Genomic DNA, 72089 nt, shown 5'->3' with positions numbered 1-72089 from the left:
CTCATCATTTTTGTCCGCCGTTTTCTTTTCTGTTAAAAAAAGGAAACAATTGGCAGTACAATATAACTCTTGAAATTGTCTTCTTTGAAGGTTGCCCTCTTTTGAATTATTTGGTCGATTTTCCACCCCAGCGTTTTTTTAGAGAGCAGGTGTCATTTCCCGAACTGCAAGTTTGGTGAATATTTAGTGACCTTTAGCAATGGGTTTAAAGCTGCTGTTGTGGGAAGTGGCCTCAAGGAGGCAGCATTTCTCCATTCCCAAATCTGGGTAGTAGGGCAGCAGAGCCTTTCTGGAAGTCGTGTTCCTAGGTTGTAAATTACATTGGAATGTGCGTGGAGAAACCCCCACAAGTTTATGTGTCATTATTTCTTCTTGGTTTTTAAAAGTGTTTTAATTGGGGTAAAGCTTAGAATATTGTTTGTCCTAGGTGTACACAATCTGGTTCGTTTGTACATTATATATGTCTATTCAAGTACAGATCCTCTTCCCATGTAAAATGTTACAGAGGGTTCCGCAGACTTCCCTTGCTATATGGTTGGTCTTTTTGAGATATGTATATCATATGTGTTTGTATACATATAGTAACACTAATCTTAATTTATCCATTCCCCCCACCTGTCGTTTTAGATGAGCATAGTTTGTTTTCTAAATCAGAGTGTCTTTCTCTGTGGAGATATGTTCATTTGTGTCAGTTATTAGGTAACGCCTATAAGTGCTACCATAGAAAACAGGTCTTTTGCTTTCCAACTTACCTCATCTTTCGTGATTATCTCCAGACTCATTTGTGGTGCCTCAAAGAGCAATGGTTCATTGTCTTCCATGGCTAATATTCCATTGTGTACATGGACCACTTCTTCTTTATCCATTTACCTGTTGTTGGACATTTTGATTGCTTCACTGTCTTGGCTATTGTGAATAAGGCTGCACTGCAGCTTTTGCGGCCTGTGTCTTCTCGATTCTTGTCTTCTCAGGTGAGAGGTCCAATGGTGCGCCTGCTGGATTGAATAGTACCTCCATTTTTACTTTTAAACACATTTCCTTTCTGTTCTCATTATTGGCTGTTACCCCTTTACGTCTCACCAGCAGGCAGAGGGTACACAGTTCTCTAAAACCCCTTCAGCATTTATTGTTTGTAGACTTTTTGCTGATGGTCAGTCGACTGGTGTAAGTTGAAACTTTTTGTAGATTAGATTGCATGCGTCTAACACTCCCTGAGGTTGAGCTTTTATCCATTTTCCTTTTTTTTAAAAAGAGTGTGAGTAAAACTTAACTCTTCATAATCTCTTCTTGAAACATTTGCCTGTTTTGAATTTTTTGCCCATTCCCTACTTCAGCACAAATATTTAGGGCAAGTGTCCTTTACAGCCCTGAGTCCTTGTGAATGTTAAGTGACCATTAGCTGTGACTTTAAAGCTGCTCTTGCAGGAAACGGCCACTAGGTGGCAGCATTTCTCCTTTACCAAATTTGGTTACTAGGGAAACAGAGCCTTAATGGAAGTGGTGTTCTAGGGTGTATATTAGAATGGAATGTGCCAGGAAAAAGCCCTTTAACTTTATGTCTCATTACTTCTTGTTCATATTTGTAATTTACTTTTTATTTTTTATCCCAGCAAATTTGATTACAATGGTTTGTTTGTTCTAGGTGTGCAAGATGTGGTTCTTTCACACATATACATGTATCTATTCTTCCTCGCTTCCTTTGCCAATGTAGGTTATGACACAATGTTGAGTAGTCTTCTCCTGGTCTTCCGTACGTCTTTGGTGGTTATATATTTCACATGGTTTGTATATCTCTGTTAACCCCAATATGGCAATGTATCCAATCCTCATCCCTTTCTATTTGGTGAACCATAAGTTTTTTAATGAATCTGTGATTGCCTTTCTCTGTGGAAATATCTTCATTGGTATCAATTTTTAAGTAACTCCTAAAAGTAATATGATAGGATATGTGCCTTTTGCTTTCTCACTTTCTATAGGTGTTGTGATTACGTCTAGACTCATCTATGGTGCTGCAAATGGCATTGTTTCATTTTTTTCACTAGCGAACATTCCATCTGTACATGGAGGAGTTCTTCTTTGCCCACCCATCTGTTGGTGGACTTTTTGGTTGCTTCCATATCTTGGCTGTTGTAATACTGGGCAATGCAGATTTGCCTGCCTGTGTCTTTCCAATTCTCTCTTCTTAGATTATAGGTGGAGGAGTGGGCCTGCTGGATCATATGGTAGCTCAATGTTTACCTTTTTAAGGCACCTCCATTCTGTTCTCATTCGTGGCCCTTTCCAACTTACGTCCCCCTTGAAGTTGAGGGTATGCATTTCTCCACAACACCTTCAGCATTTATTGTTTGTAGTTTTCTTGCTCATGGTTATTCTGACAAGTGTGAGCTGATACCTCTTTGTGGTTGAATTCGCATGTGCCTCATAATCCGTTGAAATTGAGCTTTAAGGCATGTCCTTTTTATTTTTCAAGCAGTGATTACCCCTTAGTTCTTCAAAGTGTTCTCTTAAAGTACGTGTCACCTTTTGAAATGTTTTGGCCATTACCTCCCTGAAGACATTTTGCGGGCAGGTTTCATTTACAGTTCTGCAGTACTTGTTCCTATGAAATGACCATTAGCACAGGCTTTAAAACTGCTTTTGCAGCTAACTGCCAGAGGGCGGCAGCCTTTCTATGTTTCCCACCCTGGTAACTAGGGAAAAGCCCTTGCGGCCTGTGGTGTTTCTCGGTTATAAATTAGAGTGGAGTGTGCCCGGACAAACCCACACAAGCTGATGTCTCCTTACTTTTGTTGGATTTTTAAATTTAATTTTTATTTTTTATTGGAGTAATTTTCCACTGTGTACGTGGACCACTTCTTCTTTGTGCATTCCTCGGTTGATGGACATTTTCATTGCTTCCAAGTGTTGGCTATGGTAAATATTTTTGGAGTGCAGGTTTGCCAGCCTGTGACTTTTTGATTTTCATGTTCTCAGGTGATAGGCCCAGCAGTGGGTGTGATTGATTGACTGGTAGCACCGTGTTTCCCTTTTCAAAGCACCCTCTTTGTGTTTTCATTAGTGGCTCTTACCACGTCCCCCTTAGAGTCGAGGGTACGCATTTCTCCACAATCGCTTCAGCATTTATTGTTTACAGCATTTATGCTAATGGCCCTTCTGGCTGCTGTGAGCTGATAGGTTTTTGTAATTTGGGTTTGCATGTCTTTGAAAATTCGTAAAACTCATCATTTTTCTCCGCCGTTTTCTTTTCTGTTAAAAAAAGGAAACATTTGGCAGTACAATATAACTCTTGAAATTGTCTTCTTTGAAGGTTGCCCTCTTTTGAATTATTTGGTCGATTTTCCACCCCAGCGTTTTTTTAGAGAGCAGGTGTCATTTCCCGAACTGCAAGTTTGGTGAATATTTAGTGACCTTTAGCAATGGGTTTAAAGCTGCTGTTGTGGGAAGTGGCCTCAAGGAGGCAGCATTTCTCCATTCCCAAATCTGGGTAGTAGGGCAGCAGAGCCTTTCTGGAAGTCGTGTTCCTAGGTTGTAAATTCCATTGGAATGTGCGTGGAGAAACCCCCATAAGTTTATGTGTCATTATTTCTTCTTGGTTTTTAAAAGTGTTTTAATTGGGGTAAAGCTTAGAATATTGTTTGTCCTAGGTGTACACAATCTGGTTCGTTTGTACATTATATATGTCTATTCAAGTACAGATCCTCTTCCCATGTAAAATGTTACAGAGGGTTCCGCAGACTTCCCTTGCTATATGGTTGGCCTTTTTGAGATATGTATATCATATGTGTTTGTATACATATAGTAACACTAACCTTAATTTATCCATTCCCCCCACCTGTCGTTTTAGATGAGCATAGTTTGTTTTCTAAATCTGTGAGTGTCTTTCTCTGTGGAGATATGTTCATTTGTGTCAGTTATTAGATAACGCCTATAAGTGCTATCATAGAACACAGGTTTTTGCTTTCCAACTTACCTCATCTTTCGTGATTATCTCCAGACTCATTTGTGGTGCCTCAAAGAGCAATGGTTCATTGTCTTCCATGGCTAATATTCCATTGTGTACATGGACCACTTCTTCTTTATCCATTTAACTGTTGTTGGACATTTTGATTGCTTCACTGTCTTGGCTATTGTGAATAAGGCTGCACTGCAGCTTTTGCGGCCTGTGTCTTCTCGATTCTTGTCTTCTCAGGTGAGAGGTCCAATGGTGCGCCTGCTGGATTGAATAGTACCTCCATTTTTACTTTTAAACACAGCTCCTTTCTGTTCTCATTATTGGCTGTTACCCCTTTACGTCTCACCAGCAGGCAGAGGGTACACAGTTCTCTAAAACCCCTTCAGCATTTATTGTTTGTAGACTTTTTGCTGATGGTCAGTCGACTGGTGTAAGTTGAAACTTTTTGTAGATTAGATTGCATGCGTCTAACACTCCCTGAGGTTGAGCTTTTATCCATTTTCCTTTTTTTTAAAAAGAGTGTGAATAAAACTTAACTCTTCATAATCTCTTCTTGCAATATTTGCCTGTTTTGAATATTTTGTCCATTCCCTACTTCAGCACAAATATTTAGGGCAAGTGTCCTTTACAGCCCTGAATTCTTGTGAATGTTAAGTGACCATTAGCTGTGACTTTAAAGCTGCTCTTGCAGGATACGGCCACAAGGTTGGCAGCATTTCTCCTTTACCAAATTTGGTTACTAGGGAAACAGAGCCTTAATGGAAGTGGTGTTCTAGGTTGTATATTAGAATGGAATCTGCCAGGAAAAAGCCCTTTAACTTTATGTCTCATTACTCCTTGTTCATATTTGTAATTTACTTTTTATTTTTTATCCCAGCAAATTTGATTACAATGGTTTGTTTGTTCTAGGTGTGCAAGATGTGGTTCTATCACACATATACGTGTATCTATTCTTCCTCGCATCTTTTGCCAATATAGGTTATGACACAATGTTGAGCAGTCTTCTCCTGGTCTTCCGTACGTCTTTGGTGGTTATATATTTCACATGGTTTGTATATCTCTGTTAACCCCAATATGGTAATGTATCCAATCCTCATCCCTTTCTATTTGGTGAACCATAAGTTTTTTAATGAATCTGTGATTGCCTTTCTCTGTGGAAATATCTTCATTGGTATCAATTTTTAAGTAACTCCTGAAAGTGATATGATAGGATATGTGCCTTTTGCTTTCTCACTTACTACACGTGGCGTGATTACGTCTAGACTCATCTATGGTGCTGCAAATGGCATTGTTTCATTTTTTTCACTAGCGAATATTCCATCTGTACATGGAGGCGTTCTTCTTTGCCCACCCATCTGTTGGTGGTCTTTTTGGTTACTTCTATATCTTGGCTATTGTAATACTGGGCAATGCAGATTTGCCTGCCTGTGTCTTTCCAATTCTCTCTTCTTAGATTATAGGTGGAGGAGTGGGCCTGCTGGATCATATGGTAGCTCAATGTTTACCTTTTTAAGGCACCTCCATTCTGTTCTCATTCGTGGCCCTTTCCAACTTACGTCCCCCTTGAAGTTGAGGGTATGCATTTCTCCACAACACCTTCAGCATTTATTGTTTGTAGTTTTCTTGCTCATGGTTATTCTGACAAGTGTGAGCTGATACCTCTTTGTGGTTGAATTCGCATGTGCCTCATAATCCGTTGAAATTGAGCTTTAAGGCATGTCCTTTTTATTTTTCAAGCAGTGATTACCCCTTAGTTCTTCAAAGTGTTCTCTTAAAGTACGTGTCACCTTTTGAAATGTTTTGGCCATTACCTCCCTGAAGACATTTTGAGGGCAGGTTTCATTTACAGTTCTGCAGTACTTGTTCCTATGAAATGACCATTAGCACAGGCTTTAAAACTGCTTTTGCAGCTAACTGCCAGAGGGCGGCAGCCTTTCTATGTTTCCCACCCTGGTAACTAGGGAAAAGCCCTTGCGGCCTGTGGTGTTTCTCGGTTATAAATTAGAGTGGAGTGTGCCCGGACAAACCCACACAAGCTGATGTCTCCGTACTTTTGTTGGGTTTTTAAATTTAATTTTTATTTTTTATTGGAGTAATTTTCCACTGTGTACGTGGACCACTTCTTCTTTGTGCATTCCTCGGTTGATGGACATTTTCATTGCTTCCAAGTGTTGGCTATGGTAAATATTTTTGGAGTGCAGGTTTGCCAGCCTGTGACTTTTGGATTCTCATGTTCTCAGGTGATAGGCCCAGCAGTGGGTGTGATTGATTGACTGGTAGCACCGTGTTTCCCTTTTCAAAGCACCCTCTTTGTGTTTTCATTAGTGGCTCTTACCACGTCCCCCTTAGAGTCGAGGGTACGCATTTCTCCACAATCGCTTCAGCATTTATTGTTTACAGCATTTATGCTAATGGCCCTTCTGGCTGCTGTGAGCTGATAGGTTTTTGTAATTTGGGTTTGCATGTCTTTGAAAATTCGTAAAACTCATCATTTTTCTCCGCCGTTTTCTTTTCTGTTAAAAAAAGGAAACAATTGGCAGTACAATATAACTCTTGAAATTGTCTTCTTTGAAGGTTGCCCTCTTTTGAATTATTTGGTCGATTTTCCACCCCAGCGTTTTTTTAGAGAGCAGGTGTCATTTCCCGAACTGCAAGTTTGGTGAATATTTAGTGACCTTTAGCAATGGGTTTAAAGCTGCTGTTGTGGGAAGTGGCCTCAAGGAGGCAGCATTTCTCCATTCCCAAATCTGGGTAGTAGGGCAGCAGAGCCTTTCTGGAAGTCGTGTTCCTAGGTTGTAAATTCCATTGGAATGTGCGTGGAGAAACCCCCATAAGTTTATGTGTCATTATTTCTTCTTGGTTTTTAAAAGTGTTTTAATTGGGGTAAAGCTTAGAATATTGTTTGTCCTAGGTGTACACAATCTGGTTCGTTTGTACATTATATATGTCTATTCAAGTACAGATCCTCTTCCCATGTAAAATGTTACAGAGGGTTCCGCAGACTTCCCTTGCTATATGGTTGGCCTTTTTGAGATATGTATATCATATGTGTTTGTATACATATAGTAACACTAACCTTAATTTATCCATTCCCCCCACCTGTCGTTTTAGATGAGCATAGTTTGTTTTCTAAATCTGTGAGTGTCTTTCTCTGTGGAGATATGTTCATTTGTGTCAGTTATTAGATAACGCCTATAAGTGCTATCATAGAACACAGGTTTTTGCTTTCCAACTTACCTCATCTTTCGTGATTATCTCCAGACTCATTTGTGGTGCCTCAAAGAGCAATGGTTCATTGTCTTCCATGGCTAATATTCCATTGTGTACATGGACCACTTCTTCTTTATCCATTTACCTGTTGTTGGACATTTTGATTGCTTCACTGTCTTGGCTATTGTGAATAAGGCTGCACTGCAGCTTTTGCGGCCTGTGTCTTCTCGATTCTTGTCTTCTCAGGTGAGAGGTCCAATGGTGCGCCTGCTGGATTGAATAGTACCTCCATTTTTACTTTTAAACACAGCTCCTTTCTGTTCTCATTATTGGCTGTTACCCCTTTACGTCTCACCAGCAGGCAGAGGGTACACAGTTCTCTAAAACCCCTTCAGCATTTATTGTTTGTAGACTTTTTGCTGATGGTCAGTCGACTGGTGTAAGTTGAAACTTTTTGTAGATTAGATTGCATGCGTCTAACACTCCCTGAGGTTGAGCTTTTATCCATTTTCCTTTTTTTTAAAAAGAGTGTGAATAAAACTTAACTCTTCATAATCTCTTCTTGCAATATTTGCCTGTTTTGAATATTTTGTCCATTCCCTACTTCAGCACAAATATTTAGGGCAAGTGTCCTTTACAGCCCTGAATTCTTGTGAATGTTAAGTGACCATTAGCTGTGACTTTAAAGCTGCTCTTGCAGGATACGGCCACAAGGTTGGCAGCATTTCTCCTTTACCAAATTTGGTTACTAGGGAAACAGAGCCTTAATGGAAGTGGTGTTCTAGGTTGTATATTAGAATGGAATGTGCCAGGAAAAAGCCCTTTAACTTTATGTCTCATTACTCCTTGTTCATATTTGTAATTTACTTTTTATTTTTTATCCCAGCAAATTTGATTACAATGGTTTGTTTGTTCTAGGTGTGCAAGATGTGGTTCTATCACACATATACGTGTATCTATTCTTCCTCGCATCTTTTGCCAATATAGGTTATGACACAATGTTGAGCAGTCTTCTCCTGGTCTTCCGTACGTCTTTGGTGGTTATATATTTCACATGGTTTGTATATCTCTGTTAACCCCAATATGGTAATGTATCCAATCCTCATCCCTTTCTATTTGGTGAACCATAAGTTTTTTAATGAATCTGTGATTGCCTTTCTCTGTGGAAATATCTTCATTGGTATCAATTTTTAAGTAACTCCTGAAAGTGATATGATAGGATATGTGCCTTTTGCTTTCTCACTTACTACACGTGGCGTGATTACGTCTAGACTCATCTATGGTGCTGCAAATGGCATTGTTTCATTTTTTTCACTAGCGAATATTCCATCTGTACATGGAGGAGTTCTTCTTTGCCCACCCATCTGTTGGTGGTCTTTTTGGTTACTTCCATATCTTGGCTATTGTAATACTGGGCAATGCAGATTTGCCTGCCTGTGTCTTTCCAATTCTCTCTTCTTAGATTATAGGTGGAGGAGTGGGCCTGCTGGATCATATGGTAGCTCAATGTTTACCTTTTTAAGGCACCTCCATTCTGTTCTCATTCGTGGCCCTTTCCAACTTACGTCCCCCTTGAAGTTGAGGGTATGCATTTCTCCACAACACCTTCAGCATTTATTGTTTGTAGTTTTCTTGCTCATGGTTATTCTGACAAGTGTGAGCTGATACCTCTTTGTGGTTGAATTCGCATGTGCCTCATAATCCGTTGAAATTGAGCTTTAAGGCATGTCCTTTTTATTTTTCAAGCAGTGATTACCCCTTAGTTCTTCAAAGTGTTCTCTTAAAGTACGTGTCACCTTGTGAAATGTTTTGGCCGTTACCTCCCTGAAGACATTTTGAGGGCAGGTTTCATTTACAGTTCTGCAGTACTTGTTCCTATGAAATGACCATTAGCACAGGCTTTAAAACTGCTTTTGCAGCTAACTGCCAGAGGGCGGCAGCCTTTCTATGTTCCCCACCCTGGTAACTAGGGAAAAGCCCTTGCGGCCTGTGGTGTTTCTCGGTTATAAATTAGAGTGGAGTGTGCCCGGACAAACCCACACAAGCTGATGTCTCCTTACTTTTGTTGGATTTTTAAATTTAATTTTTATTTTTTATTGGAGTAATTTTCCACTGTGTACGTGGACCACTTCTTCTTTGTGCATTCCTCGGTTGATGGACATTTTCATTGCTTCCAAGTGTTGGCTATGGTAAATATTGTTGGAGTGCAGGATTGCCAGCCTGTGACTTTTTGATTCTCATTTTCTCAGGTGATAGGCCCAGCAGTGGGTGTGATTGATTGACTGGTAGCACCGTGTTTCCCTTTTCAAAGCACCCTCTTTGTGTTTTCATTAGTGGCTCTTACCACGTCCCCCTTAGAGTCGAGGGTACGCATTTCTCCACAATCGCTTCAGCATTTATTGTTTACAGCATTTATGCTAATGGCCCTTCTGGCTGCTGTGAGCTGATAGGTTTTTGTAATTTGGGTTTGCATGTCTTTGAAAATTCGTAAAACTCATCATTTTTCTCCGCCGTTTTCTTTTCTGTTAAAAAAAGGAAACAATTGGCAGTACAATATAACTCTTGAAATTGTCTTCTTTGAAGGTTGCCCTCTTTTGAATTATTTGGTCGATTTTCCACCCCAGCGTTTTTTTAGAGAGCAGGTGTCATTTCCCGAACTGCAAGTTTGGTGAATATTTAGTGACCTTTAGCAATGGGTTTAAAGCTGCTGTTGTGGGAAGTGGCCTCAAGGAGGCAGCATTTCTCCATTCCCAAATCTGGGTAGTAGGGCAGCAGAGCCTTTCTGGAAGTCGTGTTCCTAGGTTGTAAATTCCATTGGAATGTGCGTGGAGAAACCCCCATAAGTTTATGTGTCATTATTTCTTCTTGGTTTTTAAAAGTGTTTTAATTGGGGTAAAGCTTAGAATATTGTTTGTCCTAGGTGTACACAATCTGGTTCGTTTGTACATTATATATGTCTATTCAAGTACAGATCCTCTTCCCATGTAAAATGTTACAGAGGGTTCCGCAGACTTCCCTTGCTATATGGTTGGCCTTTTTGAGATATGTATATCATATGTGTTTGTATACATATAGTAACACTAACCTTAATTTATCCATTCCCCCCACCTGTCGTTTTAGATGAGCATAGTTTGTTTTCTAAATCTGTGAGTGTCTTTCTCTGTGGAGATATGTTCATTTGTGTCAGTTATTAGATAACGCCTATAAGTGCTATCATAGAACACAGGTCTTTTGCTTTCCAACTTACCTCATCTTTCGTGATTATCTCCAGACTCATTTGTGGTGCCTCAAAGAGCAATGGTTCATTGTCTTCCATGGCTAATATTCCATTGTGTACATGGACCACTTCTTCTTTATCCATTTACCTGTTGTTGGACATTTTGATTGCTTCACTGTCTTGGCTATTGTGAATAAGGCTGCACTGCAGCTTTTGCGGCCTGTGTCTTCTCGATTCTTGTCTTCTCAGGTGAGAGGTCCAATGGTGCGCCTGCTGGATTGAATAGTACCTCCATTTTTACTTTTAAACACAGCTCCTTTCTGTTCTCATTATTGGCTGTTACCCCTTTACGTCTCACCAGCAGGCAGAGGGTACACAGTTCTCTAAAACCCCTTCAGCATTTATTGTTTGTAGACTTTTTGCTGATGGTCAGTCGACTGGTGTAAGTTGAAACTTTTTGTAGATTAGATTGCATGCGTCTAACACTCCCTGAGGTTGAGCTTTTATCCATTTTCCTTTTTTTTAAAAAGAGTGTGAATAAAACTTAACTCTTCATAATCTCTTCTTGCAATATTTGCCTGTTTTGAATATTTTGTCCATTCCCTACTTCAGCACAAATATTTAGGGCAAGTGTCCTTTACAGCCCTGAATTCTTGTGAATGTTAAGTGACCATTAGCTGTGACTTTAAAGCTGCTCTTGCAGGATACGGCCACAAGGTTGGCAGCATTTCTCCTTTACCAAATTTGGTTACTAGGGAAACAGAGCCTTAATGGAAGTGGTGTTCTAGGTTGTATATTAGAATGGAATGTGCCAGGAAAAAGCCCTTTAACTTTATGTCTCATTACTCCTTGTTCATATTTGTAATTTACTTTTTATTTTTTATCCCAGCAAATTTGATTACAATGGTTTGTTTGTTCTAGGTGTGCAAGATGTGGTTCTATCACACATATACGTGTATCTATTCTTCCTCGCATCTTTTGCCAATATAGGTTATGACACAATGTTGAGCAGTCTTCTCCTGGTCTTCCGTACGTCTTTGGTGGTTATATATTTCACATGGTTTGTATATCTCTGTTAACCCCAATATGGTAATGTATCCAATCCTCATCCCTTTCTATTTGGTGAACCATAAGTTTTTTAATGAATCTGTGATTGCCTTTCTCTGTGGAAATATCTTCATTGGTATCAATTTTTAAGTAACTCCTGAAAGTGATATGATAGGATATGTGCCTTTTGCTTTCTCACTTACTACACGTGGCGTGATTACGTCTAGACTCATCTATGGTGCTGCAAATGGCATTGTTTCATTTTTTTCACTAGCGAATATTCCATCTGTACATGGAGGAGTTCTTCTTTGCCCACCCATCTGTTGGTGGTCTTTTTGGTTACTTCCATATCTTGGCTATTGTAATACTGGGCAATGCAGATTTGCCTGCCTGTGTCTTTCCAATTCTCTCTTCTTAGATTATAGGTGGAGGAGTGGGCCTGCTGGATCATATGGTAGCTCAATGTTTACCTTTTTAAGGCACCTCCATTCTGTTCTCATTCGTGGCCCTTTCCAACTTACGTCCCCCTTGAAGTTGAGGGTATGCATTTCTCCACAACACCTTCAGCATTTATTGTTTGTAGTTTTCTTGCTCATGGTTATTCTGACAAGTGTGAGCTGATACCTCTTTGTGGTTGAATTCGCATGTGCCTCATAATCCGTTGAAATTGAGCTTTAAGGCATGTCCTTTTTATTTTTCAAGCAGTGATTACCCCTTAGTTCTTCAAAGTGTTCTCTTAAAGTACGTGTCACCTTGTGAAATGTTTTGGCCGTTACCTCCCTGAAGACATTTTGAGGGCAGGTTTCATTTACAGTTCTGCAGTACTTGTTCCTATGAAATGACCATTAGCACAGGCTTTAAAACTGCTTTTGCAGCTAACTGCCAGAGGGCGGCAGCCTTTCTATGTTCCCCACCCTGGTAACTAGGGAAAAGCCCTTGCGGCCTGTGGTGTTTCTCGGTTATAAATTAGAGTGGAGTGTGCCCGGACAAACCCACACAAGCTGATGTCTCCTTACTTTTGTTGGATTTTTAAATTTAATTTTTATTTTTTATTGGAGTAATTTTCCACTGTGTACGTGGACCACTTCTTCTTTGTGCATTCCTCGGTTGATGGACATTTTCATTGCTTCCAAGTGTTGGCTATGGTAAATATTTTTGGAGTGCAGGTTTGCCAGCCTGTGACTTTTTGATTCTCATGTTCTCAGGTGATAGGCCCAGCAGTGGGTGTGATTGATTGACTGGTAGCACCGTGTTTCCCTTTTCAAAGCACCCTCTTTGTGTTTTCATTAGTGGCTCTTACCACGTCCCCCTTAGAGTCGAGGGTACGCATTTCTCCACAATCGCTTCAGCATTTATTGTTTACAGCATTTATGCTAATGGCCCTTCTGGCTGCTGTGAGCTGATAGGTTTTTGTAATTTGGGTTTGCATGTCTTTGAAAATTCGTAAAACTCATCATTTTTCTCCGCCGTTTTCTTTTCTGTTAAAAAAAGGAAACAATTGGCAGTACAATATAACTCTTGAAATTGTCTTCTTTGAAGGTTGCCCTCTTTTGAATTATTTGGTCGATTTTCCACCCCAGCGTTTTTTTAGAGAGCAGGTGTCATTTCCCGAACTGCAAGTTTGGTGAATATTTAGTGACCTTTAGCAATGGGTTTAAAGCTGCTGTTGTGGGAAGTGGCCTCAAGGAGGCAGCATTTCTCCATTCCCAAATCTGGGTAGTAGGGCAGCAGAGCCTTTCTGGAAGTCGTGTTCCTAGGTTGTAAATTCCATTGGAATGTGCGTGGAGAAACCCCCATAAGTTTATGTGTCATTATTTCTTCTTGGTTTTTAAAAGTGTTTTAATTGGGGTAAAGCTTAGAATATTGTTTGTCCTAGGTGTACACAATCTGGTTCGTTTGTACATTATATATGTCTATTCAAGTACAGATCCTCTTCCCATGTAAAATGTTACAGAGGGTTCCGCAGACTTCCCTTGCTATATGGTTGGCCTTTTTGAGATATGTATATCATATGTGTTTGTATACATATAGTAACACTAACCTTAATTTATCCATTCCCCCCACCTGTCGTTTTAGATGAGCATAGTTTGTTTTCTAAATCTGTGAGTGTCTTTCTCTGTGGAGATATGTTCATTTGTGTCAGTTATTAGATAACGCCTATAAGTGCTATCATAGAACACAGGTCTTTTGCTTTCCAACTTACCTCATCTTTCGTGATTATCTCCAGACTCATTTGTGGTGCCTCAAAGAGCAATGGTTCATTGTCTTCCATGGCTAATATTCCATTGTGTACATGGACCACTTCTTCTTTATCCATTTACCTGTTGTTGGACATTTTGATTGCTTCACTGTCTTGGCTATTGTGAATAAGGCTGCACTGCAGCTTTTGCGGCCTGTGTCTTCTCGATTCTTGTCTTCTCAGGTGAGAGGTCCAATGGTGCGCCTGCTGGATTGAATAGTACCTCCATTTTTACTTTTAAACACAGCTCCTTTCTGTTCTCATTATTGGCTGTTACCCCTTTACGTCTCACCAGCAGGCAGAGGGTACACAGTTCTCTAAAACCCCTTCAGCATTTATTGTTTGTAGACTTTTTGCTGATGGTCAGTCGACTGGTGTAAGTTGAAACTTTTTGTAGATTAGATTGCATGCGTCTAACACTCCCTGAGGTTGAGCTTTTATCCATTTTCCTTTTTTTTAAAAAGAGTGTGAGTAAAACTTAACTCTTCATAATCTCTTCTTGAAACATTTGCCTGTTTTGAATTTTTTGCCCATTCCCTACTTCAGCACAAATATTTAGGGCAAGTGTCCTTTACAGCCCTGAGTCCTTGTGAATGTTAAGTGACCATTAGCTGTGACTTTAAAGCTGCTCTTGCAGGATACGGCCACAAGGTTGGCAGCATTTCTCCTTTACCAAATTTGGTTACTAGGGAAACAGAGCCTTAATGGAAGTGGTGTTCTAGGTTGTATATTAGAATGGAATGTGCCAGGAAAAAGCCCTTTAACTTTATGTCTCATTACTCCTTGTTCATATTTGTAATTTACTTTTTATTTTTTATCCCAGCAAATTTGATTACAATGGTTTGTTTGTTCTAGGTGTGCAAGATGTGGTTCTATCACACATATACGTGTATCTATTCTTCCTCGCATCTTTTGCCAATATAGGTTATGACACAATGTTGAGCAGTCTTCTCCTGGTCTTCCGTACGTCTTTGGTGGTTATATATTTCACATGGTTTGTATATCTCTGTTAACCCCAATATGGTAATGTATCCAATCCTCATCCCTTTCTATTTGGTGAACCATAAGTTTTTTAATGAATCTGTGATTGCCTTTCTCTGTGGAAATATCTTCATTGGTATCAATTTTTAAGTAACTCCTGAAAGTGATATGATAGGATATGTGCCTTTTGCTTTCTCACTTACTACACGTGGCGTGATTACGTCTAGACTCATCTATGGTGCTGCAAATGGCATTGTTTCATTTTTTTCACTAGCGAATATTCCATCTGTACATGGAGGAGTTCTTCTTTGCCCACCCATCTGTTGGTGGTCTTTTTGGTTACTTCCATATCTTGGCTATTGTAATACTGGGCAATGCAGATTTGCCTGCCTGTGTCTTTCCAATTCTCTCTTCTTAGATTATAGGTGGAGGAGTGGGCCTGCTGGATCATATGGTAGCTCAATGTTTACCTTTTTAAGGCACCTCCATTCTGTTCTCATTCGTGGCCCTTTCCAACTTACGTCCCCCTTGAAGTTGAGGGTATGCATTTCTCCACAACACCTTCAGCATTTATTGTTTGTAGTTTTCTTGCTCATGGTTATTCTGACAAGTGTGAGCTGATACCTCTTTGTGGTTGAATTCGCATGTGCCTCATAATCCGTTGAAATTGAGCTTTAAGGCATGTCCTTTTTATTTTTCAAGCAGTGATTACCCCTTAGTTCTTCAAAGTGTTCTCTTAAAGTACGTGTCACCTTGTGAAATGTTTTGGCCATTACCTCCCTGAAGACATTTTGAGGGCAGGTTTCATTTACAGTTCTGCAGTACTTGTTCCTATGAAATGACCATTAGCACAGGCTTTAAAACTGCTTTTGCAGCTAACTGCCAGAGGGCGGCAGCCTTTCTATGTTCCCCACCCTGGTAACTAGGGAAAAGCCCTTGCGGCCTGTGGTGTTTCTCGGTTATAAATTAGAGTGGAGTGTGCCCGGACAAACCCACACAAGCTGATGTCTCCTTACTTTTGTTGGATTTTTAAATTTAATTTTTATTTTTTATTGGAGTAATTTTCCACTGTGTACGTGGACCACTTCTTCTTTGTGCATTCCTCGGTTGATGGACATTTTCATTGCTTCCAAGTGTTGGCTATGGTAAATATTGTTGGAGTGCAGGATTGCCAGCCTGTGACTTTTTGATTCTCATTTTCTCAGGTGATAGGCCCAGCAGTGGGTGTGATTGATTGACTGGTAGCACCGTGTTTCCCTTTTCAAAGCACCCTCTTTGTGTTTTCATTAGTGGCTCTTACCACGTCCCCCTTAGAGTCGAGGGTACGCATTTCTCCACAATCGCTTCAGCATTTATTGTTTACAGCATTGATGCTAATGGCCCTTCTGGCTGCTGTGAGCTGATAGGTTTTTGTAATTTGGGTTTGCATGTCTTTGAAAATTCGTAAAACTCATCATTTTTGTCCGCCGTTTTCTTTTCTGTTAAAAAAAGGAAACAATTGGCAGTACAATATAACTCTTGAAATTGTCTTCTTTGAAGGTTGCCCTCTTTTGAATTATTTGGTCGATTTTCCACCCCAGCGTTTTTTTAGAGAGCAGGTGTCATTTCCCGAACTGCAAGTTTGGTGAATATTTAGTGACCTTTAGCAATGGGTTTAAAGCTGCTGTTGTGGGAAGTGGCCTCAAGGAGGCAGCATTTCTCCATTCCCAAATCTGGGTAGTAGGGCAGCAGAGCCTTTCTGGAAGTCGTGTTCCTAGGTTGTAAATTACATTGGAATGTGCGTGGAGAAACCCCCACAAGTTTATGTGTCATTATTTCTTCTTGGTTTTTAAAAGTGTTTTAATTGGGGTAAAGCTTAGAATATTGTTTGTCCTAGGTGTACACAATCTGGTTCGTTTGTACATTATATATGTCTATTCAAGTACAGATCCTCTTCCCATGTAAAATGTTACAGAGGGTTCCGCAGACTTCCCTTGCTATATGGTTGGTCTTTTTGAGATATGTATATCATATGTGTTTGTATACATATAGTAACACTAATCTTAATTTATCCATTCCCCCCACCTGTCGTTTTAGATGAGCATAGTTTGTTTTCTAAATCAGAGTGTCTTTCTCTGTGGAGATATGTTCATTTGTGTCAGTTATTAGGTAACGCCTATAAGTGCTACCATAGAAAACAGGTCTTTTGCTTTCCAACTTACCTCATCTTTCGTGATTATCTCCAGACTCATTTGTGGTGCCTCAAAGAGCAATGGTTCATTGTCTTCCATGGCTAATATTCCATTGTGTACATGGACCACTTCTTCTTTATCCATTTACCTGTTGTTGGACATTTTGATTGCTTCACTGTCTTGGCTATTGTGAATAAGGCTGCACTGCAGCTTTTGCGGCCTGTGTCTTCTCGATTCTTGTCTTCTCAGGTGAGAGGTCCAATGGTGCGCCTGCTGGATTGAATAGTACCTCCATTTTTACTTTTAAACACATTTCCTTTCTGTTCTCATTATTGGCTGTTACCCCTTTACGTCTCACCAGCAGGCAGAGGGTACACAGTTCTCTAAAACCCCTTCAGCATTTATTGTTTGTAGACTTTTTGCTGATGGTCAGTCGACTGGTGTAAGTTGAAACTTTTTGTAGATTAGATTGCATGCGTCTAACACTCCCTGAGGTTGAGCTTTTATCCATTTTCCTTTTTTTTAAAAAGAGTGTGAGTAAAACTTAACTCTTCATAATCTCTTCTTGAAACATTTGCCTGTTTTGAATTTTTTGCCCATTCCCTACTTCAGCACAAATATTTAGGGCAAGTGTCCTTTACAGCCCTGAGTCCTTGTGAATGTTAAGTGACCATTAGCTGTGACTTTAAAGCTGCTCTTGCAGGATACGGCCACAAGGTTGGCAGCATTTCTCCTTTACCAAATTTGGTTACTAGGGAAACAGAGCCTTAATGGAAGTGGTGTTCTAGGTTGTATATTAGAATGGAATGTGCCAGGAAAAAGCCCTTTAACTTTATGTCTCATTACTCCTTGTTCATATTTGTAATTTACTTTTTATTTTTTATCCCAGCAAATTTGATTACAATGGTTTGTTTGTTCTAGGTGTGCAAGATGTGGTTCTATCACACATATACGTGTATCTATTCTTCCTCGCATCTTTTGCCAATATAGGTTATGACACAATGTTGAGCAGTCTTCTCCTGGTCTTCCGTACGTCTTTGGTGGTTATATATTTCACATGGTTTGTATATCTCTGTTAACCCCAATATGGTAATGTATCCAATCCTCATCCCTTTCTATTTGGTGAACCATAAGTTTTTTAATGAATCTGTGATTGCCTTTCTCTGTGGAAATATCTTCATTGGTATCAATTTTTAAGTAACTCCTGAAAGTGATATGATAGGATATGTGCCTTTTGCTTTCTCACTTACTACACGTGGCGTGATTACGTCTAGACTCATCTATGGTGCTGCAAATGGCATTGTTTCATTTTTTTCACTAGCGAATATTCCATCTGTACATGGAGGAGTTCTTCTTTGCCCACCCATCTGTTGGTGGTCTTTTTGGTTACTTCCATATCTTGGCTATTGTAATACTGGGCAATGCAGATTTGCCTGCCTGTGTCTTTCCAATTCTCTCTTCTTAGATTATAGGTGGAGGAGTGGGCCTGCTGGATCATATGGTAGCTCAATGTTTACCTTTTTAAGGCACCTCCATTCTGTTCTCATTCGTGGCCCTTTCCAACTTACGTCCCCCTTGAAGTTGAGGGTATGCATTTCTCCACAACACCTTCAGCATTTATTGTTTGTAGTTTTCTTGCTCATGGTTATTCTGACAAGTGTGAGCTGATACCTCTTTGTGGTTGAATTCGCATGTGCCTCATAATCCGTTGAAATTGAGCTTTAAGGCATGTCCTTTTTATTTTTCAAGCAGTGATTACCCCTTAGTTCTTCAAAGTGTTCTCTTAAAGTACGTGTCACCTTGTGAAATGTTTTGGCCGTTACCTCCCTGAAGACATTTTGAGGGCAGGTTTCATTTACAGTTCTGCAGTACTTGTTCCTATGAAATGACCATTAGCACAGGCTTTAAAACTGCTTTTGCAGCTAACTGCCAGAGGGCGGCAGCCTTTCTATGTTCCCCACCCTGGTAACTAGGGAAAAGCCCTTGCGGCCTGTGGTGTTTCTCGGTTATAAATTAGAGTGGAGTGTGCCCGGACAAACCCACACAAGCTGATGTCTCCTTACTTTTGTTGGATTTTTAAATTTAATTTTTATTTTTTATTGGAGTAATTTTCCACTGTGTACGTGGACCACTTCTTCTTTGTGCATTCCTCGGTTGATGGACATTTTCATTGCTTCCAAGTGTTGGCTATGGTAAATATTGTTGGAGTGCAGGATTGCCAGCCTGTGACTTTTTGATTCTCATTTTCTCAGGTGATAGGCCCAGCAGTGGGTGTGATTGATTGACTGGTAGCACCGTGTTTCCCTTTTCAAAGCACCCTCTTTGTGTTTTCATTAGTGGCTCTTACCACGTCCCCCTTAGAGTCGAGGGTACGCATTTCTCCACAATCGCTTCAGCATTTATTGTTTACAGCATTGATGCTAATGGCCCTTCTGGCTGCTGTGAGCTGATAGGTTTTTGTAATTTGGGTTTGCATGTCTTTGAAAATTCGTAAAACTCATCATTTTTCTCCGCCGTTTTCTTTTCTGTTAAAAAAAGGAAACAATTGGCAGTACAATATAACTCTTGAAATTGTCTTCTTTGAAGGTTGCCCTCTTTTGAATTATTTGGTCGATTTTCCACCCCAGCGTTTTTTTAGAGAGCAGGTGTCATTTCCCGAACTGCAAGTTTGGTGAATATTTAGTGACCTTTAGCAATGGGTTTAAAGCTGCTGTTGTGGGAAGTGGCCTCAAGGAGGCAGCATTTCTCCATTCCCAAATCTGGGTAGTAGGGCAGCAGAGCCTTTCTGGAAGTCGTGTTCCTAGGTTGTAAATTCCATTGGAATGTGCGTGGAGAAACCCCCATAAGTTTATGTGTCATTATTTCTTCTTGGTTTTTAAAAGTGTTTTAATTGGGGTAAAGCTTAGAATATTGTTTGTCCTAGGTGTACACAATCTGGTTCGTTTGTACATTATATATGTCTATTCAAGTACAGATCCTCTTCCCATGTAAAATGTTACAGAGGGTTCCGCAGACTTCCCTTGCTATATGGTTGGCCTTTTTGAGATATGTATATCATATGTGTTTGTATACATATAGTAACACTAACCTTAATTTATCCATTCCCCCCACCTGTCGTTTTAGATGAGCATAGTTTGTTTTCTAAATCTGTGAGTGTCTTTCTCTGTGGAGATATGTTCATTTGTGTCAGTTATTAGATAACGCCTATAAGTGCTATCATAGAACACAGGTCTTTTGCTTTCCAACTTACCTCATCTTTCGTGATTATCTCCAGACTCATTTGTGGTGCCTCAAAGAGCAATGGTTCATTGTCTTCCATGGCTAATATTCCATTGTGTACATGGACCACTTCTTCTTTATCCATTTACCTGTTGTTGGACATTTTGATTGCTTCACTGTCTTGGCTATTGTGAATAAGGCTGCACTGCAGCTTTTGCGGCCTGTGTCTTCTCGATTCTTGTCTTCTCAGGTGAGAGGTCCAATGGTGCGCCTGCTGGATTGAATAGTACCTCCATTTTTACTTTTAAACACAGCTCCTTTCTGTTCTCATTATTGGCTGTTACCCCTTTACGTCTCACCAGCAGGCAGAGGGTACACAGTTCTCTAAAACCCCTTCAGCATTTATTGTTTGTAGACTTTTTGCTGATGGTCAGTCGACTGGTGTAAGTTGAAACTTTTTGTAGATTAGATTGCATGCGTCTAACACTCCCTGAGGTTGAGCTTTTATCCATTTTCCTTTTTTTTAAAAAGAGTGTGAGTAAAACTTAACTCTTCATAATCTCTTCTTGAAACATTTGCCTGTTTTGAATTTTTTGCCCATTCCCTACTTCAGCACAAATATTTAGGGCAAGTGTCCTTTACAGCCCTGAGTCCTTGTGAATGTTAAGTGACCATTAGCTGTGACTTTAAAGCTGCTCTTGCAGGATACGGCCACAAGGTTGGCAGCATTTCTCCTTTACCAAATTTGGTTACTAGGGAAACAGAGCCTTAATGGAAGTGGTGTTCTAGGTTGTATATTAGAATGGAATGTGCCAGGAAAAAGCCCTTTAACTTTATGTCTCATTACTCCTTGTTCATATTTGTAATTTACTTTTTATTTTTTATCCCAGCAAATTTGATTACAATGGTTTGTTTGTTCTAGGTGTGCAAGATGTGGTTCTATCACACATATACGTGTATCTATTCTTCCTCGCATCTTTTGCCAATATAGGTTATGACACAATGTTGAGCAGTCTTCTCCTGGTCTTCCGTACGTCTTTGGTGGTTATATATTTCACATGGTTTGTATATCTCTGTTAACCCCAATATGGTAATGTATCCAATCCTCATCCCTTTCTATTTGGTGAACCATAAGTTTTTTAATGAATCTGTGATTGCCTTTCTCTGTGGAAATATCTTCATTGGTATCAATTTTTAAGTAACTCCTGAAAGTGATATGATAGGATATGTGCCTTTTGCTTTCTCACTTACTACACGTGGCGTGATTACGTCTAGACTCATCTATGGTGCTGCAAATGGCATTGTTTCATTTTTTTCACTAGCGAATATTCCATCTGTACATGGAGGAGTTCTTCTTTGCCCACCCATCTGTTGGTGGTCTTTTTGGTTACTTCCATATCTTGGCTATTGTAATACTGGGCAATGCAGATTTGCCTGCCTGTGTCTTTCCAATTCTCTCTTCTTAGATTATAGGTGGAGGAGTGGGCCTGCTGGATCATATGGTAGCTCAATGTTTACCTTTTTAAGGCACCTCCATTCTGTTCTCATTCGTGGCCCTTTCCAACTTACGTCCCCCTTGAAGTTGAGGGTATGCATTTCTCCACAACACCTTCAGCATTTATTGTTTGTAGTTTTCTTGCTCATGGTTATTCTGACAAGTGTGAGCTGATACCTCTTTGTGGTTGAATTCGCATGTGCCTCATAATCCGTTGAAATTGAGCTTTAAGGCATGTCCTTTTTATTTTTCAAGCAGTGATTACCCCTTAGTTCTTCAAAGTGTTCTCTTAAAGTACGTGTCACCTTGTGAAATGTTTTGGCCATTACCTCCCTGAAGACATTTTGAGGGCAGGTTTCATTTACAGTTCTGCAGTACTTGTTCCTATGAAATGACCATTAGCACAGGCTTTAAAACTGCTTTTGCAGCTAACTGCCAGAGGGCGGCAGCCTTTCTATGTTCCCCACCCTGGTAACTAGGGAAAAGCCCTTGCGGCCTGTGGTGTTTCTCGGTTATAAATTAGAGTGGAGTGTGCCCGGACAAACCCACACAAGCTGATGTCTCCTTACTTTTGTTGGATTTTTAAATTTAATTTTTATTTTTTATTGGAGTAATTTTCCACTGTGTACGTGGACCACTTCTTCTTTGTGCATTCCTCGGTTGATGGACATTTTCATTGCTTCCAAGTGTTGGCTATGGTAAATATTGTTGGAGTGCAGGATTGCCAGCCTGTGACTTTTTGATTCTCATTTTCTCAGGTGATAGGCCCAGCAGTGGGTGTGATTGATTGACTGGTAGCACCGTGTTTCCCTTTTCAAAGCACCCTCTTTGTGTTTTCATTAGTGGCTCTTACCACGTCCCCCTTAGAGTCGAGGGTACGCATTTCTCCACAATCGCTTCAGCATTTATTGTTTACAGCATTGATGCTAATGGCCCTTCTGGCTGCTGTGAGCTGATAGGTTTTTGTAATTTGGGTTTGCATGTCTTTGAAAATTCGTAAAACTCATCATTTTTGTCCGCCGTTTTCTTTTCTGTTAAAAAAAGGAAACAATTGGCAGTACAATATAACTCTTGAAATTGTCTTCTTTGAAGGTTGCCCTCTTTTGAATTATTTGGTCGATTTTCCACCCCAGCGTTTTTTTAGAGAGCAGGTGTCATTTCCCGAACTGCAAGTTTGGTGAATATTTAGTGACCTTTAGCAATGGGTTTAAAGCTGCTGTTGTGGGAAGTGGCCTCAAGGAGGCAGCATTTCTCCATTCCCAAATCTGGGTAGTAGGGCAGCAGAGCCTTTCTGGAAGTCGTGTTCCTAGGTTGTAAATTACATTGGAATGTGCGTGGAGAAACCCCCACAAGTTTATGTGTCATTATTTCTTCTTGGTTTTTAAAAGTGTTTTAATTGGGGTAAAGCTTAGAATATTGTTTGTCCTAGGTGTACACAATCTGGTTCGTTTGTACATTATATATGTCTATTCAAGTACAGATCCTCTTCCCATGTAAAATGTTACAGAGGGTTCCGCAGACTTCCCTTGCTATATGGTTGGTCTTTTTGAGATATGTATATCATATGTGTTTGTATACATATAGTAACACTAATCTTAATTTATCCATTCCCCCCCACCTGTCGTTTTAGATGAGCATAGTTTGTTTTCTAAATCAGAGTGTCTTTCTCTGTGGAGATATGTTCATTTGTGTCAGTTATTAGGTAACGCCTATAAGTGCTACCATAGAAAACAGGTCTTTTGCTTTCCAACTTACCTCATCTTTCGTGATTATCTCCAGACTCATTTGTGGTGCCTCAAAGAGCAATGGTTCATTGTCTTCCATGGCTAATATTCCATTGTGTACATGGACCACTTCTTCTTTATCCATTTACCTGTTGTTGGACATTTTGATTGCTTCACTGTCTTGGCTATTGTGAATAAGGCTGCACTGCAGCTTTTGCGGCCTGTGTCTTCTCGATTCTTGTCTTCTCAGGTGAGAGGTCCAATGGTGCGCCTGCTGGATTGAATAGTACCTCCATTTTTACTTTTAAACACATTTCCTTTCTGTTCTCATTATTGGCTGTTACCCCTTTACGTCTCACCAGCAGGCAGAGGGTACACAGTTCTCTAAAACCCCTTCAGCATTTATTGTTTGTAGACTTTTTGCTGATGGTCAGTCGACTGGTGTAAGTTGAAACATTTTGTAGATTAGATTGCATGCGTCTAACACTCCCTGAGGTTGAGCTTTTATCCATTTTCCTTTTTTTTAAAAAGAGTGTGAGTAAAACTTAACTCTTCATAATCTCTTCTTGAAACATTTGCCTGTTTTGAATTTTTTGCCCATTCCCTACTTCAGCACAAATATTTAGGGCAAGTGTCCTTTACAGCCCTGAGTCCTTGTGAATGTTAAGTGACCATTAGCTGTGACTTTAAAGCTGCTCTTGCAGGAAACGGCCACTAGGTGGCAGCATTTCTCCTTTACCAAATTTGGTTACTAGGGAAACAGAGCCTTAATGGAAGTGGTGTTCTAGGGTGTATATTAGAATGGAATGTGCCAGGAAAAAGCCCTTTAACTTTATGTCTCATTACTTCTTGTTCATATTTGTAATTTACTTTTTATTTTTTATCCCAGCAAATTTGATTACAATGGTTTGTTTGTTCTAGGTGTGCAAGATGTGGTTCTTTCACACATATACATGTATCTATTCTTCCTCGCTTCCTTTGCCAATGTAGGTTATGACACAATGTTGAGTAGTCTTCTCCTGGTCTTCCGTACGTCTTTGGTGGTTATATATTTCACATGGTTTGTATATCTCTGTTAACCCCAATATGGCAATGTATCCAATCCTCATCCCTTTCTATTTGGTGAACCATAAGTTTTTTAAGGAATCTGTGATTGCCTTTCTCTGTGGAAATATCTTCATTGGTATCAATTTTTAAGTAACTCCTAAAAGTAATATGATAGGATATGTGCCTTTTGCTTTCTCACTTTCTATAGGTGTTGTGATTACGTCTAGACTCATCTATGGTGCTGCAAATGGCATTGTTTCATTTTTTTCACTAGCGAACATTCCATCTGTACATGGAGGAGTTCTTCTTTGCCCACCCATCTGTTGGTGGACTTTTTGGTTGCTTCCATATCTTGGCTGTTGTAATACTGGGCAATGCAGATTTGCCTGCCTGTGTCTTTCCAATTCTCTCTTCTTAGATTATAGGTGGAGGAGTGGGCCTGCTGGATCATATGGTAGCTCAATGTTTACCTTTTTAAGGCACCTCCATTCTGTTCTCATTCGTGGCCCTTTCCAACTTACGTCCCCCTTGAAGTTGAGGGTATGCATTTCTCCACAACACCTTCAGCATTTATTGTTTGTAGTTTTCTTGCTCATGGTTATTCTGACAAGTGTGAGCTGATACCTCTTTGTGGTTGAATTCGCATGTGCCTCATAATCCGTTGAAATTGAGCTTTAAGGCATGTCCTTTTTATTTTTCAAGCAGTGATTACCCCTTAGTTCTTCAAAGTGTTCTCTTAAAGTACGTGTCACCTTTTGAAATGTTTTGGCCATTACCTCCCTGAAGACATTTTGAGGGCAGGTTTCATTTACAGTTCTGCAGTACTTGTTCCTATGAAATGACCATTAGCACAGGCTTTAAATCTGCTTTTGCAGGTAACTGCCAGAGGGCGGCAGCCTTTCTATGTTCCCCACCCTGGTAACTAGGGAAAAGCTCTTGCGGCCTGTGGTGTTTCTCGGTTATAAATTAGAGTGGAGTGTGCCCGGACAAACCCACACAAGCTGATGTCTCCTTACTTTTGTTGGATTTTTAAATTTAATTTTTATTTTTTATTGGAGTAATTTTCCACTGTGTACGTGGACCACTTCTTCTTTGTGCATTCCTCGGTTGATGGACATTTTCATTGCTTCCAAGTGTTGGCTATGGTAAATATTTTTGGAGTGCAGGTTTGCCAGCCTGTGACTTTTTGATTCTCATGTTCTCAGGTGATAGGCCCAGCAGTGGGTGTGATTGATTGACTGGTAGCACCGTGTTTCCCTTTTCAAAGCACCCTCTTTGTGTTTTCATTAGTGGCTCTTACCACGTCCCCCTTAGAGTCGAGGGTACGCATTTCTCCACAATCGCTTCAGCATTTATTGTTTACAGCATTTATGCTAATGGCCCTTCTGGCTGCTGTGAGCTGATAGGTTTTTGTAATTTGGGTTTGCATGTCTTTGAAAATTCGTAAAACTCATCATTTTTCTCCGCCGTTTTCTTTTCTGTTAAAAAAAGGAAACAATTGGCAGTACAATATAACTCTTGAAATTGTCTTCTTTGAAGGTTGCCCTCTTTTGAATTATTTGGTCGATTTTCCACCCCAGCGTTTTTTTAGAGAGCAGGTGTCATTTCCCGAACTGCAAGTTTGGTGAATATTTAGTGACCTTTAGCAATGGGTTTAAAGCTGCTGTTGTGGGAAGTGGCCTCAAGGAGGCAGCATTTCTCCATTCCCAAATCTGGGTAGTAGGGCAGCAGAGCCTTTCTGGAAGTCGTGTTCCTAGGTTGTAAATTACATTGGAATGTGCGTGGAGAAACCCCCACAAGTTTATGTGTCATTATTTCTTCTTGGTTTTTAAAAGTGTTTTAATTGGGGTAAAGCTTAGAATATTGTTTGTCCTAGGTGTACACAATCTGGTTCGTTTGTACATTATATATGTCTATTCAAGTACAGATCCTCTTCCCATGTAAAATGTTACAGAGGGTTCCGCAGACTTCCCTTGCTATATGGTTGGTCTTTTTGAGATATGTATATCATATGTGTTTGTATACATATAGTAACACTAATCTTAATTTATCCATTCCCCCCCACCTGTCGTTTTAGATGAGCATAGTTTGTTTTCTAAATCAGAGTGTCTTTCTCTGTGGAGATATGTTCATTTGTGTCAGTTATTAGGTAACGCCTATAAGTGCTACCATAGAAAACAGGTCTTTTGCTTTCCAACTTACCTCATCTTTCGTGATTATCTCCAGACTCATTTGTGGTGCCTCAAAGAGCAATGGTTCATTGTCTTCCATGGCTAATATTCCATTGTGTACATGGACCACTTCTTCTTTATCCATTTACCTGTTGTTGGACATTTTGATTGCTTCACTGTCTTGGCTATTGTGAATAAGGCTGCACTGCAGCTTTTGCGGCCTGTGTCTTCTCGATTCTTGTCTTCTCAGGTGAGAGGTCCAATGGTGCGCCTGCTGGATTGAATAGTACCTCCATTTTTACTTTTAAACACATTTCCTTTCTGTTCTCATTATTGGCTGTTACCCCTTTACGTCTCACCAGCAGGCAGAGGGTACACAGTTCTCTAAAACCCCTTCAGCATTTATTGTTTGTAGACTTTTTGCTGATGGTCAGTCGACTGGTGTAAGTTGAAACTTTTTGTAGATTAGATTGCATGCGTCTAACACTCCCTGAGGTTAGCTTTTATCCATTTTCCTTTTTTTTAAAAAGAGTGTGAGTAAAACTTAACTCTTCATAATCTCTTCTTGAAACATTTGCCTGTTTTGAATTTTTTGCCCATTCCCTACTTCAGCACAAATATTTAGGGCAAGTGTCCTTTACAGCCCTGAGTCCTTGTGAATGTTAAGTGACCATTAGCTGTGACTTTAAAGCTGCTCTTGCAGGAAACGGCCACTAGGTGGCAGCATTTCTCCTTTACCAAATTTGGTTACTAGGGAAACAGAGCCTTAATGGAAGTGGTGTTCTAGGGTGTATATTAGAATGGAATGTGCCAGGAAAAAGCCCTTTAACTTTATGTCTCATTACTTCTTGTTCATATTTGTAATTTACTTTTTATTTTTTATCCCAGCAAATTTGATTACAATGGTTTGTTTGTTCTAGGTGTGCAAGATGTGGTTCTTTCACACATATACATGTATCTATTCTTCCTCGCTTCCTTTGCCAATGTAGGTTATGACACAATGTTGAGTAGTCTTCTCCTGGTCTTCCGTACGTCTTTGGTGGTTATATATTTCACATGGTTTGTATATCTCTGTTAACCCCAATATGGCAATGTATCCAATCCTCATCCCTTTCTATTTGGTGAACCATAAGTTTTTTAAGGAATCTGTGATTGCCTTTCTCTGTGGAAATATCTTCATTGGTATCAATTTTTAAGTAACTCCTAAAAGTAATATGATAGGATATGTGCCTTTTGCTTTCTCACTTTCTATAGGTGTTGTGATTACGTCTAGACTCATCTATGGTGCTGCAAATGGCATTGTTTCATTTTTTTCACTAGCGAACATTCCATCTGTACATGGAGGAGTTCTTCTTTGCCCACCCATCTGTTGGTGGACTTTTTGGTTGCTTCCATATCTTGGCTGTTGTAATACTGGGCAATGCAGATTTGCCTGCCTGTGTCTTTCCAATTCTCTCTTCTTAGATTATAGGTGGAGGAGTGGGCCTGCTGGATCATATGGTAGCTCAATGTTTACCTTTTTAAGGCACCTCCATTCTGTTCTCATTCGTGGCCCTTTCCAACTTACGTCCCCCTTGAAGTTGAGGGTATGCATTTCTCCACAACACCTTCAGCATTTATTGTTTGTAGTTTTCTTGCTCATGGTTATTCTGACAAGTGTGAGCTGATACCTCTTTGTGGTTGAATTCGCATGTGCCTCATAATCCGTTGAAATTGAGCTTTAAGGCATGTCCTTTTTATTTTTCAAGCAGTGATTACCCCTTAGTTCTTCAAAGTGTTCTCTTAAAGTACGTGTCACCTTTTGAAATGTTTTGGCCATTACCTCCCTGAAGACATTTTGAGGGCAGGTTTCATTTACAGTTCTGCAGTACTTGTTCCTATGAAATGACCATTAGCACAGGCTTTAAATCTGCTTTTGCAGGTAACTGCCAGAGGGCGGCAGCCTTTCTATGTTCCCCACCCTGGTAACTAGGGAAAAGCTCTTGCGGCCTGTGGTGTTTCTCGGTTATAAATTAGAGTGGAGTGTGCCCGGACAAACCCACACAAGCTGATGTCTCCTTACTTTTGTTGGATTTTTAAATTTAATTTTTATTTTTTATTGGAGTAATTTTCCACTGTGTACGTGGACCACTTCTTCTTTGTGCATTCCTCGGTTGATGGACATTTTCATTGCTTCCAAGTGTTGGCTATGGTAAATATTTTTGGAGTGCAGGTTTGCCAGCCTGTGACTTTTTGATTCTCATGTTCTCAGGTGATAGGCCCAGCAGTGGGTGTGATTGATTGACTGGTAGCACCGTGTTTCCCTTTTCAAAGCACCCTCTTTGTGTTTTCATTAGTGGCTCTTACCACGTCCCCCTTAGAGTCGAGGGTACGCATTTCTCCACAATCGCTTCAGCATTTATTGTTTACAGCATTTATGCTAATGGCCCTTCTGGCTGCTGTGAGCTGATAGGTTTTTGTAATTTGGGTTTGCATGTCTTTGAAAATTCGTAAAACTCATCATTTTTGTCCGCCGTTTTCTTTTCTGTTAAAAAAAGGAAACAATTGGCAGTACAATATAACTCTTGAAATTGTCTTCTTTGAAGGTTGCCCTCTTTTGAATTATTTGGTCGATTTTCCACCCCAGCGTTTTTTTAGAGAGCAGGTGTCATTTCCCGAACTGCAAGTTTGGTGAATATTTAGTGACCTTTAGCAATGGGTTTAAAGCTGCTGTTGTGGGAAGTGGCCTCAAGGAGGCAGCATTTCTCCATTCCCAAATCTGGGTAGTAGGGCAGCAGAGCCTTTCTGGAAGTCGTGTTCCTAGGTTGTAAATTCCATTGGAATGTGCGTGGAGAAACCCCCACAAGTTTATGTGTCATTATTTCTTCTTGGTTTTTAAAAGTGTTTTAATTGGGGTAAAGCTTAGAATATTGTTTGTCCTAGGTGTACACAATCTGGTTCGTTTGTACATTATATATGTCTATTCAAGTACAGATCCTCTTCCCATGTAAAATGTTACAGAGGGTTCCGCAGACTTCCCTTGCTATATGGTTGGTCTTTTTGAGATATGTATATCATATGTGTTTGTATACATATAGTAACACTAATCTTAATTTATCCATTCCCCCCCACCTGTCGTTTTAGATGAGCATAGTTTGTTTTCTAAATCAGAGTGTCTTTCTCTGTGGAGATATGTTCATTTGTGTCAGTTATTAGGTAACGCCTATAAGTGCTACCATAGAAAACAGGTCTTTTGCTTTCCAACTTACCTCATCTTTCGTGATTATCTCCAGACTCATTTGTGGTGCCTCAAAGAGCAATGGTTCATTGTCTTCCATGGCTAATATTCCATTGTGTACATGGACCACTTCTTCTTTATCCATTTACCTGTTGTTGGACATTTTGATTGCTTCACTGTCTTGGCTATTGTGAATAAGGCTGCACTGCAGCTTTTGCGGCCTGTGTCTTCTCGATTCTTGTCTTCTCAGGTGAGAGGTCCAATGGTGCGCCTGCTGGATTGAATAGTACCTCCATTTTTACTTTTAAACACATTTCCTTTCTGTTCTCATTATTGGCTGTTACCCCTTTACGTCTCACCAGCAGGCAGAGGGTACACAGTTCTCTAAAACCCCTTCAGCATTTATTGTTTGTAGACTTTTTGCTGATGGTCAGTCGACTGGTGTAAGTTGAAACTTTTTGTAGATTAGATTGCATGCGTCTAACACTCCCTGAGGTTGAGCTTTTATCCATTTTCCTTTTTTTTAAAAAGAGTGTGAGTAAAACTTAACTCTTCATAATCTCTTCTTGAAACATTTGCCTGTTTTGAATTTTTTGCCCATTCCCTACTTCAGCACAAATATTTAGGGCAAGTGTCCTTTACAGCCCTGAGTCCTTGTGAATGTTAAGTGACCATTAGCTGTGACTTTAAAGCTGCTCTTGCAGGAAACGGCCACTAGGTGGCAGCATTTCTCCTTTACCAAATTTGGTTACTAGGGAAACAGAGCCTTAATGGAAGTGGTGTTCTAGGGTGTATATTAGAATGGAATGTGCCAGGAAAAAGCCCTTTAACTTTATGTCTCATTACTTCTTGTTCATATTTGTAATTTACTTTTTATTTTTTATCCCAGCAAATTTGATTACAATGGTTTGTTTGTTCTAGGTGTGCAAGATGTGGTTCTTTCACACATATACATGTATCTATTCTTCCTCGCTTCCTTTGCCAATGTAGGTTATGACACAATGTTGAGTAGTCTTCTCCTGGTCTTCCGTACGTCTTTGGTGGTTATATATTTCACATGGTTTGTATATCTCTGTTAACCCCAATATGGCAATGTATCCAATCCTCATCCCTTTCTATTTGGTGAACCATAAGTTTTTTAATGAATCTGTGATTGCCTTTCTCTGTGGAAATATCTTCATTGGTATCAATTTTTAAGTAACTCCTAAAAGTAATATGATAGGATATGTGCCTTTTGCTTTCTCACTTTCTATAGGTGTTGTGATTACGTCTAGACTCATCTATGGTGCTGCAAATGGCATTGTTTCATTTTTTTCACTAGCGAACATTCCATCTGTACATGGAGGAGTTCTTCTTTGCCCACCCATCTGTTGGTGGACTTTTTGGTTGCTTCCATATCTTGGCTGTTGTAATACTGGGCAATGCAGATTTGCCTGCCTGTGTCTTTCCAATTCTCTCTTCTTAGATTATAGGTGGAGGAGTGGGCCTGCTGGATCATATGGTAGCTCAATGTTTACCTTTTTAAGGCACCTCCATTCTGTTCTCATTCGTGGCCCTTTCCAACTTACGTCCCCCTTGAAGTTGAGGGTATGCATTTCTCCACAACACCTTCAGCATTTATTGTTTGTAGTTTTCTTGCTCATGGTTATTCTGACAAGTGTGAGCTGATACCTCTTTGTGGTTGAATTCGCATGTGCCTCATAATCCGTTGAAATTGAGCTTTAAGGCATGTCCTTTTTATTTTTCAAGCAGTGATTACCCCTTAGTTCTTCAAAGTGTTCTCTTAAAGTACGTGTCACCTTTTGAAATGTTTTGGCCATTACCTCCCTGAAGACATTTTGAGGGCAGGTTTCATTTACAGTTCTGCAGTACTTGTTCCTATGAAATGACCATTAGCACAGGCTTTAAATCTGCTTTTGCAGGTAACTGCCAGAGGGCGGCAGCCTTTCTATGTTCCCCACCCTGGTAACTAGGGAAAAGCTCTTGCGGCCTGTGGTGTTTCTCGGTTATAAATTAGAGTGGAGTGTGCCCGGACAAACCCACACAAGCTGATGTCTCCTTACTTTTGTTGGATTTTTAAATTTAATTTTTATTTTTTATTGGAGTAATTTTCCACTGTGTACGTGGACCACTTCTTCTTTGTGCATTCCTCGGTTGATGGACATTTTCATTGCTTCCAAGTGTTGGCTATGGTAAATATTTTTGGAGTGCAGGTTTGCCAGCCTGTGACTTTTTGATTCTCATGTTCTCAGGTGATAGGCCCAGCAGTGGGTGTGATTGATTGACTGGTAGCACCGTGTTTCCCTTTTCAAAGCACCCTCTTTGTGTTTTCATTAGTGGCTCTTACCACGTCCCCCTTAGAGTCGAGGGTACGCATTTCTCCACAATCGCTTCAGCATTTATTGTTTACAGCATTTATGCTAATGGCCCTTCTGGCTGCTGTGAGCTGATAGGTTTTTGTAATTTGGGTTTGCATGTCTTTGAAAATTCGTAAAACTCATCATTTTTGTCCGCCGTTTTCTTTTCTGTTAAAAAAAGGAAACAATTGGCAGTACAATATAACTCTTGAAATTGTCTTCTTTGAAGGTTGCCCTCTTTTGAATTATTTGGTCGATTTTCCACCCCAGCGTTTTTTTAGAGAGCAGGTGTCATTTCCCGAACTGCAAGTTTGGTGAATATTTAGTGACCTTTAGCAATGGGTTTAAAGCTGCTGTTGTGGGAAGTGGCCTCAAGGAGGCAGCATTTCTCCATTCCCAAATCTGGGTAGTAGGGCAGCAGAGCCTTTCTGGAAGTCGTGTTCCTAGGTTGTAAATTCCATTGGAATGTGCGTGGAGAAACCCCCACAAGTTTATGTGTCATTATTTCTTCTTGGTTTTTAAAAGTGTTTTAATTGGGGTAAAGCTTAGAATATTGTTTGTCCTAGGTGTACACAATCTGGTTCGTTTGTACATTATATATGTCTATTCAAGTACAGATCCTCTTCCCATGTAAAATGTTACAGAGGGTTCCGCAGACTTCCCTTGCTATATGGTTGGTCTTTTTGAGATATGTATATCATATGTGTTTGTATACATATAGTAACACTAATCTTAATTTATCCATTCCCCCCACCTGTCGTTTTAGATGAGCATAGTTTGTTTTCTAAATCAGAGTGTCTTTCTCTGTGGAGATATGTTCATTTGTGTCAGTTATTAGGTAACGCCTATAAGTGCTACCATAGAAAACAGGTCTTTTGCTTTCCAACTTACCTCATCTTTCGTGATTATCTCCAGACTCATTTGTGGTGCCTCAAAGAGCAATGGTTCATTGTCTTCCATGGCTAATATTCCATTGTGTACATGGACCACTTCTTCTTTATCCATTTACCTGTTGTTGGACATTTTGATTGCTTCACTGTCTTGGCTATTGTGAATAAGGCTGCACTGCAGCTTTTGCGGCCTGTGTCTTCTCGATTCTTGTCTTCTCAGGTGAGAGGTCCAATGGTGCGCCTGCTGGATTGAATAGTACCTCCATTTTTACTTTTAAACACATTTCCTTTCTGTTCTCATTATTGGCTGTTACCCCTTTACGTCTCACCAGCAGGCAGAGGGTACACAGTTCTCTAAAACCCCTTCAGCATTTATTGTTTGTAGACTTTTTGCTGATGGTCAGTCGACTGGTGTAAGTTGAAACATTTTGTAGATTAGATTGCATGCGTCTAACACTCCCTGAGGTTGAGCTTTTATCCATTTTCCTTTTTTTTAAAAAGAGTGTGAGTAAAACTTAACTCTTCATAATCTCTTCTTGAAACATTTGCCTGTTTTGAATTTTTTGCCCATTCCCTACTTCAGCACAAATATTTAGGGCAAGTGTCCTTTACAGCCCTGAGTCCTTGTGAATGTTAAGTGACCATTAGCTGTGACTTTAAAGCTGCTCTTGCAGGAAACGGCCACTAGGTGGCAGCATTTCTCCTTTACCAAATTTGGTTACTAGGGAAACAGAGCCTTAATGGAAGTGGTGTTCTAGGGTGTATATTAGAATGGAATGTGCCAGGAAAAAGCCCTTTAACTTTATGTCTCATTACTTCTTGTTCATATTTGTAATTTACTTTTTATTTTTTATCCCAGCAAATTTGATTACAATGGTTTGTTTGTTCTAGGTGTGCAAGATGTGGTTCTTTCACACATATACATGTATCTATTCTTCCTCGCTTCCTTTGCCAATGTAGGTTATGACACAATGTTGAGTAGTCTTCTCCTGGTCTTCCGTACGTCTTTGGTGGTTATATATTTCACATGGTTTGTATATCTCTGTTAACCCCAATATGGCAATGTATCCAATCCTCATCCCTTTCTATTTGGTGAACCATAAGTTTTTTAAGGAATCTGTGATTGCCTTTCTCTGTGGAAATATCTTCATTGGTATCAATTTTTAAGTAACTCCTAAAAGTAATATGATAGGATATGTGCCTTTTGCTTTCTCACTTTCTATAGGTGTTGTGATTACGTCTAGACTCATCTATGGTGCTGCAAATGGCATTGTTTCATTTTTTTCACTAGCGAACATTCCATCTGTACATGGAGGAGTTCTTCTTTGCCCACCCATCTGTTGGTGGACTTTTTGGTTGCTTCCATATCTTGGCTGTTGTAATACTGGGCAATGCAGATTTGCCTGCCTGTGTCTTTCCAATTCTCTCTTCTTAGATTATAGGTGGAGGAGTGGGCCTGCTGGATCATATGGTAGCTCAATGTTTACCTTTTTAAGGCACCTCCATTCTGTTCTCATTCGTGGCCCTTTCCAACTTACGTCCCCCTTGAAGTTGAGGGTATGCATTTCTCCACAACACCTTCAGCATTTATTGTTTGTAGTTTTCTTGCTCATGGTTATTCTGACAAGTGTGAGCTGATACCTCTTTGTGGTTGAATTCGCATGTGCCTCATAATCCGTTGAAATTGAGCTTTAAGGCATGTCCTTTTTATTTTTCAAGCAGTGATTACCCCTTAGTTCTTCAAAGTGTTCTCTTAAAGTACGTGTCACCTTTTGAAATGTTTTGGCCATTACCTCCCTGAAGACATTTTGAGGGCAGGTTTCATTTACAGTTCTGCAGTACTTGTTCCTATGAAATGACCATTAGCACAGGCTTTAAATCTGCTTTTGCAGGTAACTGCCAGAGGGCGGCAGCCTTTCTATGTTCCCCACCCTGGTAACTAGGGAAAAGCTCTTGCGGCCTGTGGTGTTTCTCGGTTATAAATTAGAGTGGAGTGTGCCCGGACAAACCCACACAAGCTGATGTCTCCTTACTTTTGTTGGATTTTTAAATTTAATTTTTATTTTTTATTGGAGTAATTTTCCACTGTGTACGTGGACCACTTCTTCTTTGTGCATTCCTCGGTTGATGGACATTTTCATTGCTTCCAAGTGTTGGCTATGGTAAATATTTTTGGAGTGCAGGTTTGCCAGCCTGTGACTTTTTGATTCTCATGTTCTCAGGTGATAGGCCCAGCAGTGGGTGTGATTGATTGACTGGTAGCACCGTGTTTCCCTTTTCAAAGCACCCTCTTTGTGTTTTCATTAGTGGCTCTTACCACGTCCCCCTTAGAGTCGAGGGTACGCATTTCTCCACAATCGCTTCAGCATTTATTGTTTACAGCATTTATGCTAATGGCCCTTCTGGCTGCTGTGAGCTGATAGGTTTTTGTAATTTGGGTTTGCATGTCTTTGAAAATTCGTAAAACTCATCATTTTTGTCCGCCGTTTTCTTTTCTGTTAAAAAAAGGAAACAATTGGCAGTACAATATAACTCTTGAAATTGTCTTCTTTGAAGGTTGCCCTCTTTTGAATTATTTGGTCGATTTTCCACCCCAGCGTTTTTTTAGAGAGCAGGTGTCATTTCCCGAACTGCAAGTTTGGTGAATATTTAGTGACCTTTAGCAATGGGTTTAAAGCTGCTGTTGTGGGAAGTGGCCTCAAGGAGGCAGCATTTCTCCATTCCCAAATCTGGGTAGTAGGGCAGCAGAGCCTTTCTGGAAGTCGTGTTCCTAGGTTGTAAATTCCATTGGAATGTGCGTGGAGAAACCCCCACAAGTTTATGTGTCATTATTTCTTCTTGGTTTTTAAAAGTGTTTTAATTGGGGTAAAGCTTAGAATATTGTTTGTCCTAGGTGTACACAATCTGGTTCGTTTGTACATTATATATGTCTATTCAAGTACAGATCCTCTTCCCATGTAAAATGTTACAGAGGGTTCCGCAGACTTCCCTTGCTATATGGTTGGTCTTTTTGAGATATGTATATCATATGTGTTTGTATACATATAGTAACACTAATCTTAATTTATCCATTCCCCCCACCTGTCGTTTTAGATGAGCATAGTTTGTTTTCTAAATCAGAGTGTCTTTCTCTGTGGAGATATGTTCATTTGTGTCAGTTATTAGGTAACGCCTATAAGTGCTACCATAGAAAACAGGTCTTTTGCTTTCCAACTTACCTCATCTTTCGTGATTATCTCCAGACTCATTTGTGGTGCCTCAAAGAGCAGTGGTTCATTGTCTTCCATGGCTAATATTCCATTGTGTACATGGACCACTTCTTCTTTATCCATTTACCTGTTGTTGGACATTTTGATTGCTTCACTGTCTTGGCTATTGTGAATAAGGCTGCACTGCAGCTTTTGCGGCCTGTGTCTTCTCGATTCTTGTCTTCTCAGGTGAGAGGTCCAATGGTGCGCCTGCTGGATTGAATAGTACCTCCATTTTTACTTTTAAACACATTTCCTTTCTGTTCTCATTATTGGCTGTTACCCCTTTACGTCTCACCAGCAGGCAGAGGGTACACAGTTCTCTAAAACCCCTTCAGCATTTATTGTTTGTAGACTTTTTGCTGATGGTCAGTCGACTGGTGTAAGTTGAAACATTTTGTAGATTAGATTGCATGCGTCTAACACTCCCTGAGGTTGAGCTTTTATCCATTTTCCTTTTTTTTAAAAAGAGTGTGAGTAAAACTTAACTCTTCATAATCTCTTCTTGAAACATTTGCCTGTTTTGAATTTTTTGCCCATTCCCTACTTCAGCACAAATATTTAGGGCAAGTGTCCTTTACAGCCCTGAGTCCTTGTGAATGTTAAGTGACCATTAGCTGTGACTTTAAAGCTGCTCTTGCAGGAAACGGCCACTAGGTGGCAGCATTTCTCCTTTACCAAATTTGGTTACTAGGGAAACAGAGCCTTAATGGAAGTGGTGTTCTAGGGTGTATATTAGAATGGAATGTGCCAGGAAAAAGCCCTTTAACTTTATGTCTCATTACTTCTTGTTCATATTTGTAATTTACTTTTTATTTTTTATCCCAGCAAATTTGATTACAATGGTTTGTTTGTTCTAGGTGTGCAAGATGTGGTTCTTTCACACATATACATGTATCTATTCTTCCTCGCTTCCTTTGCCAATGTAGGTTATGACACAATGTTGAGTAGTCTTCTCCTGGTCTTCCGTACGTCTTTGGTGGTTATATATTTCACATGGTTTGTATATCTCTGTTAACCCCAATATGGCAATGTATCCAATCCTCATCCCTTTCTATTTGGTGAACCATAAGTTTTTTAAGGAATCTGTGATTGCCTTTCTCTGTGGAAATATCTTCATTGGTATCAATTTTTAAGTAACTCCTAAAAGTAATATGATAGGATATGTGCCTTTTGCTTTCTCACTTTCTATAGGTGTTGTGATTACGTCTAGACTCATCTATGGTGCTGCAAATGGCATTGTTTCATTTTTTTCACTAGCGAACATTCCATCTGTACATGGAGGAGTTCTTCTTTGCCCACCCATCTGTTGGTGGACTTTTTGGTTGCTTCCATATCTTGGCTGTTGTAATACTGGGCAATGCAGATTTGCCTGCCTGTGTCTTTCCAATTCTCTCTTCTTAGATTATAGGTGGAGGAGTGGGCCTGCTGGATCATATGGTAGCTCAATGTTTACCTTTTTAAGGCACCTCCATTCTGTTCTCATTCGTGGCCCTTTCCAACTTACGTCCCCCTTGAAGTTGAGGGTATGCATTTCTCCACAACACCTTCAGCATTTATTGTTTGTAGTTTTCTTGCTCATGGTTATTCTGACAAGTGTGAGCTGATACCTCTTTGTGGTTGAATTCGCATGTGCCTCATAATCCGTTGAAATTGAGCTTTAAGGCATGTCCTTTTTATTTTTCAAGCAGTGATTACCCCTTAGTTCTTCAAAGTGTTCTCTTAAAGTACGTGTCACCTTTTGAAATGTTTTGGCCATTACCTCCCTGAAGACATTTTGAGGGCAGGTTTCATTTACAGTTCTGCAGTACTTGTTCCTATGAAATGACCATTAGCACAGGCTTTAAATCTGCTTTTGCAGGTAACTGCCAGAGGGCGGCAGCCTTTCTATGTTCCCCACCCTGGTAACTAGGGAAAAGCTCTTGCGGCCTGTGGTGTTTCTCGGTTATAAATTAGAGTGGAGTGTGCCCGGACAAACCCACACAAGCTGATGTCTCCTTACTTTTGTTGGATTTTTAAATTTAATTTTTATTTTTTATTGGAGTAATTTTCCACTGTGTACGTGGACCACTTCTTCTTTGTGCATTCCTCGGTTGATGGACATTTTCATTGCTTCCAAGTGTTGGCTATGGTAAATATTTTTGGAGTGCAGGTTTGCCAGCCTGTGACTTTTTGATTCTCATGTTCTCAGGTGATAGGCCCAGCAGTGGGTGTGATTGATTGACTGGTAGCACCGTGTTTCCCTTTTCAAAGCACCCTCTTTGTGTTTTCATTAGTGGCTCTTACCACGTCCCCCTTAGAGTCGAGGGTACGCATTTCTCCACAATCGCTTCAGCATTTATTGTTTACAGCATTTATGCTAATGGCCCTTCTGGCTGCTGTGAGCTGATAGGTTTTTGTAATTTGGGTTTGCATGTCTTTGAAAATTCGTAAAACTCATCATTTTTGTCCGCCGTTTTCTTTTCTGTTAAAAAAAGGAAACAATTGGCAGTACAATATAACTCTTGAAATTGTCTTCTTTGAAGGTTGCCCTCTTTTGAATTATTTGGTCGATTTTCCACCCCAGCGTTTTTTTAGAGAGCAGGTGTCATTTCCCGAACTGCAAGTTTGGTGAATATTTAGTGACCTTTAGCAATGGGTTTAAAGCTGCTGTTGTGGGAAGTGGCCTCAAGGAGGCAGCATTTCTCCATTCCCAAATCTGGGTAGTAGGGCAGCAGAGCCTTTCTGGAAGTCGTGTTCCTAGGTTGTAAATTACATTGGAATGTGCGTGGAGAAACCCCCACAAGTTTATGTGTCATTATTTCTTCTTGGTTTTTAAAAGTGTTTTAATTGGGGTAAAGCTTAGAATATTGTTTGTCCTAGGTGTACACAATCTGGTTCGTTTGTACATTATATATGTCTATTCAAGTACAGATCCTCTTCCCATGTAAAATGTTACAGAGGGTTCCGCAGACTTCCCTTGCTATATGGTTGGTCTTTTTGAGATATGTATATCATATGTGTTTGTATACATATAGTAACACTAATCTTAATTTATCCATTCCCCCCCACCTGTCGTTTTAGATGAGCATAGTTTGTTTTCTAAATCAGAGTGTCTTTCTCTGTGGAGATATGTTCATTTGTGTCAGTTATTAGGTAACGCCTATAAGTGCTACCATAGAAAACAGGTCTTTTGCTTTCCAACTTACCTCATCTTTCGTGATTATCTCCAGACTCATTTGTGGTGCCTCAAAGAGCAATGGTTCATTGTCTTCCATGGCTAATATTCCATTGTGTACATGGACCACTTCTTCTTTATCCATTTACCTGTTGTTGGACATTTTGATTGCTTCACTGTCTTGGCTATTGTGAATAAGGCTGCACTGCAGCTTTTGCGGCCTGTGTCTTCTCGATTCTTGTCTTCTCAGGTGAGAGGTCCAATGGTGCGCCTGCTGGATTGAATAGTACCTCCATTTTTACTTTTAAACACATTTCCTTTCTGTTCTCATTATTGGCTGTTACCCCTTTACGTCTCACCAGCAGGCAGAGGGTACACAGTTCTCTAAAACCCCTTCAGCATTTATTGTTTGTAGACTTTTTGCTGATGGTCAGTCGACTGGTGTAAGTTGAAACTTTTTGTAGATTAGATTGCATGCGTCTAACACTCCCTGAGGTTAGCTTTTATCCATTTTCCTTTTTTTTAAAAAGAGTGTGAGTAAAACTTAACTCTTCATAATCTCTTCTTGAAACATTTGCCTGTTTTGAATTTTTTGCCCATTCCCTACTTCAGCACAAATATTTAGGGCAAGTGTCCTTTACAGCCCTGAGTCCTTGTGAATGTTAAGTGACCATTAGCTGTGACTTTAAAGCTGCTCTTGCAGGAAACGGCCACTAGGTGGCAGCATTTCTCCTTTACCAAATTTGGTTACTAGGGAAACAGAGCCTTAATGGAAGTGGTGTTCTAGGGTGTATATTAGAATGGAATGTGCCAGGAAAAAGCCCTTTAACTTTATGTCTCATTACTTCTTGTTCATATTTGTAATTTACTTTTTATTTTTTATCCCAGCAAATTTGATTACAATGGTTTGTTTGTTCTAGGTGTGCAAGATGTGGTTCTTTCACACATATACATGTATCTATTCTTCCTCGCTTCCTTTGCCAATGTAGGTTATGACACAATGTTGAGTAGTCTTCTCCTGGTCTTCCGTACGTCTTTGGTGGTTATATATTTCACATGGTTTGTATATCTCTGTTAACCCCAATATGGCAATGTATCCAATCCTCATCCCTTTCTATTTGGTGAACCATAAGTTTTTTAAGGAATCTGTGATTGCCTTTCTCTGTGGAAATATCTTCATTGGTATCAATTTTTAAGTAACTCCTAAAAGTAATATGATAGGATATGTGCCTTTTGCTTTCTCACTTTCTATAGGTGTTGTGATTACGTCTAGACTCATCTATGGTGCTGCAAATGGCATTGTTTCATTTTTTTCACTAGCGAACATTCCATCTGTACATGGAGGAGTTCTTCTTTGCCCACCCATCTGTTGGTGGACTTTTTGGTTGCTTCCATATCTTGGCTGTTGTAATACTGGGCAATGCAGATTTGCCTGCCTGTGTCTTTCCAATTCTCTCTTCTTAGATTATAGGTGGAGGAGTGGGCCTGCTGGATCATATGGTAGCTCAATGTTTACCTTTTTAAGGCACCTCCATTCTGTTCTCATTCGTGGCCCTTTCCAACTTACGTCCCCCTTGAAGTTGAGGGTATGCATTTCTCCACAACACCTTCAGCATTTATTGTTTGTAGTTTTCTTGCTCATGGTTATTCTGACAAGTGTGAGCTGATACCTCTTTGTGGTTGAATTCGCATGTGCCTCATAATCCGTTGAAATTGAGCTTTAAGGCATGTCCTTTTTATTTTTCAAGCAGTGATTACCCCTTAGTTCTTCAAAGTGTTCTCTTAAAGTACGTGTCACCTTTTGAAATGTTTTGGCCATTACCTCCCTGAAGACATTTTGAGGGCAGGTTTCATTTACAGTTCTGCAGTACTTGTTCCTATGAAATGACCATTAGCACAGGCTTTAAATCTGCTTTTGCAGGTAACTGCCAGAGGGCGGCAGCCTTTCTATGTTCCCCACCCTGGTAACTAGGGAAAAGCTCTTGCGGCCTGTGGTGTTTCTCGGTTATAAATTAGAGTGGAGTGTGCCCGGACAAACCCACACAAGCTGATGTCTCCTTACTTTTGTTGGATTTTTAAATTTAATTTTTATTTTTTATTGGAGTAATTTTCCACTGTGTACGTGGACCACTTCTTCTTTGTGCATTCCTCGGTTGATGGACATTTTCATTGCTTCCAAGTGTTGCCTATGGTAAATATTTTTGGAGTGCAGGTTTGCCAGCCTGTGACTTTTTGATTCTCATGTTCTCAGGTGATAGGCCCAGCAGTGGGTGTGATTGATTGACTGGTAGCACCGTGTTTCCCTTTTCAAAGCACCCTCTTTGTGTTTTCATTAGTGGCTCTTACCACGTCCCCCTTAGAGTCGAGGGTACGCATTTCTCCACAATCGCTTCAGCATTTATTGTTTACAGCATTTATGCTAATGGCCCTTCTGGCTGCTGTGAGCTGATAGGTTTTTGTAATTTGGGTTTGCATGTCTTTGAAAATTCGTAAAACTCATCATTTTTGTCCGCCGTTTTCTTTTCTGTTAAAAAAAGGAAACAATTGGCAGTACAATATAACTCTTGAAATTGTCTTCTTTGAAGGTTGCCCTCTTTTGAATTATTTGGTCGATTTTCCACCCCAGCGTTTTTTAGAGAGCAGGTGTCATTTCCCGAACTGCAAGTTTGGTGAATATTTAGTGACCTTTAGCAATGGGTTTAAAGCTGCTGTTGTGGGAAGTGGCCTCAAGGAGGCAGCATTTCTCCATTCCCAAATCTGGGTAGTAGGGCAGCAGAGCCTTTCTGGAAGTCGTGTTCCTAGGTTGTAAATTCCATTGGAATGTGCGTGGAGAAACCCCCACAAGTTTATGTGTCATTATTTCTTCTTGGTTTTTAAAAGTGTTTTAATTGGGGTAAAGCTTAGAATATTGTTTGTCCTAGGTGTACACAATCTGGTTCGTTTGTACATTATATATGTCTATTCAAGTACAGATCCTCTTCCCATGTAAAATGTTACAGAGGGTTCCGCAGACTTCCCTTGCTATATGGTTGGTCTTTTTGAGATATGTATATCATATGTGTTTGTATACATATAGTAACACTAATCTTAATTTATCCATTCCCCCCACCTGTCGTTTTAGATGAGCATAGTTTGTTTTCTAAATCAGAGTGTCTTTCTCTGTGGAGATATGTTCATTTGTGTCAGTTATTAGGTAACGCCTATAAGTGCTACCATAGAAAACAGGTCTTTTGCTTTCCAACTTACCTCATCTTTCGTGATTATCTCCAGACTCATTTGTGGTGCCTCAAAGAGCAATGGTTCATTGTCTTCCATGGCTAATATTCCATTGTGTACATGGACCACTTCTTCTTTATCCATTTACCTGTTGTTGGACATTTTGATTGCTTCACTGTCTTGGCTATTGTGAATAAGGCTGCACTGCAGCTTTTGCGGCCTGTGTCTTCTCGATTCTTGTCTTCTCAGGTGAGAGGTCCAATGGTGCGCCTGCTGGATTGAATAGTACCTCCATTTTTACTTTTAAACACATTTCCTTTCTGTTCTCATTATTGGCTGTTACCCCTTTACGTCTCACCAGCAGGCAGAGGGTACACAGTTCTCTAAAACCCCTTCAGCATTTATTGTTTGTAGACTTTTTGCTGATGGTCAGTCGACTGGTGTAAGTTGAAACATTTTGTAGATTAGATTGCATGCGTCTAACACTCCCTGAGGTTGAGCTTTTATCCATTTTCCTTTTTTTTAAAAAGAGTGTGAGTAAAACTTAACTCTTCATAATCTCTTCTTGAAACATTTGCCTGTTTTGAATTTTTTGCCCATTCCCTACTTCAGCACAAATATTTAGGGCAAGTGTCCTTTACAGCCCTGAGTCCTTGTGAATGTTAAGTGACCATTAGCTGTGACTTTAAAGCTGCTCTTGCAGGAAACGGCCACTAGGTGGCAGCATTTCTCCTTTACCAAATTTGGTTACTAGGGAAACAGAGCCTTAATGGAAGTGGTGTTCTAGGGTGTATATTAGAATGGAATGTGCCAGGAAAAAGCCCTTTAACTTTATGTCTCATTACTTCTTGTTCATATTTGTAATTTACTTTTTATTTTTTATCCCAGCAAATTTGATTACAATGGTTTGTTTGTTCTAGGTGTGCAAGATGTGGTTCTTTCACACATATACATGTATCTATTCTTCCTCGCTTCCTTTGCCAATGTAGGTTATGACACAATGTTGAGTAGTCTTCTCCTGGTCTTCCGTACGTCTTTGGTGGTTATATATTTCACATGGTTTGTATATCTCTGTTAACCCCAATATGGCAATGTATCCAATCCTCATCCCTTTCTATTTGGTGAACCATAAGTTTTTTAAGGAATCTGTGATTGCCTTTCTCTGTGGAAATATCTTCATTGGTATCAATTTTTAAGTAACTCCTAAAAGTAATATGATAGGATATGTGCCTTTTGCTTTCTCACTTTCTATAGGTGTTGTGATTACGTCTAGACTCATCTATGGTGCTGCAAATGGCATTGTTTCATTTTTTTCACTAGCGAACATTCCATCTGTACATGGAGGAGTTCTTCTTTGCCCACCCATCTGTTGGTGGACTTTTTGGTTGCTTCCATATCTTGGCTGTTGTAATACTGGGCAATGCAGATTTGCCTGCCTGTGTCTTTCCAATTCTCTCTTCTTAGATTATAGGTGGAGGAGTGGGCCTGCTGGATCATATGGTAGCTCAATGTTTACCTTTTTAAGGCACCTCCATTCTGTTCTCATTCGTGGCCCTTTCCAACTTACGTCCCCCTTGAAGTTGAGGGTATGCATTTCTCCACAACACCTTCAGCATTTATTGTTTGTAGTTTTCTTGCTCATGGTTATTCTGACAAGTGTGAGCTGATACCTCTTTGTGGTTGAATTCGCATGTGCCTCATAATCCGTTGAAATTGAGCTTTAAGGCATGTCCTTTTTATTTTTCAAGCAGTGATTACCCCTTAGTTCTTCAAAGTGTTCTCTTAAAGTACGTGTCACCTTTTGAAATGTTTTGGCCATTACCTCCCTGAAGACATTTTGAGGGCAGGTTTCATTTACAGTTCTGCAGTACTTGTTCCTATGAAATGACCATTAGCACAGGCTTTAAATCTGCTTTTGCAGGTAACTGCCAGAGGGCGGCAGCCTTTCTATGTTCCCCACCCTGGTAACTAGGGAAAAGCTCTTGCGGCCTGTGGTGTTTCTCGGTTATAAATTAGAGTGGAGTGTGCCCGGACAAACCCACACAAGCTGATGTCTCCTTACTTTTGTTGGATTTTTAAATTTAATTTTTATTTTTTATTGGAGTAATTTTCCACTGTGTACGTGGACCACTTCTTCTTTGTGCATTCCTCGGTTGATGGACATTTTCATTGCTTCCAAGTGTTGGCTATGGTAAATATTTTTGGAGTGCAGGTTTGCCAGCCTGTGACTTTTTGATTCTCATGTTCTCAGGTGATAGGCCCAGCAGTGGGTGTGATTGATTGACTGGTAGCACCGTGTTTCCCTTTTCAAAGCACCCTCTTTGTGTTTTCATTAGTGGCTCTTACCACGTCCCCCTTAGAGTCGAGGGTACGCATTTCTCCACAATCGCTTCAGCATTTATTGTTTACAGCATTTATGCTAATGGCCCTTCTGGCTGCTGTGAGCTGATAGGTTTTTGTAATTTGGGTTTGCATGTCTTTGAAAATTCGTAAAACTCATCATTTTTGTCCGCCGTTTTCTTTTCTGTTAAAAAAAGGAAACAATTGGCAGTACAATATAACTCTTGAAATTGTCTTCTTTGAAGGTTGCCCTCTTTTGAATTATTTGGTCGATTTTCCACCCCAGCGTTTTTTTAGAGAGCAGGTGTCATTTCCCGAACTGCAAGTTTGGTGAATATTTAGTGACCTTTAGCAATGGGTTTAAAGCTGCTGTTGTGGGAAGTGGCCTCAAGGAGGCAGCATTTCTCCATTCCCAAATCTGGGTAGTAGGGCAGCAGAGCCTTTCTGGAAGTCGTGTTCCTAGGTTGTAAATTCCATTGGAATGTGCGTGGAGAAACCCCCACAAGTTTATGTGTCATTATTTCTTCTTGGTTTTTAAAAGTGTTTTAATTGGGGTAAAGCTTAGAATATTGTTTGTCCTAGGTGTACACAATCTGGTTCGTTTGTACATTATATATGTCTATTCAAGTACAGATCCTCTTCCCATGTAAAATGTTACAGAGGGTTCCGCAGACTTCCCTTGCTATATGGTTGGTCTTTTTGAGATATGTATATCATATGTGTTTGTATACATATAGTAACACTAATCTTAATTTATCCATTCCCCCCACCTGTCGTTTTAGATGAGCATAGTTTGTTTTCTAAATCAGAGTGTCTTTCTCTGTGGAGATATGTTCATTTGTGTCAGTTATTAGGTAACGCCTATAAGTGCTACCATAGAAAACAGGTCTTTTGCTTTCCAACTTACCTCATCTTTCGTGATTATCTCCAGACTCATTTGTGGTGCCTCAAAGAGCAATGGTTCATTGTCTTCCATGGCTAATATTCCATTGTGTACATGGACCACTTCTTCTTTATCCATTTACCTGTTGTTGGACATTTTGATTGCTTCACTGTCTTGGCTATTGTGAATAAGGCTGCACTGCAGCTTTTGCGGCCTGTGTCTTCTCGATTCTTGTCTTCTCAGGTGAGAGGTCCAATGGTGCGCCTGCTGGATTGAATAGTACCTCCATTTTTACTTTTAAACACATTTCCTTTCTGTTCTCATTATTGGCTGTTACCCCTTTACGTCTCACCAGCAGGCAGAGGGTACACAGTTCTCTAAAACCCCTTCAGCATTTATTGTTTGTAGACTTTTTGCTGATGGTCAGTCGACTGGTGTAAGTTGAAACATTTTGTAGATTAGATTGCATGCGTCTAACACTCCCTGAGGTTGAGCTTTTATCCATTTTCCTTTTTTTTAAAAAGAGTGTGAGTAAAACTTAACTCTTCATAATCTCTTCTTGAAACATTTGCCTGTTTTGAATTTTTTGCCCATTCCCTACTTCAGCACAAATATTTAGGGCAAGTGTCCTTTACAGCCCTGAGTCCTTGTGAATGTTAAGTGACCATTAGCTGTGACTTTAAAGCTGCTCTTGCAGGAAACGGCCACTAGGTGGCAGCATTTCTCCTTTACCAAATTTGGTTACTAGGGAAACAGAGCCTTAATGGAAGTGGTGTTCTAGGGTGTATATTAGAATGGAATGTGCCAGGAAAAAGCCCTTTAACTTTATGTCTCATTACTTCTTGTTCATATTTGTAATTTACTTTTTATTTTTTATCCCAGCAAATTTGATTACAATGGTTTGTTTGTTCTAGGTGTGCAAGATGTGGTTCTTTCACACATATACATGTATCTATTCTTCCTCGCTTCCTTTGCCAATGTAGGTTATGACACAATGTTGAGTAGTCTTCTCCTGGTCTTCCGTACGTCTTTGGTGGTTATATATTTCACATGGTTTGTATATCTCTGTTAACCCCAATATGGCAATGTATCCAATCCTCATCCCTTTCTATTTGGTGAACCATAAGTTTTTTAAGGAATCTGTGATTGCCTTTCTCTGTGGAAATATCTTCATTGGTATCAATTTTTAAGTAACTCCTAAAAGTAATATGATAGGATATGTGCCTTTTGCTTTCTCACTTTCTATAGGTGTTGTGATTACGTCTAGACTCATCTATGGTGCTGCAAATGGCATTGTTTCATTTTTTTCACTAGCGAACATTCCATCTGTACATGGAGGAGTTCTTCTTTGCCCACCCATCTGTTGGTGGACTTTTTGGTTGCTTCCATATCTTGGCTGTTGTAATACTGGGCAATGCAGATTTGCCTGCCTGTGTCTTTCCAATTCTCTCTTCTTAGATTATAGGTGGAGGAGTGGGCCTGCTGGATCATATGGTAGCTCAATGTTTACCTTTTTAAGGCACCTCCATTCTGTTCTCATTCGTGGCCCTTTCCAACTTACGTCCCCCTTGAAGTTGAGGGTATGCATTTCTCCACAACACCTTCAGCATTTATTGTTTGTAGTTTTCTTGCTCATGGTTATTCTGACAAGTGTGAGCTGATACCTCTTTGTGGTTGAATTCGCATGTGCCTCATAATCCATTGAAATTGAGCTTTAAGGCATGTCCTTTTTATTTTTCAAGCAGTGATTACCCCTTAGTTCTTCAAAGTGTTCTCTTAAAGTACGTGTCACCTTTTGAAATGTTTTGGCCATTACCTCCCTGAAGACATTTTGAGGGCAGGTTTCATTTACAGTTCTGCAGTACTTGTTCCTATGAAATGACCATTAGCACAGGCTTTAAATCTGCTTTTGCAGGTAACTGCCAGAGGGCGGCAGCCTTTCTATGTTCCCCACCCTGGTAACTAGGGAAAAGCTCTTGCGGCCTGTGGTGTTTCTCGGTTATAAATTAGAGTGGAGTGTGCCCGGACAAACCCACACAAGCTGATGTCTCCTTACTTTTGTTGGATTTTTAAATTTAATTTTTATTTTTTATTGGAGTAATTTTCCACTGTGTACGTGGACCACTTCTTCTTTGTGCATTCCTCGGTTGATGGACATTTTCATTGCTTCCAAGTGTTGGCTATGGTAAATATTTTTGGAGTGCAGGTTTGCCAGCCTGTGACTTTTTGATTCTCATGTTCTCAGGTGATAGGCCCAGCAGTGGGTGTGATTGATTGACTGGTAGCACCGTGTTTCCCTTTTCAAAGCACCCTCTTTGTGTTTTCATTAGTGGCTCTTACCACGTCCCCCTTAGAGTCGAGGGTACGCATTTCTCCACAATCGCTTCAGCATTTATTGTTTACAGCATTTATGCTAATGGCCCTTCTGGCTGCTGTGAGCTGATAGGTTTTTGTAATTTGGGTTTGCATGTCTTTGAAAATTCGTAAAACTCATCATTTTTGTCCGCCGTTTTCTTTTCTGTTAAAAAAAGGAAACAATTGGCAGTACAATATAACTCTTGAAATTGTCTTCTTTGAAGGTTGCCCTCTTTTGAATTATTTGGTCGATTTTCCACCCCAGCGTTTTTTTAGAGAGCAGGTGTCATTTCCCGAACTGCAAGTTTGGTGAATATTTAGTGACCTTTAGCAATGGGTTTAAAGCTGCTGTTGTGGGAAGTGGCCTCAAGGAGGCAGCATTTCTCCATTCCCAAATCTGGGTAGTAGGGCAGCAGAGCCTTTCTGGAAGTCGTGTTCCTAGGTTGTAAATTACATTGGAATGTGCGTGGAGAAACCCCCACAAGTTTATGTGTCATTATTTCTTCTTGGTTTTTAAAAGTGTTTTAATTGGGGTAAAGCTTAGAATATTGTTTGTCCTAGGTGTACACAATCTGGTTCGTTTGTACATTATATATGTCTATTCAAGTACAGATCCTCTTCCCATGTAAAATGTTACAGAGGGTTCCGCAGACTTCCCTTGCTATATGGTTGGTCTTTTTGAGATATGTATATCATATGTGTTTGTATACATATAGTAACACTAATCTTAATTTATCCATTCCCCCCCACCTGTCGTTTTAGATGAGCATAGTTTGTTTTCTAAATCAGAGTGTCTTTCTCTGTGGAGATATGTTCATTTGTGTCAGTTATTAGGTAACGCCTATAAGTGCTACCATAGAAAACAGGTCTTTTGCTTTCCAACTTACCTCATCTTTCGTGATTATCTCCAGACTCATTTGTGGTGCCTCAAAGAGCAATGGTTCATTGTCTTCCATGGCTAATATTCCATTGTGTACATGGACCACTTCTTCTTTATCCATTTACCTGTTGTTGGACATTTTGATTGCTTCACTGTCTTGGCTATTGTGAATAAGGCTGCACTGCAGCTTTTGCGGCCTGTGTCTTCTCGATTCTTGTCTTCTCAGGTGAGAGGTCCAATGGTGCGCCTGCTGGATTGAATAGTACCTCCATTTTTACTTTTAAACACATTTCCTTTCTGTTCTCATTATTGGCTGTTACCCCTTTACGTCTCACCAGCAGGCAGAGGGTACACAGTTCTCTAAAACCCCTTCAGCATTTATTGTTTGTAGACTTTTTGCTGATGGTCAGTCGACTGGTGTAAGTTGAAACTTTTTGTAGATTAGATTGCATGCGTCTAACACTCCCTGAGGTTAGCTTTTATCCATTTTCCTTTTTTTTAAAAAGAGTGTGAGTAAAACTTAACTCTTCATAATCTCTTCTTGAAACATTTGCCTGTTTTGAATTTTTTGCCCATTCCCTACTTCAGCACAAATATTTAGGGCAAGTGTCCTTTACAGCCCTGAGTCCTTGTGAATGTTAAGTGACCATTAGCTGTGACTTTAAAGCTGCTCTTGCAGGAAACGGCCACTAGGTGGCAGCATTTCTCCTTTACCAAATTTGGTTACTAGGGAAACAGAGCCTTAATGGAAGTGGTGTTCTAGGGTGTATATTAGAATGGAATGTGCCAGGAAAAAGCCCTTTAACTTTATGTCTCATTACTTCTTGTTCATATTTGTAATTTACTTTTTATTTTTTATCCCAGCAAATTTGATTACAATGGTTTGTTTGTTCTAGGTGTGCAAGATGTGGTTCTTTCACACATATACATGTATCTATTCTTCCTCGCTTCCTTTGCCAATGTAGGTTATGACACAATGTTGAGTAGTCTTCTCCTGGTCTTCCGTACGTCTTTGGTGGTTATATATTTCACATGGTTTGTATATCTCTGTTAACCCCAATATGGCAATGTATCCAATCCTCATCCCTTTCTATTTGGTGAACCATAAGTTTTTTAAGGAATCTGTGATTGCCTTTCTCTGTGGAAATATCTTCATTGGTATCAATTTTTAAGTAACTCCTAAAAGTAATATGATAGGATATGTGCCTTTTGCTTTCTCACTTTCTATAGGTGTTGTGATTACGTCTAGACTCATCTATGGTGCTGCAAATGGCATTGTTTCATTTTTTTCACTAGCGAACATTCCATCTGTACATGGAGGAGTTCTTCTTTGCCCACCCATCTGTTGGTGGACTTTTTGGTTGCTTCCATATCTTGGCTGTTGTAATACTGGGCAATGCAGATTTGCCTGCCTGTGTCTTTCCAATTCTCTCTTCTTAGATTATAGGTGGAGGAGTGGGCCTGCTGGATCATATGGTAGCTCAATGTTTACCTTTTTAAGGCACCTCCATTCTGTTCTCATTCGTGGCCCTTTCCAACTTACGTCCCCCTTGAAGTTGAGGGTATGCATTTCTCCACAACACCTTCAGCATTTATTGTTTGTAGTTTTCTTGCTCATGGTTATTCTGACAAGTGTGAGCTGATACCTCTTTGTGGTTGAATTCGCATGTGCCTCATAATCCGTTGAAATTGAGCTTTAAGGCATGTCCTTTTTATTTTTCAAGCAGTGATTACCCCTTAGTTCTTCAAAGTGTTCTCTTAAAGTACGTGTCACCTTTTGAAATGTTTTGGCCATTACCTCCCTGAAGACATTTTGAGGGCAGGTTTCATTTACAGTTCTGCAGTACTTGTTCCTATGAAATGACCATTAGCACAGGCTTTAAATCTGCTTTTGCAGGTAACTGCCAGAGGGCGGCAGCCTTTCTATGTTCCCCACCCTGGTAACTAGGGAAAAGCTCTTGCGGCCTGTGGTGTTTCTCGGTTATAAATTAGAGTGGAGTGTGCCCGGACAAACCCACACAAGCTGATGTCTCCTTACTTTTGTTGGATTTTTAAATTTAATTTTTATTTTTTATTGGAGTAATTTTCCACTGTGTACGTGGACCACTTCTTCTTTGTGCATTCCTCGGTTGATGGACATTTTCATTGCTTCCAAGTGTTGCCTATGGTAAATATTTTTGGAGTGCAGGTTTGCCAGCCTGTGACTTTTTGATTCTCATGTTCTCAGGTGATAGGCCCAGCAGTGGGTGTGATTGATTGACTGGTAGCACCGTGTTTCCCTTTTCAAAGCACCCTCTTTGTGTTTTCATTAGTGGCTCTTACCACGTCCCCCTTAGAGTCGAGGGTACGCATTTCTCCACAATCGCTTCAGCATTTATTGTTTACAGCATTTATGCTAATGGCCCTTCTGGCTGCTGTGAGCTGATAGGTTTTTGTAATTTGGGTTTGCATGTCTTTGAAAATTCGTAAAACTCATCATTTTTGTCCGCCGTTTTCTTTTCTGTTAAAAAAAGGAAACAATTGGCAGTACAATATAACTCTTGAAATTGTCTTCTTTGAAGGTTGCCCTCTTTTGAATTATTTGGTCGATTTTCCACCCCAGCGTTTTTTAGAGAGCAGGTGTCATTTCCCGAACTGCAAGTTTGGTGAATATTTAGTGACCTTTAGCAATGGGTTTAAAGCTGCTGTTGTGGGAAGTGGCCTCAAGGAGGCAGCATTTCTCCATTCCCAAATCTGGGTAGTAGGGCAGCAGAGCCTTTCTGGAAGTCGTGTTCCTAGGTTGTAAATTCCATTGGAATGTGCGTGGAGAAACCCCCACAAGTTTATGTGTCATTATTTCTTCTTGGTTTTTAAAAGTGTTTTAATTGGGGTAAAGCTTAGAATATTGTTTGTCCTAGGTGTACACAATCTGGTTCGTTTGTACATTATATATGTCTATTCAAGTACAGATCCTCTTCCCATGTAAAATGTTACAGAGGGTTCCGCAGACTTCCCTTGCTATATGGTTGGTCTTTTTGAGATATGTATATCATATGTGTTTGTATACATATAGTAACACTAATCTTAATTTATCCATTCCCCCCACCTGTCGTTTTAGATGAGCATAGTTTGTTTTCTAAATCAGAGTGTCTTTCTCTGTGGAGATATGTTCATTTGTGTCAGTTATTAGGTAACGCCTATAAGTGCTACCATAGAAAACAGGTCTTTTGCTTTCCAACTTACCTCATCTTTCGTGATTATCTCCAGACTCATTTGTGGTGCCTCAAAGAGCAATGGTTCATTGTCTTCCATGGCTAATATTCCATTGTGTACATGGACCACTTCTTCTTTATCCATTTACCTGTTGTTGGACATTTTGATTGCTTCACTGTCTTGGCTATTGTGAATAAGGCTGCACTGCAGCTTTTGCGGCCTGTGTCTTCTCGATTCTTGTCTTCTCAGGTGAGAGGTCCAATGGTGCGCCTGCTGGATTGAATAGTACCTCCATTTTTACTTTTAAACACATTTCCTTTCTGTTCTCATTATTGGCTGTTACCCCTTTACGTCTCACCAGCAGGCAGAGGGTACACAGTTCTCTAAAACCCCTTCAGCATTTATTGTTTGTAGACTTTTTGCTGATGGTCAGTCGACTGGTGTAAGTTGAAACATTTTGTAGATTAGATTGCATGCGTCTAACACTCCCTGAGGTTGAGCTTTTATCCATTTTCCTTTTTTTTAAAAAGAGTGTGAGTAAAACTTAACTCTTCATAATCTCTTCTTGAAACATTTGCCTGTTTTGAATTTTTTGCCCATTCCCTACTTCAGCACAAATATTTAGGGCAAGTGTCCTTTACAGCCCTGAGTCCTTGTGAATGTTAAGTGACCATTAGCTGTGACTTTAAAGCTGCTCTTGCAGGAAACGGCCACTAGGTGGCAGCATTTCTCCTTTACCAAATTTGGTTACTAGGGAAACAGAGCCTTAATGGAAGTGGTGTTCTAGGGTGTATATTAGAATGGAATGTGCCAGGAAAAAGCCCTTTAACTTTATGTCTCATTACTTCTTGTTCATATTTGTAATTTACTTTTTATTTTTTATCCCAGCAAATTTGATTACAATGGTTTGTTTGTTCTAGGTGTGCAAGATGTGGTTCTTTCACACATATACATGTATCTATTCTTCCTCGCTTCCTTTGCCAATGTAGGTTATGACACAATGTTGAGTAGTCTTCTCCTGGTCTTCCGTACGTCTTTGGTGGTTATATATTTCACATGGTTTGTATATCTCTGTTAACCCCAATATGGCAATGTATCCAATCCTCATCCCTTTCTATTTGGTGAACCATAAGTTTTTTAAGGAATCTGTGATTGCCTTTCTCTGTGGAAATATCTTCATTGGTATCAATTTTTAAGTAACTCCTAAAAGTAATATGATAGGATATGTGCCTTTTGCTTTCTCACTTTCTATAGGTGTTGTGATTACGTCTAGACTCATCTATGGTGCTGCAAATGGCATTGTTTCATTTTTTTCACTAGCGAACATTCCATCTGTACATGGAGGAGTTCTTCTTTGCCCACCCATCTGTTGGTGGACTTTTTGGTTGCTTCCATATCTTGGCTGTTGTAATACTGGGCAATGCAGATTTGCCTGCCTGTGTCTTTCCAATTCTCTCTTCTTAGATTATAGGTGGAGGAGTGGGCCTGCTGGATCATATGGTAGCTCAATGTTTACCTTTTTAAGGCACCTCCATTCTGTTCTCATTCGTGGCCCTTTCCAACTTACGTCCCCCTTGAAGTTGAGGGTATGCATTTCTCCACAACACCTTCAGCATTTATTGTTTGTAGTTTTCTTGCTCATGGTTATTCTGACAAGTGTGAGCTGATACCTCTTTGTGGTTGAATTCGCATGTGCCTCATAATCCGTTGAAATTGAGCTTTAAGGCATGTCCTTTTTATTTTTCAAGCAGTGATTACCCCTTAGTTCTTCAAAGTGTTCTCTTAAAGTACGTGTCACCTTTTGAAATGTTTTGGCCATTACCTCCCTGAAGACATTTTGAGGGCAGGTTTCATTTACAGTTCTGCAGTACTTGTTCCTATGAAATGACCATTAGCACAGGCTTTAAATCTGCTTTTGCAGGTAACTGCCAGAGGGCGGCAGCCTTTCTATGTTCCCCACCCTGGTAACTAGGGAAAAGCTCTTGCGGCCTGTGGTGTTTCTCGGTTATAAATTAGAGTGGAGTGTGCCCGGACAAACCCACACAAGCTGATGTCTCCTTACTTTTGTTGGATTTTTAAATTTAATTTTTATTTTTTATTGGAGTAATTTTCCACTGTGTACGTGGACCACTTCTTCTTTGTGCATTCCTCGGTTGATGGACATTTTCATTGCTTCCAAGTGTTGGCTATGGTAAATATTTTTGGAGTGCAGGTTTGCCAGCCTGTGACTTTTTGATTCTCATGTTCTCAGGTGATAGGCCCAGCAGTGGGTGTGATTGATTGACTGGTAGCACCGTGTTTCCCTTTTCAAAGCACCCTCTTTGTGTTTTCATTAGTGGCTCTTACCACGTCCCCCTTAGAGTCGAGGGTACGCATTTCTCCACAATCGCTTCAGCATTTATTGTTTACAGCATTTATGCTAATGGCCCTTCTGGCTGCTGTGAGCTGATAGGTTTTTGTAATTTGGGTTTGCATGTCTTTGAAAATTCGTAAAACTCATCATTTTTGTCCGCCGTTTTCTTTTCTGTTAAAAAAAGGAAACAATTGGCAGTACAATATAACTCTTGAAATTGTCTTCTTTGAAGGTTGCCCTCTTTTGAATTATTTGGTCGATTTTCCACCCCAGCGTTTTTTTAGAGAGCAGGTGTCATTTCCCGAACTGCAAGTTTGGTGAATATTTAGTGACCTTTAGCAATGGGTTTAAAGCTGCTGTTGTGGGAAGTGGCCTCAAGGAGGCAGCATTTCTCCATTCCCAAATCTGGGTAGTAGGGCAGCAGAGCCTTTCTGGAAGTCGTGTTCCTAGGTTGTAAATTACATTGGAATGTGCGTGGAGAAACCCCCACAAGTTTATGTGTCATTATTTCTTCTTGGTTTTTAAAAGTGTTTTAATTGGGGTAAAGCTTAGAATATTGTTTGTCCTAGGTGTACACAATCTGGTTCGTTTGTACATTATATATGTCTATTCAAGTACAGATCCTCTTCCCATGTAAAATGTTACAGAGGGTTCCGCAGACTTCCCTTGCTATATGGTTGGTCTTTTTGAGATATGTATATCATATGTGTTTGTATACATATAGTAACACTAATCTTAATTTATCCATTCCCCCCCACCTGTCGTTTTAGATGAGCATAGTTTGTTTTCTAAATCAGAGTGTCTTTCTCTGTGGAGATATGTTCATTTGTGTCAGTTATTAGGTAACGCCTATAAGTGCTACCATAGAAAACAGGTCTTTTGCTTTCCAACTTACCTCATCTTTCGTGATTATCTCCAGACTCATTTGTGGTGCCTCAAAGAGCAATGGTTCATTGTCTTCCATGGCTAATATTCCATTGTGTACATGGACCACTTCTTCTTTATCCATTTACCTGTTGTTGGACATTTTGATTGCTTCACTGTCTTGGCTATTGTGAATAAGGCTGCACTGCAGCTTTTGCGGCCTGTGTCTTCTCGATTCTTGTCTTCTCAGGTGAGAGGTCCAATGGTGCGCCTGCTGGATTGAATAGTACCTCCATTTTTACTTTTAAACACATTTCCTTTCTGTTCTCATTATTGGCTGTTACCCCTTTACGTCTCACCAGCAGGCAGAGGGTACACAGTTCTCTAAAACCCCTTCAGCATTTATTGTTTGTAGACTTTTTGCTGATGGTCAGTCGACTGGTGTAAGTTGAAACATTTTGTAGATTAGATTGCATGCGTCTAACACTCCCTGAGGTTGAGCTTTTATCCATTTTCCTTTTTTTTAAAAAGAGTGTGAGTAAAACTTAACTCTTCATAATCTCTTCTTGAAACATTTGCCTGTTTTGAATTTTTTGCCCATTCCCTACTTCAGCACAAATATTTAGGGCAAGTGTCCTTTACAGCCCTGAGTCCTTGTGAATGTTAAGTGACCATTAGCTGTGACTTTAAAGCTGCTCTTGCAGGAAACGGCCACTAGGTGGCAGCATTTCTCCTTTACCAAATTTGGTTACTAGGGAAACAGAGCCTTAATGGAAGTGGTGTTCTAGGGTGTATATTAGAATGGAATGTGCCAGGAAAAAGCCCTTTAACTTTATGTCTCATTACTTCTTGTTCATATTTGTAATTTACTTTTTATTTTTTATCCCAGCAAATTTGATTACAATGGTTTGTTTGTTCTAGGTGTGCAAGATGTGGTTCTTTCACACATATACATGTATCTATTCTTCCTCGCTTCCTTTGCCAATGTAGGTTATGACACAATGTTGAGTAGTCTTCTCCTGGTCTTCCGTACGTCTTTGGTGGTTATATATTTCACATGGTTTGTATATCTCTGTTAACCCCAATATGGCAATGTATCCAATCCTCATCCCTTTCTATTTGGTGAACCATAAGTTTTTTAAGGAATCTGTGATTGCCTTTCTCTGTGGAAATATCTTCATTGGTATCAATTTTTAAGTAACTCCTAAAAGTAATATGATAGGATATGTGCCTTTTGCTTTCTCACTTTCTATAGGTGTTGTGATTACGTCTAGACTCATCTATGGTGCTGCAAATGGCATTGTTTCATTTTTTTCACTAGCGAACATTCCATCTGTACATGGAGGAGTTCTTCTTTGCCCACCCATCTGTTGGTGGACTTTTTGGTTGCTTCCATATCTTGGCTGTTGTAATACTGGGCAATGCAGATTTGCCTGCCTGTGTCTTTCCAATTCTCTCTTCTTAGATTATAGGTGGAGGAGTGGGCCTGCTGGATCATATGGTAGCTCAATGTTTACCTTTTTAAGGCACCTCCATTCTGTTCTCATTCGTGGCCCTTTCCAACTTACGTCCCCCTTGAAGTTGAGGGTATGCATTTCTCCACAACACCTTCAGCATTTATTGTTTGTAGTTTTCTTGCTCATGGTTATTCTGACAAGTGTGAGCTGATACCTCTTTGTGGTTGAATTCGCATGTGCCTCATAATACATTGAAATTGAGCTTTAAGGCATGTCCTTTTTATTTTTCAAGCAGTGATTACCCCTTAGTTCTTCAAAGTGTTCTCTTAAAGTACGTGTCACCTTTTGAAATGTTTTGGCCATTACCTCCCTGAAGACATTTTGAGGGCAGGTTTCATTTACAGTTCTGCAGTACTTGTTCCTATGAAATGACCATTAGCACAGGCTTTAAATCTGCTTTTGCAGGTAACTGCCAGAGGGCGGCAGCCTTTCTATGTTCCCCACCCTGGTAACTAGGGAAAAGCTCTTGCGGCCTGTGGTGTTTCTCGGTTATAAATTAGAGTGGAGTGTGCCCGGACAAACCCACACAAGCTGATGTCTCCTTACTTTTGTTGGATTTTTAAATTTAATTTTTATTTTTTATTGGAGTAATTTTCCACTGTGTACGTGGACCACTTCTTCTTTGTGCATTCCTCGGTTGATGGACATTTTCATTGCTTCCAAGTGTTGGCTATGGTAAATATTTTTGGAGTGCAGGTTTGCCAGCCTGTGACTTTTTGATTCTCATGTTCTCAGGTGATAGGCCCAGCAGTGGGTGTGATTGATTGACTGGTAGCACCGTGTTTCCCTTTTCAAAGCACCCTCTTTGTGTTTTCATTAGTGGCTCTTACCACGTCCCCCTTAGAGTCGAGGGTACGCATTTCTCCACAATCGCTTCAGCATTTATTGTTTACAGCATTTATGCTAATGGCCCTTCTGGCTGCTGTGAGCTGATAGGTTTTTGTAATTTGGGTTTGCATGTCTTTGAAAATTCGTAAAACTCATCATTTTTGTCCGCCGTTTTCTTTTCTGTTAAAAAAAGGAAACAATTGGCAGTACAATATAACTCTTGAAATTGTCTTCTTTGAAGGTTGCCCTCTTTTGAATTATTTGGTCGATTTTCCACCCCAGCGTTTTTTTAGAGAGCAGGTGTCATTTCCCGAACTGCAAGTTTGGTGAATATTTAGTGACCTTTAGCAATGGGTTTAAAGCTGCTGTTGTGGGAAGTGGCCTCAAGGAGGCAGCATTTCTCCATTCCCAAATCTGGGTAGTAGGGCAGCAGAGCCTTTCTGGAAGTCGTGTTCCTAGGTTGTAAATTACATTGGAATGTGCGTGGAGAAACCCCCACAAGTTTATGTGTCATTATTTCTTCTTGGTTTTTAAAAGTGTTTTAATTGGGGTAAAGCTTAGAATATTGTTTGTCCTAGGTGTACACAATCTGGTTCGTTTGTACATTATATATGTCTATTCAAGTACAGATCCTCTTCCCATGTAAAATGTTACAGAGGGTTCCGCAGACTTCCCTTGCTATATGGTTGGTCTTTTTGAGATATGTATATCATATGTGTTTGTATACATATAGTAACACTAATCTTAATTTATCCATTCCCCCCCACCTGTCGTTTTAGATGAGCATAGTTTGTTTTCTAAATCAGAGTGTCTTTCTCTGTGGAGATATGTTCATTTGTGTCAGTTATTAGGTAACGCCTATAAGTGCTACCATAGAAAACAGGTCTTTTGCTTTCCAACTTACCTCATCTTTCGTGATTATCTCCAGACTCATTTGTGGTGCCTCAAAGAGCAATGGTTCATTGTCTTCCATGGCTAATATTCCATTGTGTACATGGACCACTTCTTCTTTATCCATTTACCTGTTGTTGGACATTTTGATTGCTTCACTGTCTTGGCTATTGTGAATAAGGCTGCACTGCAGCTTTTGCGGCCTGTGTCTTCTCGATTCTTGTCTTCTCAGGTGAGAGGTCCAATGGTGCGCCTGCTGGATTGAATAGTACCTCCATTTTTACTTTTAAACACATTTCCTTTCTGTTCTCATTATTGGCTGTTACCCCTTTACGTCTCACCAGCAGGCAGAGGGTACACAGTTCTCTAAAACCCCTTCAGCATTTATTGTTTGTAGACTTTTTGCTGATGGTCAGTCGACTGGTGTAAGTTGAAACTTTTTGTAGATTAGATTGCATGCGTCTAACACTCCCTGAGGTTGAGCTTTTATCCATTTTCCTTTTTTTTAAAAAGAGTGTGAGTAAAACTTAACTCTTCATAATCTCTTCTTGAAACATTTGCCTGTTTTGAATTTTTTGCCCATTCCCTACTTCAGCACAAATATTTAGGGCAAGTGTCCTTTACAGCCCTGAGTCCTTGTGAATGTTAAGTGACCATTAGCTGTGACTTTAAAGCTGCTCTTGCAGGAAACGGCCACTAGGTGGCAGCATTTCTCCTTTACCAAATTTGGTTACTAGGGAAACAGAGCCTTAATGGAAGTGGTGTTCTAGGGTGTATATTAGAATGGAATGTGCCAGGAAAAAGCCCTTTAACTTTATGTCTCATTACTTCTTGTTCATATTTGTAATTTACTTTTTATTTTTTATCCCAGCAAATTTGATTACAATGGTTTGTTTGTTCTAGGTGTGCAAGATGTGGTTCTTTCACACATATACATGTATCTATTCTTCCTCGCCTCCTTTGCCAATGTAGGTTATGACACAATGTTGAGTAGTCTTCTCCTGGTCTTCCGTACGTCTTTGGTGGTTATATATTTCACATGGTTTGTATATCTCTGTTAACCCCAATATGGCAATGTATCCAATCCTCATCCCTTTCTATTTGGTGAACCATAAGTTTTTTAAGGAATCTGTGATTGCCTTTCTCTGTGGAAATATCTTCATTGGTATCAATTTTTAAGTAACTCCTAAAAGTGATATGATAGGATATGTGCCTTTTGCTTTCTCACTTTCTATAGGTGTTGTGATTACGTCTAGACTCATCTATGGTGCTGCAAATGGCATTGTTTCATTTTTTTCACTAGCGAACATTCCATCTGTACATGGAGGAGTTCTTCTTTGCCCACCCATCTGTTGGTGGACTTTTTGGTTGCTTCCATATCTTGGCTATTGTAATACTGGGCAATGCAGATTTGCCTGCCTGTGTCTTTCCAATTCTCTCTTCTTAGATTATAGGTGGAGGAGTGGGCCTGCTGGATCATATGGTAGCTCAATGTTTACCTTTTTAAGGCACCTCCATTCTGTTCTCATTCGTGGCCCTTTCCAACTTCCGTCCCCCTTGAAGTTGAGGGTATGCATTTCTCCACAACACCTTCAGCATTTATTGTTTGTAGTTTTCTTGCTCATGGTTATTCTGACAAGTGTGAGCTGATACCTCTTTGTGGTTGAATTCGCATGTGCCTCATAATCCGTTGAAATTGAGCTTTAAGGCATGTCCTTTTTATTTTTCAAGCAGTGATTACCCCTTAGTTCTTCAAAGTGTTCTCTTAAAGTACGTGTCACCTTTTGAAATGTTTTGGCCGTTACCTCCCTGAAGACATTTTGAGGGCAGGTTTCATTTACAGTTCTGCAGTACTTGTTCCTATGAAATGACCATTAGCACAGGCTTTAAATCTGCTTTTGCAGGTAACTGCCAGAGGGCGGCAGCCTTTCTATGTTCCCCACCCTGGTAACTAGGGAAAAGCTCTTGCGGCCTGTGGTGTTTCTCGGTTATAAATTAGAGTGGAGTGTGCCCGGACAAACCCACACAAGCTGATGTCTCCTTACTTTTGTTGGATTTTTAAATTTAATTTTTATTTTTTATTGGAGTAATTTTCCACTGTGTACGTGGACCACTTCTTCTTTGTGCATTCCTCGGTTGATGGACATTTTCATTGCTTCCAAGTGTTGGCTATGGTAAATATTGTTGGAGTGCAGGATTGCCAGCCTGTGACTTTTTGATTTTTGTCTTTTAAGGTGATAGTGCCAGCAGTGGGCTTTCCATACCATATAGTAGCTCAGTGTTTAGCTTTAAACTCACCTCTATTATGTTCTCACTACTGACTGTTACCAGTTTACATCCAATCAGCTGCTAGAGGGAACACAGTTCTCTAATACCTGTTCAGCATTTATCGTTTGTAGATTTTTTGGTGATGATCATTCTGACTGTTGTAAGTTAAATTTTTTGTAGATTGGATTAGCATGTCTTTTTTAATTCAAGATGTTGAGCATTTTTCCATGCCCACTGCTGGGGCTATCACCTGAGAAGATGAGTATCAAAAAGACAGGAGTTGGCAATCCTGCACTCCAGCAACATTTACCATAGCCAATATTTGGAGGCAATGAATATGTACATCACCAGAGGAATGCACAAAAAAGATGAGCTCCATGTACACAATGGAATATTACTCCAATAAAAATAAAAATTAAATTTAAAAAACAAACAAAAGTAAGGATACATCAGCTTTTGTGGGTTTATCGGGGCACATTCCATGCTAATTTATAACCCAGGACCACCACTGGCCAAATGGACTGTTTCCCTATTTACCAGAGTGGGGAACGTAGAAAGGCTGCCACCGTCTGGCAGTTACTTGCAAAAGCAGGTTTAAAGCCTGAGCTAATGGTCACTTCATATGAACAAGTACTGCAGGGCTCTAAATGAAACCTGCCCTCAAAATGTCTTGAGGGAGATAATGGCCAAAATACTTCAAATGGTGACACATACTTTAAGAAAACACTTTGAAGAAATAAGCTCTAATCACAGCTGGAAAAATAAAAAGGACATGTCTTAAAGCTCAATTTCAACGCATTATGAGACGCATGTAAATTCAACCACAAAGAGGTATCAGCTCACACCACTCAGAATAACCATCAGCAAAAACTACAAAGAATAAATGCTGAAGGTGCTGGGAAGAAATGCATACGCTCTACTTTAAGTGGCACGTAACCTAGAAAGAGCCAATAAGGAGAAGAGAATAGAGGTGCCTTTAAAAGGTAAACATTCAGCTACCATATGATCCAGCAGACCTATTCCTGGACCTATAAACTAAAAAGACAGAACTGAAAGGACACAGGCACGCAAATCTACATTGCATAGTATTACAATAGCCAAGATATGGAAGTAACCAAAAAGTCCACCGACAGATGGGTGGACAAAGAAGAACTGCTACCTGTACAGATGGAATAGGAGCTAGTGAAAAAATGAAACAATGCCATTTGCAGCACCATAGATGAGTCGAGAAGTAATCAGTCAACTTGGAGTAAGTGAGAAAGCGAAAGACACATATCCTATCATATCACATATAGGTGTTACCTAAAAAATGATACAAAGATATTTCCACAGAGAAACACTATCATAGATTCATTAAAAAAACTTATGGTTCACCAAATGGAAAGGTGTGAGGATTGGATACATTACCATATTGAGGTTAACAGAGAGATACAAACACATGTGAAATATATAATCACCAAAGACCTACGCAATACCAAGAGAAGACTACTCAACATTGTGTCATAACCTACATGGGAAAAGGATCCGAAGAAGAATAGATATATGCATATGTGTGAAAGAACCACATCTTGCACACCTAGAACAAACAAAACATTGTAATCAAGTTTGCTGTGATAAAAAATAAAAATTAAGTTCAAAATACCAACAAGAGGTAATGAGACATAAACTTAAAGGGCTTTTTCCTCGCACATTCCATTCTAATTTACCACCTAGAACACCACTTCCAGTAAGGCTCTGTTGCCCTAGAAACCAGATTTGGTAAAGGAGAAATGCTGCCGCCTTGTGGCCGATTCCCACAAGAGCAGCTTTTAACCCACTGCTAATGGTCACTTACCATTCACAAGGACTCAGAGCTGTAAAGACACCTGCCCTCAAAATTGTGCTGAGGTAGGGAATGGATAAAAAAAATTCAAAACAGGCAAAATTTTCAAGAAGATAGTATGAAGAGGTAAGTTTTACTCACTCTCTTTTTAAAGAAAGGAAAATGGATAAATGCTCCACCTCAGGAAGTATTAGACTCATGCAATCTAATCTACAAAATGTTTTCAACTCACACCAGTCGACTGACCATTGGCAAAAAGTCTACAAACAATAAATGCTGAAGGGGTTTTAGAGAACTGTGTACCCTCTAGCTGCTGGTGAGATGTAAAAGGGTTAAACGCTAATAATGAGAACAGAAAGGAGCTGCGTTGAAAACGAAAAATTGAGGTACCATTCAATCCAGCAGGCGCACCAATGGGCCTCTCACCTGAGAAGACCAGAATGAAGACCCGGGCTGCAAAAGTTGCACTGCAGCCTTATTCACAATAGACAAGACAGTGAAGCAACCAAAATGTCCATCAACAGATGAAAGGATAAAGAAGAAGTGGTCCATGTACACAATGAATACTAGCCATGGAAAACAATGAAACACTGCTCTTTGAGGCACCATAGATGATCTTGGAGATAATCACAGAACATGAGGTAAGTCGGAAAGCAAAAGTCCTATATCCTATGATATCACTTATAGGCGTTATCTAATAACTGACACAAATGAACATAATTCCACAGAGAAAGTCAATCACAGACTTATTAAAAAAAAACTATGCTTATCTAAAAGGAAAGGTGGGGGGAATGGATAAATGAAGATTAGCGTTACCATATGTATACAAATACATATTATATACATATATCAAAAAGACCGACCATATAGCAAGGAAGGTTTAGGGAACACTGTGTAATAATTTACACGGAAAGAGGATCTCTACATAAATAGGTATATAGAATATGTAGATGTACACCTTGGACAAGCAACATTCTAACCATTACCCCAAATGAAAAAATTAAAACAACGAACTAGGAGTAATGAGACATAAACTTATGGGGGGTTTTCCTGGCACATTCCATTCAAATTTACAACCTAGGCAAACGACTTCCAGAACGGCTGTGCTGCCCTAGTACCCAGATTTGGGAATGGAGAAATGCTGCATCCTTGTGGCCGTTTCCCACAACAGCAGTTTTAAACCCACTGCAAAAGGTCACTAAATATTCACCAATTGCAGGTCTGTAAATGACACCTGCCCTCCAAAAAATACTGAGGTCGAAAATCAACCCAAAAATTCTAGAGTGCAACCTTCCAAAGAGAAAATTTGAAGAGGTATATTATACTCACACTTTTTTTCTTTTTTCTTTTAACAGAAAACAAAAAGGCGTGGAAAAATGACGAATTGTAGGAATTTTTACAGACATGTAAACCCAAATTACAAAAACCTATCAGCTCACACCAGTCAGAATGGCCATCAACAAAAATGCTGCCAAAAATAAATGCTGACGTGATTGTGGAGCAATGCGTACCCTCGATTCTAAGGGGGACGTGGTAAGAGCCACAAATGAAAGCACAATTGAGGTGCCTTGAAAAGGTAAACGTTGAGCTACCATACCAGTCAATCAATCATAACCACTGCTGGGTCTATCACCTGAGAAAATGAAAATCAAAAATCACAGGCTGGCAATCCTGCACTCCAGCAATATTTACCATAGGCAACACTTGGAAGCAACGAAAATGTCCATCAACAGAGGAATGCACCAAGAAGAAGTGGTCCATGTACACAATGGAATATTAGCCTTGGAAAACTTTGAAGCACTACTCTTTGGGGCACCATAGATGAGCCTGGAGATAATCACAAAACATGAAGTAGGTCGGAAAGCAAAAGACCTATAGCCTATATTATCACTTATGGCATTACCTAATAACTGACACAGATGAACATATTTCCAAAGAGAAAGACACTCACAGGCTTAGAAAACAAACTATGCTCATCTAAAAGGAAAGGAGGGGGGAAATTGAGAATGAAGGTGAGTGTTACTATACATATACAAATACATATTATATACATGTATCAAAAAGACCGAACATATAGCAAGGGAGGTCGACGGAACACTGTAATATTTTACATGGGAAGAGGATCTGTACATTAATAGACATACATAATGTACAAATGGACCAGATGGTGTACACCTAGGACAAACAATATTCTAAACTTTACCCAGATTAAAAAAAATTTTAAAAACCAACAAGAAGTAATGAGACATAAACTTAAGGGGATTTCTCCTGGCAAATTCCATTCTAATTTACAACCTAGGACAATGACTTCCAGAAAGGCTCTGCTGCCCTAGGACCCAGCTTGGGGAATGGAGAAATGCTACCTCCTTGTGGCCGTTTCCCACAACAGCAGCTTTGAATCCCCTGCAAAAGGTCACTAAATTTTCACCAACTTGCAGTTCTGTAAATGGCACCTGCCCTCCAGAAAATTTCTGGGGTCAAAAATCGACCAAAAAATTCAAAAGAGGGCAACCTTCGAAGAAGACAGTTTCAAGAGCTATATTGTACTCACGGTTTTTTCTTTTAAGAGAAAAGAAAAAGGCGTAGGAATATGATGAATTTAAAAAATTTTTAATGACATGCATACCCATATTACAAAAACCTATCAGCTCACAGCAGTCAGAATGGCCATTAGGAAAAATGCTGCCAAAAATAAACGGTGAAGGGAGTGTGGAGAAATGCGTACCCTCGGTTGTAAGGGGGGGGGCATGTAAAGAGCCACTAATGAAAACACAATGTAGGTGCTTTGAAAAGGGAAATATTGAGCTACCAGTCAATCAATCACAACCACTGCTTGGCCTATCACCTGAGAAAATGAGAATGAAAAAGTGACAGGCGGGCAAACCTGTACGCCAGCAATATTTACCATAGCCAGCACTTGGAAGCAATGAAAATGTCCATCAACCGAGGAATGCACCAAGAAGAAGTGGTCCACGTACACAATGGAATATTACTCTAATAATAAATATAAATTAAATTTAAAAACAAACAAAAGCAAGGAGACATCAACATTTGTGGGTTTACCCGGGCACATTGCACTCTAATTTATAACCGAAGAATACCACTGGCCGGTAGGTCTGTTTCCCTAGTACCAGCATGGAGAACGTAGAAAGGCTGCCGCTCTCGGGCCGTTACCTGCAAAAGCAGGTTTAAAGCCTGAGCTAATGGTCACTTCATATGAACAAGTACTGCAGGGCTGTAAATGAAACCTGCCCTCAAAATGTCTTGAGGGAGATAATGGCCAAAATATTTCAAATGGTGACACATACTTTAAGAAAACACTTTGAAGTAATAAGCTCTAATCACAGCTCGAAAAATAAAATGGACATGTCTTAACGCTCAATTTCAACGCATTATGAGACACATGCAAATTCAACCACAAAGAGGTATCAGCTCACACCACTCAGAATAACCATCAGCAAAAACTACAAAGAATAAATGCTGAAGGTGCTGGGAAGAAATACATACCCTCCACTTTAAGTGGGATGTAACCTGGAAAAAGCCACTAAGGAGAACAGAATAGAGCTGCCTATAAAAGGTAAACATTCAGCTACCATATGATCCAGCAGACCTATTCTTGGACCTATAAACTAAGAAGACAGAACTGAAAGGACACAGGCACGCAAATCTACATTGCATAGTATTACAATAGCCAAGATATGGAAGTAACCAAAAAGTCCACCGACAGATGGGTGGACAAAGAAGAACTGCTACCTGTACAGATGGAATAGGAGCTAGTGAAAAAATGAAACAATGCCATTTGCAGCACCATAGATGAGTCGAGAAGTAATCAGTCAACTTGGAGTAAGTGAGAAAGCGAAAGACACATATCCTATCATATCACATATAGGTGTTACCTAAAAAATGATACAAAGATATTTCCACAGAGAAACACTATCATAGATTCATTAAAAAAACTTATGGTTCACCAAATGGAAAGGTGTGAGGATTGGATACATTACCATATTGAGGTTAACAGAGAGATACAAACACATGTGAAATATATAATCACCAAAGACCTACGCAATACCAAGAGAAGACTACTCAACATTGTGTCATAACCTACATGGGAAAAGGATCCGAAGAAGAATAGATATATGCATATGTGTGAAAGAACCACATCTTGCACACCTAGAACAAACAAAACATTGTAATCAAGTTTGCTGTGATAAAAAATAAAAATTGAGTTCAAAATACCAACAAGAGGTAATGAGACATAAACTTAAAGGGCTTTTTCCTCGCACATTCCATTCTAATTTACCACCTAGAACACCACTTCCAGTAAGGCTCTGTTGCCCTAGTAACCAGATTTGGTAAAGGAGAAATGCTGCCGCCTTGTGGCCGATTCCCACAAGAGCAGCTTTTAACCCACTGCTAATGGTCACTTACCATTCACAAGGACTCAGAGCTGTAAAGACACCTGCCCTCAAAATTGTGCTGAGGTAGGGAATGGATAAAAAAAATTCAAAACAGGCAAAATTTTCAAGAAGATAGTATGAAGAGGTAAGTTTTACTCACTCTCTTTTTAAAGAAAGGAAAATAGATAAACGCTCCACCTCAGGAAGTATTAGACTCATGCAATCTAATCTACAAAATGTTTTCAACTCACACCAGTCGACTGACCATTGGCAAAAAGTCTACAAACAATAAATGCTGAAGGGGTTTTAGAGAACTGTGTACCCTCTAGCTGCTGGTGAGATGTAAAAGGGTTAAACGCTAATAATGAGAACAGAAAGGAGCTGCGTTGAAAACGAAAAATTGAGGTACCATTCAATCCAGCAGGCGCACCAATGGGCCTCTCACCTGAGAAGACCAGAATGAAGACCCGGGCTGCAAAAGTTGCACTGCAGCCTTATTCACAATAGACAAGACAGTGAAGCAACCAAAATGTCCATCAACAGATGAAAGGATAAAGAAGAAGTGGTCCATATACACAATGAATACTAGCCATGGAAAACAATGAAACACTGCTCTTTGAGGCACCATAGATGATCTTGGAGATAATCACAGAACATGAGGTAAGTCGGAAAGCAAAAGTCCTATATCCTATGATATCACTTATAGGCGTTATCTAATAACTGACACAAATGAACATAATTCCACAGAGAAAGTCAATCACAGACTTATTAAAAAAAAACTATGCTTATCTAAAAGGAAAGGTGGGGGGAATGGATAAATGAAGATTAGCGTTACCATATGTATACAAATACATATTATATACATATATCAAAAAGACCGACCATATAGCAAGGAAGGTTTAGGGAACACTGTGTAATAATTTACACGGGAAGAGGATCTCTACATAAATAGGTATATAGAATATGTAGATGTACACCTTGGACAAGCAACATTCTAACCATTACCCCAATTGAAAAAATTAAAACAACGAACTAGGAGTAATGAGACATAAACTTATGGGGGGTTTTCCTGGCACATTCCATTCAAATTTACAACCTAGGCAAACGACTTCCAGAACGGCTGTGCTGCCCTAGTACCCAGATTTGGGAATGGAGAAATGCTGCATCCTTGTGGCCGTTTCCCACAACAGCAGTTTTAAACCCACTGCAAAAGGTCACTAAATATTCACCAATTGCAGGTCTGTAAATGACACCTGCCCTCCAAAAAATACTGAGGTCGAAAATCAACCCAAAAATTCTAGAGTGCAACCTTCCAAAGAGAAAATTTGAAGAGGTATATTATACTCACACTTTTTTTCTTTTTTCTTTTAACAGAAAACAAAAAGGCGTGGAAAAATGACGAATTGTAGGAATTTTTACAGACATGTAAACCCAAATTACAAAAACCTATCAGCTCACACCAGTCAGAATGGCCATCAACAAAAATGCTGCCAAAAATAAATGCTGACGTGATTGTGGAGCAATGCGTACCCTCGATTCTAAGGGGGACGTGGTAAGAGCCACAAATGAAAGCACAATTGAGGTGCCTTGAAAAGGTAAACGTTGAGCTACCATACCAGTCAATCAATCATAACCACTGCTGGGTCTATCACCTGAGAAAATGAAAATCAAAAATCACAGGCTGGCAATCCTGCACTCCAGCAATATTTACCATAGGCAACACTTGGAAGCAACGAAAATGTCCATCAACAGAGGAATGCACCAAGAAGAAGTGGTCCATGTACACAATGGAATATTAGCCTTGGAAAACTTTGAAGCACTACTCTTTGGGGCACCATAGATGAGCCTGGAGATAATCACAAAACATGAAGTAGGTCGGAAAGCAAAAGACCTATAGCCTATATTATCACTTATGGCATTACCTAATAACTGACACAGATGAACATATTTCCAAAGAGAAAGACACTCACAGGCTTAGAAAACAAACTATGCTCATCTAAAAGGAAAGGAGGGGGGAAATTGAGAATGAAGGTGAGTGTTACTATACATATACAAATACATATTATATACATGTATCAAAAAGACCGAACATATAGCAAGGGAGGTCGACGGAACACTGTAATATTTTACATGGGAAGAGGATCTGTACATTAATAGACATACATAATGTACAAATGGACCAGATGGTGTACACCTAGGACAAACAATATTCTAAACTTTACCCAGATTAAAAAAAATTTTAAAAACCAACAAGAAGTAATGAGACATAAACTTAAGGGGATTTCTCCTGGCAAATTCCATTCTAATTTACAACCTAGGACAATGACTTCCAGAAAGGCTCTGCTGCCCTAGGACCCAGCTTGGGGAATGGAGAAATGCTACCTCCTTGTGGCCGTTTCCCACAACAGCAGCTTTGAATCCCCTGCAAAAGGTCACTAAATTTTCACCAACTTGCAGTTCTGTAAATGGCACCTGCCCTCCAGAAAATTTCTGGGGTCAAAAATCGACCAAAAAATTCAAAAGAGGGCAACCTTCGAAGAAGACAGTTTCAAGAGCTATATTGTACTCACGGTTTTTTCTTTTAAGAGAAAAGAAAAAGGCGTAGGAATATGATGAATTTAAAAAATTTTTAATGACATGCATACCCATATTACAAAAACCTATCAGCTCACAGCAGTCAGAATGGCCATTAGGAAAAATGCTGCCAAAAATAAACGGTGAAGGGAGTGTGGAGAAATGCGTACCCTCGGTTGTAAGGGGGGGGCATGTAAAGAGCCACTAATGAAAACACAATGTAGGTGCTTTGAAAAGGGAAATATTGAGCTACCAGTCAATCAATCACAACCACTGCTTGGCCTATCACCTGAGAAAATGAGAATGAAAAAGTGACAGGCGGGCAAACCTGTACGCCAGCAATATTTACCATAGCCAGCACTTGGAAGCAATGAAAATGTCCATCAACCGAGGAATGCACCAAGAAGAAGTGGTCCACGTACACAATGGAATATTACTCTAATAATAAATATAAATTAAATTTAAAAACAAACAAAAGCAAGGAGACATCAACATTTGTGGGTTTACCCGGGCACATTGCACTCTAATTTATAACCGAAGAATACCACTGGCCGGTAGGTCTGTTTCCCTAGTACCAGCATGGAGAACGTAGAAAGGCTGCCGCTCTCTGGCCGTTACCTGCAAAAGCAGGTTTAAAGCCTGAGCTAATGGTCACTTCATATGAACAAGTACTGCAGGGCTGTAAATGAAACCTGCCCTCAAAATGTCTTGAGGGAGATAATGGCCAAAATATTTCAAATGGTGACACATACTTTAAGAAAACACTTTGAAGTAATAAGCTCTAATCACAGCTCGAAAAATAAAATGGACATGTCTTAACGCTCAATTTCAACGCATTATGAGACACATGCAAATTCAACCACAAAGAGGTATCAGCTCACACCACTCAGAATAACCATCAGCAAAAACTACAAAGAATAAATGCTGAAGGTGCTGGGAAGAAATACATACCCTCCACTTTAAGTGGGATGTAACCTGGAAAAAGCCACTAAGGAGAACAGAATAGAGCTGCCTATAAAAGGTAAACATTCAGCTACCATATGATCCAGCAGACCTATTCTTGGACCTATAAACTAAGAAGACAGAACTGAAAGGACACAGGCACGCAAATCTACATTGCATAGTATTACAATAGCCAAGATATGGAAGTAACCAAAAAGTCCACCGACAGATGGGTGGGCAAAGAAGAACTGCTACCTGTACAGATGGAATAGGAGCTAGTGAAAAAATGAAACAATGCCATTTGCAGCACCATAGATGAGTCGAGAAGTAATCAGTCAACTTGGAGTAAGTGAGAAAGCGAAAGACACATATCCTATCATATCACATATAGGTGTTACCTAAAAAATGATACAAAGATATTTCCACAGAGAAACACTATCATAGATTCATTAAAAAAACTTATGGTTCACCAAATGGAAAGGTGTGAGGATTGGATACATTACCATATTGAGGTTAACAGAGAGATACAAACACATGTGAAATATATAATCACCAAAGACCTACGCAATACCAAGAGAAGACTACTCAACATTGTGTCATAACCTACATGGGAAAAGGATCCGAAGAAGAATAGATATATGCATATGTGTGAAAGAACCACATCTTGCACACCTAGAACAAACAAAACATTGTAATCAAGTTTGCTGTGATAAAAAATAAAAATTGAGTTCAAAATACCAACAAGAGGTAATGAGACATAAACTTAAAGGGCTTTTTCCTCGCACATTCCATTCTAATTTACCACCTAGAACACCACTTCCAGTAAGGCTCTGTTGCCCTAGTAACCAGATTTGGTAAAGGAGAAATGCTGCCGCCTTGTGGCCGATTCCCACAAGAGCAGCTTTTAACCCACTGCTAATGGTCACTTACCATTCACAAGGACTCAGAGCTGTAAAGACACCTGCCCTCAAAATTGTGCTGAGGTAGGGAATGGATAAAAAAAATTCAAAACAGGCAAAATTTTCAAGAAGATAGTATGAAGAGGTAAGTTTTACTCACTCTCTTTTTAAAGAAAGGAAAATGGATAAACGCTCCACCTCAGGAAGTATTAGACTCATGCAATCTAATCTACAAAATGTTTTCAACTCACACCAGTCGACTGACCATTGGCAAAAAGTCTACAAACAATAAATGCTGAAGGGGTTTTAGAGAACTGTGTACCCTCTAGCTGCTGGTGAGATGTAAAAGGGTTAAACGCTAATAATGAGAACAGAAAGGAGCTGCGTTGAAAACGAAAAATTGAGGTACCATTCAATCCAGCAGGCGCACCAATGGGCCTCTCACCTGAGAAGACCAGAATGAAGACCCGGGCTGCAAAAGTTGCACTGCAGCCTTATTCACAATAGACAAGACAGTGAAGCAACC

Source organism: Balaenoptera borealis (assembly GCF_965194805.1).
Source record: "Balaenoptera borealis genome assembly, chromosome: 9".
Lineage (NCBI taxonomy): Eukaryota > Metazoa > Chordata > Mammalia > Artiodactyla > Balaenopteridae > Balaenoptera > Balaenoptera borealis.
This window is presented reverse-complemented; position numbering follows the sequence as displayed.